This window comes from Aulonocara sp. 'chitande type north' Nkhata Bay, unplaced genomic scaffold (genome assembly GCF_057382095.1).
Source record: "Aulonocara sp. 'chitande type north' Nkhata Bay isolate Kocher_YH1m ecotype deep benthic unplaced genomic scaffold, A_spYH_male_GT1.1 unmapped_scaffold_23, whole genome shotgun sequence".
NCBI lineage: Eukaryota > Metazoa > Chordata > Actinopteri > Cichliformes > Cichlidae > Aulonocara > Aulonocara sp. 'chitande type north' Nkhata Bay.
Genome location: NW_028234355.1, coordinates 744,928 through 816,003, shown reverse-complemented (window position 1 = coordinate 816,003; position 71,076 = coordinate 744,928). Strand labels below are relative to the sequence as shown.

General features: G+C 41.6%; 3 protein-coding genes and 1 long non-coding RNA gene across 35 annotated transcripts; 3 read left to right on the top strand and 1 right to left on the bottom strand.

The window, feature by feature from the left end:
- The first annotated feature begins 8,142 nt into the window (after positions 1–8,142).
- On the top strand, positions 8,143–15,383 carry LOC147300613 (uncharacterized). 26 transcript variants are annotated; one of them, XR_015127639.1, is made up of 8 exons: positions 8,143–8,394; positions 8,932–10,071; positions 10,388–10,467; positions 11,215–12,954; positions 13,800–13,920; positions 14,172–14,210; positions 14,386–14,507; positions 14,584–15,383. It is a non-coding gene; the product is annotated as an uncharacterized LOC147300613 (long non-coding RNA). The 26 variants fall into 26 exon arrangements; XR_015127644.1 differs by lacking the exon at positions 8,143–8,394 and having other exon boundaries at positions 8,402–9,018; positions 9,537–10,071; XR_015127660.1 differs by lacking the exon at positions 8,143–8,394 and having other exon boundaries at positions 8,403–10,071; positions 11,215–12,383; positions 12,478–12,954.
- Positions 15,384–33,265: 17,882 nt separating this feature from the next.
- LOC147300612 (adhesion G protein-coupled receptor F1-like) lies at positions 33,266–46,041 on the top strand. Of its 3 annotated transcripts, XM_086285060.1 has the most exons (10): positions 33,266–33,639; positions 33,764–33,982; positions 34,742–35,276; positions 35,371–35,549; positions 38,172–38,348; positions 38,452–39,765; positions 39,860–39,901; positions 40,375–40,425; positions 40,546–40,612; positions 40,846–46,041. In XM_086285060.1, the coding sequence occupies exons 4-10, from the start codon at positions 35,379–35,381 to the stop codon at positions 40,902–40,904; spliced, it is 1,881 nt and encodes a 626-aa protein (XP_086141186.1). In that variant the 5' UTR covers positions 33,266–33,639; positions 33,764–33,982; positions 34,742–35,276; positions 35,371–35,378; the 3' UTR covers positions 40,905–46,041. The 3 variants fall into 3 exon arrangements, with proteins under 3 accessions (XP_086141186.1, XP_086141187.1, XP_086141188.1); XM_086285061.1 differs by lacking the exons at positions 33,266–33,639; positions 33,764–33,982 and having other exon boundaries at positions 35,274–35,549; XM_086285062.1 differs by lacking the exons at positions 33,266–33,639; positions 33,764–33,982; positions 34,742–35,276; positions 35,371–35,549 and adding an exon at positions 37,510–37,740.
- On the bottom strand, positions 44,450–50,580 carry LOC147300611 (PAN2-PAN3 deadenylation complex catalytic subunit PAN2-like). 3 transcript variants are annotated; one of them, XM_086285084.1, is made up of 13 exons: positions 49,946–50,580; positions 48,983–49,538; positions 48,711–48,853; positions 48,426–48,532; positions 48,231–48,329; positions 48,005–48,133; positions 47,603–47,740; positions 47,455–47,514; positions 47,116–47,364; positions 46,828–46,971; positions 46,550–46,729; positions 46,391–46,442; positions 44,450–46,040 (listed from the first exon to the last, which is right to left on the bottom strand). In XM_086285084.1, exons 2-13 carry the CDS (start codon positions 49,060–49,062, stop codon positions 45,856–45,858), a joined length of 1,566 nt encoding a protein of 521 aa, XP_086141210.1. In that variant the 5' UTR covers positions 49,063–49,538; positions 49,946–50,580; the 3' UTR covers positions 44,450–45,855. The 3 variants fall into 3 exon arrangements, with proteins under 3 accessions (XP_086141210.1, XP_086141212.1, XP_086141211.1); XM_086285086.1 differs by having other exon boundaries at positions 48,979–49,538; positions 49,946–50,578; XM_086285085.1 differs by having other exon boundaries at positions 48,983–50,580.
- A 3,315-nt stretch (positions 50,581–53,895) lies between these two features.
- Positions 53,896–63,143, top strand: LOC147300610 (uncharacterized). 3 transcript variants are annotated; one of them, XM_086285049.1, is made up of 5 exons: positions 53,896–54,036; positions 55,359–55,796; positions 57,918–58,181; positions 59,227–59,490; positions 60,536–63,142. In XM_086285049.1, the coding sequence occupies exons 2-5, from the start codon at positions 55,589–55,591 to the stop codon at positions 62,119–62,121; spliced, it is 2,322 nt and encodes a 773-aa protein (XP_086141175.1). In that variant the 5' UTR covers positions 53,896–54,036; positions 55,359–55,588; the 3' UTR covers positions 62,122–63,142. The 3 variants fall into 3 exon arrangements, with proteins under 3 accessions (XP_086141175.1, XP_086141177.1, XP_086141176.1); XM_086285051.1 differs by lacking the exon at positions 60,536–63,142 and having other exon boundaries at positions 59,227–59,498; XM_086285050.1 differs by lacking the exon at positions 53,896–54,036 and having other exon boundaries at positions 55,539–55,796; positions 60,536–63,143.
- The last annotated feature ends 7,933 nt before the right edge of the window (positions 63,144–71,076 follow it).

The window sequence follows — 71,076 nt, the reverse complement described above, 5'->3', positions numbered from 1 at the left end:
CGTCTTCCGCCCCCCGACGCTCCTGCTGCGCCTCCTCCTTCTGACAGGAACTGCCTACAGAACAAGCATGAATGATGCCTGAGTGGACACACGCAACTCACAAGTTCCTGGCTCTGTCAGCTCCTCTGCAGAGGGTTTCCCTAAGAAGGTGGACCTAGCAGGGTCACCGGGGGACGGGGAGCTGTGCCTCACGGCCCTCACTTCGTCGGAGAAACCCTCATGCAGAGTTCAGAAACTTGTGTGTTGAGTATGTCGCTGTGAGCCTCCACCATTTAACTAGTGGGTGAAGCCTGAACTGTCTAGAGACAGACCAGACCAGCTGCACAACACAGACACTTCAAACCTGAGGACAAATCTGAGAGAACAGAAAAAGGAAAGGAAACTTAGCTTAGAACCATGCAGCGCTACAGGAGACGGCAGCACTGCAGAGGTGAGGACCGGCACCTGTTTGAAAGAGACAAATGCACGCAAACACACACAACAACGAACGGGAAACAAACACAGAGAGAGGACAAAGTGGTTATACAGAACTTGAGGACATTATCTACATGTAATTATCTACATAATTATAAATTTGTTGTGTTTTCTTTAACAATGTCAGAAGGAGAGAGGCACTGAGGCACCGTCTTCCGCCCCCCGACGCTCCTGCTGCGCCTCCTCCTTCTGACAGGAACTGTCTACAGAACAAGCATGAATGATGCCTGAGTGGACACACGCAACTCACAAGTTCCTGGCTCTGTCAGCTCCTCTGCAGAGGGTTTCCCTAAGAAGGTGGACCTAGCAGGGTCACCGGGGGACGGGGAGCTGTGCCTCACGGCCCTCACTTCGCCGGAGAAACCCTCATGCAGAGTTCAGAAACTTGTGTGTTGAGTATGTCGCAGTGAGCCTCCACTATTTAACTAGTGGGTGAAGCCTGAACTGTCTAGAGACAGACCAGACCAGCTGCACAACACAGACACTTCAAACCTGAGGACAAATCTGAGAGAACAGAAAAAGGAAAGGAAACTTAGCTTAGAACCATGCAGCGCTACAGGAGACGGCAGCACTGCAGAGGTGAGGACCGGCACCTGTTTGAAAGAGACAAATGCACGCAAACACACACAACAACGAACGAGAAACAAACACAGAGAGAGGACAAAGTGGTTATACAGAACTTGAGGACATTATCTACATGTAATTATCTACATAATTATAAATTTGTTGTGTTTTCTTTAACAATGTCAGAAGGAGAGAGGCACTGAGGCACCGTCTTCCGCCCCCCGACGCTCCTGCTGCGCCTCCTCCTTCTGACAGGAACTGCCTACAGAACAAGCATGAATGATGCCTGAGTGGACACACGCAACTCACAAGTTCCTGGCTCTGTCAGCTCCTCTGCAGAGGGTTTCCCTAAGAAGGTGGACCTAGCAGGGTCACCGGGGGACGGGGAGCTGTGCCTCACGGCCCTCACTTCGTCGGAGAAACCCTCATGCAGAGTTCAGAAACTTGTGTGTTGAGTATGTCGCTGTGAGCCTCCACCATTTAACTAGTGGGTGAAGCCTGAACTGTCTAGAGACAGACCAGACCAGCTGCACAACACAGACACTTCAAACCTGAGGACAAATCTGAGAGAACAGAAAAAGGAAAGGAAACTTAGCTTAGAACCATGCAGCGCTACAGGAGACGGCAGCACTGCAGAGGTGAGGACCGGCACCTGTTTGAAAGAGACAAATGCACACAAACACACACAACAACGAACGAGAAACAAACACAGAGAGAGGACAAAGTGGTTATACAGAACTTGAGGACATTATCTACATGTAATTATCTACATAATTATAAATTTGTTGTGTTTTCTTTAACAATGTCAGAAGGAGAGAGGCACTGAGGCACCGTCTTCCGCCCCCCGACGCTCCTGCTGCGCCTCCTCCTTCTGACAGGAACTGCCTACAGAACAAGCATGAATGATGCCTGAGTGGACACACGCAACTCACAAGTTCCTGGCTCTGTCAGCTCCTCTGCAGAGGGTTTCCCTAAGAAGGTGGACCTAGCAGGGTCACTGGGGGACGGGGAGCTGTGCCTCACGGCCCTCACTTCGCCGGAGAAACCCTCATGCAGAGTTCAGAAACTTGTGTGTTGAGTATGTCGCTGTGAGCCTCCACCATTTAACTAGTGGGTGAAGCCTGAACTGTCTAGAGACAGACCAGACCAGCTGCACAACACAGACACTTCAAACCTGAGGACAAATCTGAGAGAACAGAAAAAGGAAAGGAAACTTAGCTTAGAACCATGCAGCGCTACAGGAGACGGCAGCACTGCAGAGGTGAGGACCGGCACCTGTTTGAAAGAGACAAATGCACACAAACACACACAACAACGAACGAGAAACAAACACAGAGAGAGGAAAAAGTGGTTATAAAGAACTTGAGGACATTATCTACATGTAATTATCTACATAATTATAAATTTGTTGTGTTTTCTTTAACAATGTCAGAAGGAGAGAGGCACTGAGGCACCGTCTTCCGCCCCCCGACGCTCCTGCTGCGCCTCCTCCTTCTGACAGGAACTGTCTACAGAACAAGCATGAATGATGCCTGAGTGGACACACACAACTCACAAGTTCCTGGCTCTGTCAGCTCCTCTGCAGAGGGTTTCCCTAAGAAGGTGGACCTAGCAGGGTCACCGGGGGACGGGGAGCTGTGCCTCACGGCCCTCACTTCGCCGGAGAAACCCTCATGCAGAGTTCAGAAACTTGTGTGTTGAGTATGTCGCTGTGAGCCTCCACCATTTAACTAGTGGGTGAAGCCTGAACTGTCTAGAGACAGACCAGACCAGCTGCACAACACAGACACTTCAAACCTGAGGACAAATCTGAGAGAACAGAAAAAGGAAAGGAAACTTAGCTTAGAACCATGCAGCGCTACAGGAGACGGCAGCACTGCAGAGGTGAGGACCGGCACCTGTTTGAAAGAGACAAATGCACACAAACACACACAACAACGAACGAGAAACAAACACAGAGAGAGGACAAAGTGGTTATACAGAACTTGAGGACATTATCTACATGTAATTATCTACATAATTATAAATTTGTTGTGTTTTCTTTAACAATGTCAGAAGGAGAGAGGCACTGAGGCACCGTCTTCCGCCCCCCGACGCTCCTGCTGCGCCTCCTCCTTCTGACAGGAACTGTCTACAGAACAAGCATGAATGATGCCTGAGTGGACACACGCAACTCACAAGTTCCTGGCTCTGTCAGCTCCTCTGCAGAGGGTTTCCCTAAGAAGGTGGACCTAGCAGGGTCACCGGGGGACGGGGAGCTGTGCCTCACGGCCCTCACTTCGCCGGAGAAACCCTCATGCAGAGTTCAGAAACTTGTGTGTTGAGTATGTCGCAGTGAGCCTCCACTATTTAACTAGTGGGTGAAGCCTGAACTGTCTAGAGACAGACCAGACCAGCTGCACAACACAGACACTTCAAACCTGAGGACAAATCTGAGAGAACAGAAAAAGGAAAGGAAACTTAGCTTAGAACCATGCAGCGCTACAGGAGACGGCAGCACTGCAGAGGTGAGGACCGGCACCTGTTTGAAAGAGACAAATGCACGCAAACACACACAACAACGAACAAGAAACAAACACAGAGAGAGGACAAAGTGGTTATACAGAACTTGAGGACATTATCTACATGTAATTATCTACATAATTATAAATTTGTTGTGTTTTCTTTAACAATGTCAGAAGGAGAGAGGCACTGAGGCACCGTCTTCCGCCCCCCGACGCTCCTGCTGCGCCTCCTCCTTCTGACAGGAACTGCCTACAGAACAAGCATGAATGATGCCTGAGTGGACACACGCAACTCACAAGTTCCTAGCTCTGTCAGCTCCTCTGCAGAGGGTTTCCCTAAGAAGGTGGACCTAGCAGGGTCACCGGGGGACGGGGAGCTGTGCCTCACGGCCCTCACTTCGTCGGAGAAACCCTCATGCAGAGTTCAGAAACTTGTGTGTTGAGTATGTCGCTGTGAGCCTCCACCATTTAACTAGTGGGTGAAGCCTGAACTGTCTAGAGACAGACCAGACCAGCTGCACAACACAGACACTTCAAACCTGAGGACAAATCTGAGAGAACAGAAAAAGGAAAGGAAACTTAGCTTAGAACCATGCAGCGCTACAGGAGACGGCAGCACTGCAGAGGTCAGGACCGGCACCTGTTTGAAAGAGACAAATGCACACAAACACACACAACAACGAACGAGAAACAAACACAGAGAGAGGACAAAGTGGTTATACAGAACTTGAGGACATTATCTACATGTAATTATCTACATAATTATAAATTTGTTGTGTTTTCTTTAACAATGTCAGAAGGAGAGAGGCACTGAGGCACCGTCTTCCGCCCCCCGACGCTCCTGCTGCGCCTCCTCCTTCTGACAGGAACTGCCTACAGAACAAGCATGAATGATGCCTGAGTGGACACACGCAACTCACAAGTTCCTGGCTCTGTCAGCTCCTCTGCAGAGGGTTTCCCTAAGAAGGTGGACCTAGCAGGGTCACCGGGGGACGGGGAGCTGTGCCTCACGGCCCTCACTTCGTCGGAGAAACCCTCATGCAGAGTTCAGAAACTTGTGTGTTGAGTATGTCGCTGTGAGCCTCCACCATTTAACTAGTGGGTGAAGCCTGAACTGTCTAGAGACAGACCAGACCAGCTGCACAACACAGACACTTCAAACCTGAGGACAAATCTGAGAGAACAGAAAAAGGAAAGGAAACTTAGCTTAGAACCATGCAGCGCTACAGGAGACGGCAGCACTGCAGAGGTGAGGACCGGCACCTGTTTGAAAGCGACAAATGCACGCAAACACACACAACAACGAACGAGAAAGAAACACAGAGAGAGGACAAAGTGGTTATACAGAACTTGAGGACATTATCTACATGTAATTATCTACATAATTATAAATTTGTTGTGTTTTCTTTAACAATGTCAGAAGGAGAGAGGCACTGAGGCACCGTCTTCCGCCCCCCGACGCTCCTGCTGCGCCTCCTCCTTCTGACAGGAACTGTCTACAGAACAAGCATGAATGATGCCTGAGTGGACACACACAACTCACAAGTTCCTGGCTCTGTCAGCTCCTCTGCAGAGGGTTTCCCTAAGAAGGTGGACCTAGCAGGGTCACCGGGGGACGGGGAGCTGTGCCTCACGGCCCTCACTTCGCCGGAGAAACCCTCATGCAGAGTTCAGAAACTTGTGTGTTGAGTATGTCGCTGTGAGCCTCCACCATTTAACTAGTGGGTGAAGCCTGAACTGTCTAGAGACAGACCAGACCAGCTGCACAACACAGACACTTCAAACCTGAGGACAAATCTGAGAGAACAGAAAAAGGAAAGGAAACTTAGCTTAGAACCATGCAGCGCTACAGGAGACGGCAGCACTGCAGAGGTGAGGACCGGCACCTGTTTGAAAGAGACAAATGCACACAAACACACACAACAACGAACGAGAAACAAACACAGAGAGAGGACAAAGTGGTTATACAGAACTTGAGGACATTATCTACATGTAATTATCTACATAATTATAAATTTGTTGTGTTTTCTTTAACAATGTCAGAAGGAGAGAGGCACTGAGGCACCGTCTTCCGCCCCCCGACGCTCCTGCTGCGCCTCCTCCTTCTGACAGGAACTGTCTACAGAACAAGCATGAATGATGCCTGAGTGGACACACGCAACTCACAAGTTCCTGGCTCTGTCAGCTCCTCTGCAGAGGGTTTCCCTAAGAAGGTGGACCTAGCAGGGTCACCGGGGGACGGGGAGCTGTGCCTCACGGCCCTCACTTCGCCGGAGAAACCCTCATGCAGAGTTCAGAAACTTGTGTGTTGAGTATGTCGCAGTGAGCCTCCACTATTTAACTAGTGGGTGAAGCCTGAACTGTCTAGAGACAGACCAGACCAGCTGCACAACACAGACACTTCAAACCTGAGGACAAATCTGAGAGAACAGAAAAAGGAAAGGAAACTTAGCTTAGAACCATGCAGCGCTACAGGAGACGGCAGCACTGCAGAGGTGAGGACCGGCACCTGTTTGAAAGAGACAAATGCACGCAAACACACACAACAACGAACGAGAAACAAACACAGAGAGAGGACAAAGTGGTTATACAGAACTTGAGGACATTATCTACATGTAATTATCTACATAATTATAAATTTGTTGTGTTTTCTTTAACAATGTCAGAAGGAGAGAGGCACTGAGGCACCGTCTTCCGCCCCCCGACGCTCCTGCTGCGCCTCCTCCTTCTGACAGGAACTGCCTACAGAACAAGCATGAATGATGCCTGAGTGGACACACGCAACTCACAAGTTCCTAGCTCTGTCAGCTCCTCTGCAGAGGGTTTCCCTAAGAAGGTGGACCTAGCAGGGTCACCGGGGGACGGGGAGCTGTGCCTCACGGCCCTCACTTCGTCGGAGAAACCCTCATGCAGAGTTCAGAAACTTGTGTGTTGAGTATGTCGCTGTGAGCCTCCACCATTTAACTAGTGGGTGAAGCCTGAACTGTCTAGAGACAGACCAGACCAGCTGCACAACACAGACACTTCAAACCTGAGGACAAATCTGAGAGAACAGAAAAAGGAAAGGAAACTTAGCTTAGAACCATGCAGCGCTACAGGAGACGGCAGCACTGCAGAGGTGAGGACCGGCACCTGTTTGAAAGAGACAAATGCACACAAACACACACAACAACGAACGAGAAACAAACACAGAGAGAGGACAAAGTGGTTATACAGAACTTGAGGACATTATCTACATGTAATTATCTACATAATTATAAATTTGTTGTGTTTTCTTTAACAATGTCAGAAGGAGAGAGGCACTGAGGCACCGTCTTCCGCCCCCCGACACTCCTGCTGCGCCTCCTCCTTCTGACAGGAACTGCCTACAGAACAAGCATGAATGATGCCTGAGTGGACACACGCAACTCACAAGTTCCTGGCTCTGTCAGCTCCTCTGCAGAGGGTTTCCCTAAGAAGGTGGACCTAGCAGGGTCACCGGGGGACAGGGAGCTGTGCCTCACGGCCCTCACTTCGCCGGAGAAACCCTCATGCAGAGTTCAGAAACTTGTGTGTTGAGTATGTCGCTGTGAGCCTCCACCATTTAACTAGTGGGTGAAGCCTGAACCGTCTAGAGACAGACCAGACCAGCTGCACAACACAGACACTTCAAACCTGAGGACAAATCTGAGAGAACAGAAAAAGGAAAGGAAACTTAGCTTAGAACCATGCAGCGCTACAGGAGACGGCAGCACTGCAGAGGTGAGGACCGGCACCTGTTTGAAAGAGACAAATGCACACAAACACACACAACAACGAACGAGAAACAAACACAGAGAGAGGACAAAGTGGTTATACAGAACTTGAGGACATTATCTACATGTAATTATCTACATAATTATAAATTTGTTGTGTTTTCTTTAACAATGTCAGAAGGAGAGAGGCACTGAGGCACCGTCTTCCGCCCCCCGACGCTCCTGCTGCGCCTCCTCCTTCTGACAGGAACTGCCTACAGAACAAGCATGAATGATGCCTGAGTGGACACACGCAACTCACAAGTTCCTGGCTCTGTCAGCTCCTCTGCAGAGGGTTTCCCTAAGAAGGTGGACCTAGCAGGGTCACCGGGGGACGGGGAGCTGTGCCTCACGGCCCTCACTTCGTCGGAGAAACCCTCATGCAGAGTTCAGAAACTTGTGTGTTGAGTATGTCGCTGTGAGCCTCCACCATTTAACTAGTGGGTGAAGCCTGAACTGTCTAGAGACAGACCAGACCAGCTGCACAACGCAGACACTTCAAACCTGAGGACAAATCTGAGAGAACAGAAAAAGGAAAGGAAACTTAGCTTAGAACCATGCAGCGCTACAGGAGACGGCAGCACTGCAGAGGTGAGGACCGGCACCTGTTTGAAAGAGACAAATGCACACAAACACACACAACAACGAACGAGAAACAAACACAGAGAGAGGACAAAGTGGTTATACAGAACTTGAGGACATTATCTACATGTAAATATATAACCATGTCATAGCATCATAGGACCAAATTTGTTGTAAGATTCTAAATATATGTGACGTCATCATCCTGTAAGCCGAATAGGGCTTTGGACCTTGATGTCACAGGAGGCGGGCCACGCCCCCCGCCGCCATGACAGTAGGCCAGACAAAGGATACAGCTTCAGCTATGGTTCATACTTGTTTTGTAGTTGGTTGCAACGTTAGATCTCATGATCGTGAAGGCAAGAACCTGGATAATGGGCTATCTTTTCATCGTTTTCCATCCTGGAGGCAACGTGTATCTGATATCACCAAACAAAGACGCCAGTCATGTGCAATCCCCAGCTTTTTGTTGATTTGCTCGTGTCATTTTCTCTCCAGTGAGTTCTAAATTAATTCATATCACTATCCGGTTGTTCAGTCTGACGTCACTAGCCGTGTCTGGGTCTAAACTCCGCTGCAGGTCCATATATCAAACGATCACTGTGGCATTACTGAGAGTTGAAAAACTGTCTAAAGTCTTTCATCTTTAATAAAATGATCAGCGTTCTGCTCTACCAGGTGTAACAATTGAGTTTAACATCCAGGCATCCATGAAAACGGAATTTATGACATTTAACGGAGTTAGAAGTTAGCAGGGAGTTAGCTCGCTAGCTTCTATCTAAATACAATATAGCATGTCCTGACTGCGGGGTTTTGGAAACAAATTAAAACGTACAACTCTGCTATCACTTCCAGCATAAATGAAGACAGAAAACTAAACAGCAGTGACGTTTGTAGGGTGACTGAAGTTGGGCTAGCTGGTATATAATGATGTGCTACGTGACCGCTAGCGACACAGCTATGTTAGCATAATATAAACAAGCTAACTTTTTTTCCACTCGATAAAAGTTAATGTGAGCGTTCTCGGTGGTCAGGAACAAATGTAATCGCATGGCAGGATGCTGTAAAAGGACCAAACTTCAGCCAGGAGAACAACTGAGATAATCCATCCACAATACGAGGTTAGTCATTCATATACTGCTGCATGGGCTGGGTTGTAGTTACATCCTAAGGTTTTAAAAACTGAGCTTAAATAAATGATTAGCGGTAATAAAAGCCGAGGGAGGTCAACGGTGATCACTGACTGTTTTAGGAGCTTTTTGAGATCAAATAGAAGAAAACTTTGCTTCAAACCATGCAGGGCAGCTGTCTAGAGGTGAGCTTGTGTGATTCTTATTCTGTCAGTGAACAACCTAAAAACAGAAAAAAAGAAAGAAAACTTACCTTAGAAATCTGTAGGGTTGTTTCCTCTGAGACATGTTGGAATCTGTAAACAGCTACTCCAAAAAGGATCCAGGTGTTTCAAAATACCTCTTTGGTGAACGTTTCAATTCTGCTAACATAAATGCTGCAATTAATTAACTAAAAGTCATTGCTCTTCACCCCTATTTATAGACTTTTGCGGATCAACGGATTAAAGCATCATAGGACCAAATTTGTTGTAAGATTCTAAATATATGTGATGTCATCATCCTGTAAGCCAAATAGGGCTTTGGACCTTGATGTCACAGGAGGCGGGCCACGCCCCCCGCCGCCATGCGTATCGGGGCTTGCTTCATTTATGGGAGGAGCTGAAAATGATGACGTCCGAAGCCTCGCTGCCCGGCTGTACCACGTGACTGGTTCAGGAAGCGGTTCGAACTTTGCCACAAATAATCATTTTCCATACTGCCAGCATAAATATACACAGTATGCTGCCATCACTACAATATAGATGTTTTACACACTCCTTTTGTTGTTGACATTTACAGGCTGTGTGCAAAATGCCACATTCTTCAAATTCATGCCAACTAATATTTTTACGTCCAGTAGGTGTCCTGCTAGAGCAAATGAAGCTTCAAGAAGCTTCGCGTTGAGGTGAACCAATTGGATGAAAAGCTTCAGTGCTTCATGAGGCTTCATCTGCCCATCACTATCCCTCTGCTTCACTTATGGACGCACAGGCCCCTCGCGTCGGGGCCTGTGCGTGAAGGGTCCTCCGATTGAAGAGATTGCTGCGGAAGTGCCTGTTGTCGGTATATTTAGACATTTTCCAAATCACATTGTAGTGAGGTATACAGAATACAATAAATTATATAATGTAAACAACTACCTGAAAAACAGCAGATACAGCAGAGGAATTAATTATAGGCTATTACTTTTGTATCGTTTATTGCATTTATGGAGGGAGTGATGTATGCTGGGTAATGGCACAGCTAGCTACTGGGTGACTTTATTCACCCGCTTCGGCTGTTATCAGTCCATACAATGGGCGTTATTAGCACAAATCAGTCCCATAGATATGGGCCATTTCCTGCTAGATTGTTCAGAAGGTTGTTCTCATCCATCCAGATGGAGGATCACTAACAGGAGCGTGGGAAGACTCCAGAATCCACTCTGGCTGGAATCCGGTGGATATGCAGTGTGTACAGGTAAGACCATTTAAACAGACAGCATTTATAGAATGACTATTAAAAGTCAGCGAGTGTCAGTAATGTTAATGTGGTTATGTTAGTAATACACCGAGTGCTAATATAACAGCTTTAAGATGCATTTGTAGATATTATTACGTGTTTTACCGTCTTTATGGTGCTAGCTTAAAGTTACGGTGTAAACGTTAGCTTATATTGGAGGAAAGCTGTTACTGTTTAAACGATGTTAGCACAGAAATATTAGCTTCTGTCATGACTGATGAAGTTACTAGTTAATAAAGTTTCCAGTAATATAATAATAATATATAATAATAATCGCAGCCACAGATTGACAGCAAATATCTCGATTAGCTTCAGTGCATCTATAATAAATATGTGCAAGTTTCAGTGCTTCGTTTAAACTGTATGATACTTATACTGACCCAGGGTCAGTGTAAAATACAATCCTAGCTGTGTGAACAAAGCCTGGCTTCTTTAGTCCTGCATGACAAACCTCAGGATGCAGGTTATTATTACTGTTTCCTGCTGGCACACCTGTCACACCTGAGAGTCGGCTAGAAACTTACAGTGACGTGGACATCATGCAAAGACTGCCAGACTCTGTAATACTGCAAATGATCAGTGACTCAGGTTAACACTAAACTTTAAACGGCACCTCTGTGTCTCTGTGTGCTGAACATTTAGGATTGAGTCAGGCTGCATCAGCTGAAGCTGTTATTTGTATATATCAGTATTTTTTTTATTCAGGTGTGGGGAAAATACGTAACACTGCAGTGAAGCGATGCACCAGAGTAATCCCTGGCCAAAGGTATCGTACTCAAATCAGACTACTGATCCAGCCACATCAGCCTTTTGTGAGGTTTGTTTAAAGTAGACTTAAAGTGAACTACAGGTTCCTGAGAGGTGGACTGTGAGCACAGAAACACATGTTCATACATACAGCTGCAGCAAACTTACATTAATTTTAAATAGATTTGTTACTCTGGTGTCTGTCTTTGTGTTAGTCCTCTGACAGACTGGTGACCTGTCCAGGTGTGCTCTACCTATGACTACTGGGACAGGCTCTAGCCTCTGTAATAGAAAATTTCTGTTATTCTCATTTAAAGTATTTAAGTGCTTATGCATATGCTTAGTTGTAACACTGTTACTGTTCAGTGAAAGTTTCTAAAACTAGATGAACTTACTTCAGCGTCAGCAGTTTGAGAAAACAACTCCCTTTACGGGTGCTGATAAGGCCACAAAACAGCATAACCATTGATCCGTTGAAGTGTGGTAGGATCCGTTTGTAACTTCCTCCCTCTTCCTTGGAATGCATAAAGGAGTAGGAGCACCACTTCTGTGGCAGCGCTGACATGACTGAACTGTGATGTTTGATGTGTGTTGGCGCAGTAATAAATAGCTTGATCACAGCTCTTTCTGTGTTGCAGACTTTATTTAAAAAATTCCACGACACCTCCCACCCTCCCACTGCGAACCTGAATTGAATATTCAGAAGACATTTGTTTAAATAGTTCTACAAATCGGAGCTGTTGGTGTGTCCTTGGATTGTGTGGTAATAATATTAGAGCCTGCAATCTTTCTTACTGAATCTCTACTATGAGTCATGTTACCTGAGATTAATTCTGTTTACCTGTCAGCCTGGACGAATGTGCTGTGTGAAGGAAATTAAATTAAATCAGATCTGAACTGCTGCTACTTTTTGTTATTTTAATTCTCTTCTCTGTTTTCCAGAACAGTTCTCCACAGTCGCTGTCCACATGGGTCAGTGGGACCAAGAAGCACTCTGCTAATGTGTGGACTCTGACCAGCAACATCCAGCAGGACCCAGACAGCATTTTCTATCTCCCAGCTGGAGTTTTTGTTTGTCTGTGACTGGAGAGTCAGATTTTTGTTGAGCTTCACACTTGCAGACCTAAGTCAGTTTGCAGAGATCCCTCCCACTCTGGCTTTTATGTCCTAGATTTCTTATCTGAAACAGTAATATTTCAGTGACTGCTGCTTGTACCACAGGTTAATACACGCTACTGATCCCTGATAGGAGAATCATCAATTTTGGCAACAAAGAAGCCTGGTGGATGTTTGTTTACAGTCTGATGATGGGACATCATGCTCTGCATCGTCAAAGTTTGCCTCCTCATTATTATTCATACCCAGTAATGTGAAGTATGCTTATATCTACTATAACTGAACCAACCTGGTGCTCTTCATTTATGGAGGCTGTTGAGTCTGAATGTTGGATGTTGTGTATCTTGTGTTCTCTGGGCTTTGTTGTCCTCAGTCTTTTCGCAGGATCAGAAAACAAAACCAGGAGGCGCGTAAATGTTTCTTCAAATGTTTCTTCTGGATGATGATAAGACTGTGACACGGGATGCCACCTTTGGTCTTGTGATGAAGCAAAGCTCAGGAAGAAGTGGGATTAAATGGTACCCACATGTGTGCTGCTGAGAAGGATGTACAGGGGCACCTGCAGCCAAATCCAAGCTTCAGGTTAGTTGTAGTTGCAGAACGCTATAGGACTGAGACAGCTGAGGCATCAAATGTTTGATTAAACGGATGAAAAAGAGAAGTTTCTTCCCTATAATTATCACTTCTTAAAATCTGTAGCAACTTCAAGTCTGTCATCGTGCTGAGCATGCAAAGAATGTGACAATATATTTTTGTTCAATATTTAATTTCTTTTAGTTGCAATTGTTAAATGAAAAAATATATATATTCTTATAATTTAGCAAACTAATTTATCAAAAAAAATATACATATATCTGTATTAGTTTTAATAAATTAATTTGATACCTGTATTGAAAATACCATATTGTATTCATACAGAATCAGTTTGGTATCAGAATCAGAATCAGAATACTTTATTGATCCCTGGGGGAAATTATTTTTTGTTACAGTGCTCCATTTTAAACCAACATTAAGACAAGACAGACAATACGCTAACTAAGAATAGTACAATATATACATATATATACATATATACATACATACATACATAAGTCACTTATAAATAAATATTTGGAAAAGAAACATGTGTAGTTGTAGCAGCAAACAGTGTGTTAAGTGGATGCGTTGTACAGGGAGATGGCCACAGGCAGGAATGATTTCCTGTGTCGTTCAGTGGTGCTTTTCGGTAATCTCAGTCTCTCACTGAACGAGCTCCTGTGACTGACCAACATGTCATGGAGTGGGTGGGATCATTGTTTGTCTGCTCACTGATTGTTGAAACTAAGAGCTACTTTGATCTGTTTAGATCTAAAGTATCCAAAGTTGAGCTCTGATGTTTCTTCACCCCTGTGTGTGTGATATGTGATTCCTACATGCTGGCAGAGCAGCAGTTTGTGCTCACAGATGGTGACGGTGTGGAGAGACGGTGGTGTTTCCTCAGAAGAACCAGCAGAGTCACTTGCTGACTGATGCTCATCTGCACTGCACAGAGGAAATCAACTGACCGAGGTTTGTCCAGTGACGTGTTATGAATGTATATTTGTTTTATGCTTACAGTTATGTTTTTCTTGACAGAGGCTCTGCAGAGGTTAGACAAAGCAGAGAAAACATGTGCTTTACATTTTACTGTGATTTATTGAGATATTTGTTGCCTGATGTTCAGCAGGAATGGAGAAATAGAATCAAAGGGAGATGTTTTTGATGTTTTTGTAATGATGTAAGTAAATCTTCAATATTATTTATTTGCTTGGTTATATTAGGAGTGTTTCTGAGTGAGGGGGAGAAGAGTCATCATCCAGGTAAAGTGACGTAGATCAGTGGATACACTTGTCTCCCCTTTAAAGGAGACAATCCAAGTCATCCTTAAATGTTAGTGCTTTCAAATACACAAACATTTTTAAAGGACAAAAATGAACATCCAACTTTGACTGTAACACAAAATAAATCTTTCCATGTGTGTTTTCAAACTCTCAGATGGGCAGCATATCAGTCTTGGACTGTCTAACCTGCCGGAGCAGCACTGAATGACCACCACACATGAGCATGTTCCTGCAACATTCAGCATCTGATCCTTCATCTGTGTGCTTCTGCTTTTGGTAAGTAGAGTTACCCAACTCCAGTAACTCTACACACATGCCATCCATTTCTGACGGCCTGGTTACTTCCTGTCAGTTACTTTAGAAACCATGTGGTCACCTGACCTAACACTATTCAAGTGTCACATGTCAAACAGCTGGAGAGGAAACTACACCAGTGTACTGGGATGTTTCACCAACACGTGCCAGATGCTGTTCCTTCATGGTGACATCACAGAGACAGCCCCACCCACCTCAGGACCTCGCCATTTATCATGATGATTATAATGATGACAGCGAGCGGAACTAAGACTGCAAAAATCCACGACCAGAATTTTTCTTTCTAATTATTAATGAATACTGAGAGCCTCTTTCTGTGTTTTGTATGTTTTGGGGTTGTTTTTTTTACCTCATTTGTTACTAACAAAGTTCACCAAACTCACACAGTTTACATTCTGTATGTTTCCATCTTTACCAGCCACACTCTAATTGCATTTAAGAAAATAATCCTTAGAAATCGTCATTTTTCTCTTTTGTAATTGATGATAATTCAGTGAATATAAGATAAGATAAGATAACTCTTTATTGTCATTGCACAGTCATACATAGTACAGTAGTACAATGAAATTGGAAAAACTGTCCTACGTCGGCACTACATATAACACAACACGACACGATATGACACATCACAACGTAACAAACAACACAACACAGTAACACACTGCTTCCTTCTATTGCGTCACACATTGCTTTAAGTTTTTCAGTGTCCAGTTATTTTTTACTGCTGTTTAAATTCTCTGAATGTTTGACCCTGTAGACTGTTTGATGGACTGCTTGTCTTCCTGTTTGTAACCGCCGCCTGTTTTTTTTAATAAAGATTTGGATTTCTGACTTCAACACAGCCTCTGCGTGTCCTCCCTTTGAGTCCTCTTCCTCTGTGAACGTGTTGCATGTGTCACAGATTCATTTTATTAGCAGCTTTCCCACAGTGAGTTGCATCAGCATTCATTCACAGCACATTTCAGAAGGATTCAGATTAATACAGTGATCTTATAGTCAGAATGATCCTGACAGAGTGCCACTGTAAACTATCTTTCATCAGGTAAATTTCAAAGTTCAGTATTTCAAAGCAGGAGTTATGAAGACTCATACTGGCATTAGGACTAATAATATGTACTTACAAAGTCAAAGTTTTTTAATTATGCTAGAATATTGGAAGACAATCAACTTTTAGTGTTTTCCGCATATTAATTATTCTGAAATAGAGACGTGACCCTAACTGTACAGAAGCACTAAACAACTGACAATCTTAACAGACATCATTGGCCTGAGCCGTCATGCACAGTGAGTCTGATCCTTTGCTGTGAGAGTCTGACAAGCATGTTTCTGGTCAGTTTGGAAGAAATAATATCACAATGTTGACCTTTCTTTCCAATATTCCTTCTCTTTTACAACACAAACTGTGATCAAAGGTACTTATGTTCACAGCATGTAACTATACTGACAGTCCAGGGCATTGTGGTCTGTTGAGCTAGGGTTAGCAATTCAGACATATGTAATCAATATTAAACGTCTCTGACGTGGGCCACTGTCCACAGTGTTGGGAAATCCATACCAGGCTGGAACGAGTCAAGGTAGGTGAGCATCCACGAGAAGACACAGCAGATGCATCCTACTAATACTGACAGGACCAGGAGACTCCAGAAACCGAGCATCTTCTCTTCAGTGCCATCCTCGCCTGTCACCCTCTCTGCCCGCAGCTGAGTATGGAGTAGATAAGGGCGCAGAGAAACCCTTATTACTAATTTGTATTATAATTCAATTTTCATGAAATATTCATATTCAGTATTGGTCCTTTTATATTAATAACCACGTATCCACCCAGGCTCATGGTGGGGCAGGGCTCTGTCCTGGGATACTTGAGTACAAGGTAATGTACACCCTGACCAGGTATCCAGTCTGTCAGAATTGTTTTCAATATTTGGTTCAAAAATATGAGTGACAACAAAAATCCAACTAGGATTCTTGCATATGATGAATGAAGTCTGTCTTTGACTGAATTGTCCAGCTGATCCATCAAACCCCCAGCAGGTGAACCTTATTCATGACATAACACCGCGACAATGTAAAAAATGAAACAGCAACAGTCTAAATGTAAAGTGCATTCTAAAGTCCTCTTCAATAAATCATATGCAAAGAGTCATTCAGGACTGTAAAACGTGAACTACAGAACCCAGAGTCTTCATCATTAAATCTCTGGTTGCTTCGTTTTTCTATCCTATATCAGATACTTTAAGGTTAGGTTAGGTAAACTTGCATTCTCATGGTGAGGCAAAATGCTTTATGTGTGTGTGTGCGTGTCATGAACGGCTATAAAAGGCCTATAATTAAAGAACAAAGCGGGGTTTGAGTTCGAGTTGCGGCAGACTGTCACTACTTGTAAATGGAACGCAGCCTTCCTACGGCGGACAGCTAATAACAGGAATCGGACGCGGTCCACCCAAGTCCACAGCAACCACCATAGCAACCACCTAGCATGACCTTAAAAACATATTCTGTCTTCATAACTATCAAAACCATGAAATGATTTGCAAAGTGTGAAAGTGTTACAGCTGCAGAGAGCTATGGCGGTATCTTTGGAAGCTGTTTACACAGCTAATAATATACGATGTAACCATGGAGACAGTCAGTCACGTGAGCTAGCGGTGCATGTTTACTACAGTGAATAAGGTGATTGTGTGCACAGCGTCCACACGCTGCAGAGGGTAAAGACATTACTTCAATATTGTTTTATATTGATATATATTTGCCTTCTGTTGACCATCACCTCAGGTTCACCATTACAGTTTCAGCATACAGATGCACACTGTCTAAATATCAACACATTCAAAAACTCATGTCTCAGAAATAAGCACAGCTGTTCATGTTTGTCATTAGAGTTTTATTTGTAAGAAAATTATGAACTTCATATTGTGTATCAAATAAAAGAACATTTCACAACTCTGAGTCAACAGAAACAGGAAACAGAAATGTCTCTGAAGGAAATTTCCGTCCCCGGTTTCCTCCAAGGCGTGAGCGATAAGCAGAGTTTTGTCCTTTCCTTATAAGATTCCTAATTATTCAAAGTAACACTCAGGTATGCCGCTCAGCTGGGTTAGTTACGACGTCGGGAGCAGCTTGGGAGAACAAGGAAACACAGACTGCTTCAGGTTGCCTTCCCAAATCGACTCAAAGGTTTATTTAGTACATAACAGCTTATATAGAGGAAAAAAAGGTTCGTGTGTCAGCAGGTTCCGGTACAGACCAAATAAGGAAACGTCTTCCTGCCTTGTGAGCAAAGAAGTATCCTTTGTGTAGTTTATCTCTTCAGTTACAATTTATGATCATCCCAGCAAAATACACTCCTAGACATAGAATACAGAGTTCTTTCATTAGTGAATTCTGAAACAAACCACCTGGCCTTTAACGAGCCTTTTTCTAAGAGATAAAGAAGGGAGGATGGGAGTAAGGAAGTGGTCTCGTCTCTGTGGTATTTTCGACCTTGGGGTACCAGCCTGTGATTCTTACACATCAATTCTTGGGTCAGAGAGAAAGAGAAAAACAACTAGTAAATGGGCCTTATTGAGTAACTCTTTTCTGTATAATATCACTACAAAACAATATCCTGTAAATGCTACCATGGTATCAAAATATCACAACAGTCTCTAATGTAGACATGTACAGTGTAGTGTAAGCATTAAAAGATCATAAAAGAAAACACTCATAAGACCCTTATGAAAAGGACACCGAGGGAACAGTTTACCCTGCCCGGGATAGGGTTACCGGGGCCCCGCCCGGGAGCCAGGCCCGGGGAGGGTGCCCGAGGGCGAGCGTCTGGTGGCCGGGCCTTAGTCCATGGGGCCCGGCCGGGCACAGCCCGAAGAGGAGACATGGGCCCATCCTCCCGCAGGCCCACCACCCGCAGGAGGCGCCATAGGGGTCGGGTGCATTGTGTGCCGGGTGGCGGCCAGGAGTGGAGGCCCTGGCGGACTCCACCTGGAGACTCTGTTGTCCTGCTGGGAGACTTCAATGCTCACGTGGGTAACGACAGCGAGACCTGGAGGGGCGTGATTGGGAGGAATGGCCTCCCTGATCTGAACCCGAGTGGTGCTTTGTTATTGGACTTCTGTGCTAATCACAGTTTGGCCATAACGAACACCCTGTTCGAACATAAGAGTGTCCATAAGTGCACGTGGCACCAGGACGCTCTAGGCCGTAGGTCGATGATCGATTTTGTAGTCGTATCAGCAGACCTGCGACCATATGTTCTGGACACTCGGGTAAAGAGAGGGGCTGAGCTGTCAACTGATCACCACCTGGTGGTGAGTTGGATCAGGTGGCGGGGGAGGACGCTGGACAGACCTGGTGCACCTAAACGCATAGTGAGGGTGTGCTGGGAACGTCTAGCAGAGGCCCCAGTCCGCGAGATCTTCAACGCACACCTCCGGCAGAGCTTCAACAGCATTCCGAGGGAGACTGGGGACATTGAGTCCGAATGGACCATGTTCAGCGTCTCCATTGCCGAAGCTGCGGCATTGAGCTGCGGCCGCAAGGTGGTTGGTGCCTGCCGTGGTGGTAATCCCCGAACCAAATGGTGGACACCAGAGGTGAAGGGAGCCACCAGGCTGAAGAAGGAGTCCTATCGGGCTTGGTTAGCCTGTGGGACTCCGGAGGCAGCCGACAGGTATCGACAGGCCAAGCGGAATGCAGCTCGGGCAGTGGCTGAAGCAAAAACTCGGGTGTGGGAGGAGTTCGGAGAGGCCATGGAAAAAGACTTTCGGACTGCCTCGAAGAGATTCTGGCAAACCGTCAGACGTCTCAGGAGGGGAAAGCGGTGCTCTACCTGCACTGTGTATAGTGCTGGCGGAGCGCTGCTGACGTCGACTGAGAAAATTGTCAGGCGGTGGAAGGAATACTTCGAGGACCTCCTTAATCCCACTGACACGTCTTCCAAGGAGGAAGCAGAGTCTGGGGATGAGGGGAATGACCCGCCAATTTCCGGGGGCGAGGTCACTGAGGCAGTTAAACAACTCCTTGGTGGCAGAGCCCCCGGTGTTGATGAGGTCCGCCCCGAGTTCCTGAAGGCTCTGGACATTGTAGGGCTGTCCTGGTTGACACGCCTCTGCAATGTAGCGTGGAGATCAGGGGCAGTACCTGTGGACTGGCAGACCGGGGTGGTGGTCCCCATCTTTAAGAAGGGGGACCGGAGGGTGTGTTCCAACTACAGGGGGATCACACTCCTCAGCCTCCCTGGGAAAGTCTATGCCAGGGTGCTGGAAAGGAGAGTTCGTCCGTTAGTCGAACCTCAGATACAGGAGGAACAATGCGGTTTTCGTCCTGGTCGCGGAACACTGGACCAGCTCTTTATCCTCTCCAGGATACTTGAGGGTGCATGGGAGTTTGCCCAACCAGTCTACATGTGTTTTGTGGACTTGGAGAAGGCATTCGACCGTGTCCCTCGGGGTGTCCTGTGGGAGGTGTTGCGGGAATATGGGGTGTCTGGCCCATTGCTACGGGCCATTCGATCCCTATACAACCGTTGCAAGAGCTTGGTTCGCATTGCCGGCAATAAGTCGGACTCGTTCCCGGTGGGTGATGGGCTCCGCCAGGGCTGCCCTTTGTCTCCGGTTCTGTTCATAATTTTTATGGACAGAATTTCTAGGCGCAGCCAAGTGGCGGAGGGCTTTCGCTTTGGTGGCCTCAGAATCTCATCTCTGATTTTTGCAGATGATGTGGTTCTGTTGGCTTCATCGGGTGAGGGCCTCCAGCTCGCACTGGAACGGTTCGCAGCCGAGTGTGAAGCAGCGGGAATGAGGATCAGCACCTCCAAATCTGAGGCCATGGTTCTCAGCCGGAAAAGGGTGGAGTGCCCACACCGGGTCGGGGATGAGTTCCTGCCCCAAGTGGAGGAGTTCAAGTATCTCGGGGTCTTGTTCGCGAGTGATGGGAGAAGGGAGCCGGAGATTGACAGACGGATTGGGGCTGCAGCTGCAGTAATGCGGACGCTGCACCGGTCCGTCGTGGTGAAGAGGGAGCTGAGTGTAAAAGCGAAGCTCTCAATTTACCGGTCGATCTACGTCCCTACCCTCACCTATGGCCACGAGCTGTGGGTAGTGACCGAAAGAACGAGATCGCGGATACAAGCGGCGGAAATGAGCTTCCTCCGAAGGGTGGCTGGCCTCTCCCTTAGAGATAGGGTGAGAAGTTCGGCCATCCGGGAGGGGCTCAGAGTAGAGCAGCTGCTGCTCCACATCGAAAGGAGCCAGCTGAGGTGGTTCGGGCATCTGACAAGGATGCCCCCTGGGCGCCTCCTGGGTGAGGTGTTCCAGGCATGTCCCACCGGGAGGAGGCCCCGGGGCAGACCCAGGACACGCTGGAGAGATTATATCTCTCGGCTGGCCTGGGAACGCCTTGGTATTCCCCCGGATAAGCTGGAGGAGGTGGCTGGGGAGAGGGAGATCTGGGCCTCTTTGCTTAGGCTACTGCCCCCGCGACCCGGCCCCGGATAAAGCGGATGAAGATGGATGGATGGATGGATGGAAAAGAAAACACTAACATTTATGTGAAACTAATTGTAATAAAAAAATGAACAGGTGGTTAATAGATGTAAAAGAAAGAATCTGAAAACAACACTTTTTTGGTCTAAGTGATCAAAGTAGAAAACAGAACTGATGTTCAAAAACAAACTGTAGCTGCACTAATATTACACATCTCCATTGTTGTGGTGAACAGACATGTTGCTTTTAAAACCACATGCAGTGTGTGACCATGACTGTTCACTGAGACCATGGCTGTGTCCCAATTAAGAGACTGCATGCTTGAAGTACGCATTTTAAGTGCGGTTACGTCACCGCCACGCGACGACGGCTGTCCCAATTCGAAGTGTACTTCAAATGCATACTCCAAATGCGCCGTCGATTTCCTTTTTTTTTTTTTTTTTTTTTTTTCAAAATATTAAACTTTATTAAGAAACAGTATACAGAACATGTATACAATCAGAACAAAATTAACATATGCCAGGGGGTGTAATACAAAGAATTACATACATTCAAATAATTTGTAATTACTACAAATAGTAATAGTTTTCATAGCCTTTTTGTTAAGTGATCCACTAATCAATTTTATGTAACATAAAACATCATTATAGTAATGTTTAAAATTAGGTTTTCTGTTACTGTATTTGCATTTGTGAAAATAAAATTTAGCTAAGATAACTAATAAGTTTATTATAAAGTAAACATCTTTTTTTTGCCTTCGAAAGAAACAAAATACAACATTTTCCCATTTCACAGTAAAGTCATTATAGAGATGTCCAGCAATGAATCTACTGAAGTCTTTCCAAAATGTTCTAGCGTATGAACAGATCCAGAAGAGGTGTTGCACAGTCTCAGGATGGCTTCCACAAAATCCACAGTTCACATTTATGTCCCTTTTGAACTTCGTCATGTAATGATTAGCAGGATAAAATTTATGCAATATTTTAAATGAGACTTCCTTCACTTTATTCGTTACCAGATACTTGTTAGGAATTGTCCATACTCTTTTCCAGTTAATGTCACTGACAAAGGAATTCCAATAAGAGACCACATGTGGGATAGTTAGAGATTCTGTCTGGAACAAAGCACGAATATTCTTATTACTTTTACTGTGGTTTGTTAGACAGATTCTTCCTATGTGTGAATCTAAAGGGTTGGGGAGAGAAACAGATGATATGCAAGGTTGAATACCTTTAAAAAGCATTATAATACCCGTAGGTATTGCATCAAATAATATGGCATATTCTTTGGGTGTGGCTGGAAATTTATAGGTGTTTAAAAATTCTGAATAGGACATGAGCTGCCCATTAGGATTAAACAGCTGATTCACTAAAACAATCCGTTTCTCAACCCACCTAGAAAAAAATAATGATTTATTTTTATACACTATGTTCCTATTATTCCAAATTGAATACGTATGGGGTGTAAAGTTGTGTTTATATATAAGGGACCAAGCTAATAGAACTTGTTTGTGAAACATCGAGAGCTTTTCTGGAAGCTTATCTATATTATAATCACAACCTAAGATAAAACTTAGACCACCAAACTTAGAGAAAATGTAGTGAGGAATAAAATTCCAAATGGATACCGGATTTTTAAGAAAATGTTTAGCCCAATTAATCTTAAATGTATTGTTTAGAGTAGTAAAATCCAAAACATTGAGACCACCGTGTTCATAGTCATTCATCAATACACTTTTTCTGATGTAATGTGTCCGGTTTTTCCAAAGGAAGTTGAAGAGCATTCGGTCAATATCCTTACAAGTTTTGCCGTCCACATGCAGAGAAATTGCTGCATAAGTCAGTCGAGACAGACCTTCTGCTTTTGAGAGCAATACCCTTCCTCTTATACTTAAATCTCTCTGCAACCATTGATTTAATTTGGTTTGAGATTTTTTAATAATTGGGGGAAAAATTAGTAAAATTCTGTCTTTTGTATCTTTGCAGATATTCCCATCCATCCATTCGCTTCCGCTTATCCTTTTCAGGGTCGCGGGGGGCGCTGGAGCCTATCCCAGCTGTCATAGGGCGAGAGGCAGGGTACACCCTGGACAGGTCGCCAGTCTGTCGCAGGGCTAACACATAGGGACAGACAACCATTCGCACTCACATTCACTCGCACATTCACACCTAGTGGCAATTTGGATTATCCAATTAACCTATCCCCACAAGTTGCATGTCTTTGGACGGTGGGAGGAAGCCGGAGTACCCGGAGAGAACCCACGCAAACACGGGGAGAACATGCAAACTCCACACAGAAAGACCCCGGCCTGATGGTGGAATTGAACTCAGGACCTTCTTGCTGTGCGGCAACAGTGCTAACCACCGTGCCACCGTTCTCTTTGCAGATAATCAGACCTAAATATGTTGCTTCATTTTTAACTGTTATATTACAAATACTCTGAACATTACACTCTTTGACAGGTAATAACTGACATTTATTTAAGTTTAGGACCAATCCAGACCCTTTTGAGAAATCCTCTATTACACGTAAAGCAATTGGCACTTGGCTGGCATTTTTAAGAAAAATTGTGGTATCATCTGCCAATTGACTGATGACAATCTCTCTGTCTGCTATGTTTATACCCTTCACAGGGCTATTCGAAATATGAGAGGCAAGAATTTGGGTGCAAAGTAAAAAAAGATAAGGGCTAATCGGGCAACCTTGGCGTACACCTCGATTAAGACTAAAACGAGAAGTGGTGCCATTTTTCATTCTAATAGAACTATTAGCATTGGAATACAGAGTTTTGATAGCTCTGCAGAAGATATCACCAAAACCAAATTTCTGAAGTGTAAGAAATATAAATTCATGCTCAATTGAGTCAAAGGCTTTATAGAAGTCCAGGAGAAGGATAAATGAGTCATCAGATATTAATGCTGAGTAGTCCAGAATATCCAAGACGAGTCTAATATTATTGGAGATGTGTCTGTTTGTCATAAAACCAGACTGTGTCTCGTCTACAATATCGTCCAAAATATATTTAATTCTTCTAGCGAGCAATAGAGCTAATATTTTATAATCATTATTGAAAGAAAACTCCGTCTGTGAGGATCGGGTTTCCTTCGAGACATGGGCAGCGATAAGCAGAGTTCATCCTTTAACATAAACAAAATTAAAATATTCTCATGCATGATCAATGGTTAATCACGGTACCAGCTGGAGTACCGGGAGCAGTTTGGAAAAACAAGAAGACGCGGAGACTGTTCTAGGTTGTCATTCCAAACTGACTCAAAGGTTTATTCATCTTACAACAGTATATATAGAGGAAAAAGGTTCGTGTGTCAACAGATTCTCAGTTCAAACCGGTACAGACCAAATAAGGAAACGTCTTCCTGCCTTGTGAGCAAAGAAGTATCCTTTGTGTAGTTTATCAGTTCAGCTACAATTTATGATCATCCCAGCAAAATACACTCCTAGACATAGAATACAGAGTTCTTTCATTAGTGAATTCTGAAACGAACCACCTGGCCTTTAACAAGCTCCTTTCTAGGAGATAAAGAAGGGGGGATGGGAGTAAGGAAGTGGTCTCTGTGGTATTTTCGACCTTGAGGTACCAACCTGTGATTCTTACACATTAATTCTTAGGTTACAGAGAAAGAGAAAAACAACTAGTAAATGGGCCTTATTGAGTAACAGTTTTCCTGTATAATATCACTATAAAACAATATCCTGTAAATGCTACCATGGTATCAAAATATCACAACAATTATTTAGGAGGCTTATTGGTCTCCAGTTGTCTATAAAAAGTAGGTCCTTCTTAGGTTTGGGAATTAAAGTAATAAGTCCCTGAGTAAGGCTGGGAGGAAGAGTGCCCCTTTTAATACTTTCATTATAAACCTGCAACAAAAAGGGTGCAAGCTGACAAGAAAATGATTTATAGAATTCAGCCACCAGCCCATCTGTGCCCGGAGATTTGTTGTTTTTAAGAAATTCAATAGATGTCAATATCTCTTTTTCAGTAATTGGACTGTCACAAAAAAGCCTATCAGCACTTTTAATCATTTCAACATTGTTTACAGAGTCAATGAATTGGGTAGCGACCTTTGCGTTATAATTGGATTCATACAACTTTGAGTAGAAATTACAACAAAATTGAGAGATAATTTTTGCATCATCACTGACCGTACCATTTATATTCAATTTATGAATAGTATTGGTTTTAGATCTATGTTTTTCTAAGTGGAAAAAATAAGCAGAATTCTGCTCTCCCTCCTCTATCCACCTTTTTCTTGAACGAACAAAAGCTCCTTCAGCTTTCTGGCGGTAAATCTCATCCAGTTTAGATTGAAAGGACCTAAGATGTAATCTATCCTCCTCCGAGACCTCGTCTGGTGGGAGTTGATATATTGCGGAAATTTGAACAATTAGATTTTCTTCTTCTGCTGCCCTTGACTTAGCTATTTTTGCCCCATACTGTCTCAACATTTTACTTGTCTCAAATTTAAAAATTTCCCAGTTTGTGCTATAGGAATTCTCAATATTAGCCTTGTGTATAAAGTGTTTTAACAGTCGTGTAATTTCAGATTTTACAATTGTATGGCTCAGAAGCGAGCTATTTAATTTCCAATAGGAGGATCTATTAATTGCAATAGTAGGAAAGAGTTGCAGATTAATATATATTGCTCTATGATCCGTAAGTGGAGTTGTAAGGATATTGACCGTAACACTGTCCTTTGATAGACTACTTGATATTAACCAGAAATCAATACGTGATTTCCTTGAACCAGAACGGTTACTCCAGGTAAAAGATATATCATCAGGAAATTTGTCTCTCCAAATATCAATTACATTAAGTTTGATTTGTCACCTTCCTTACGTACTATTTTGGTACAGGAAGTGCTGAATGAAAACAGACCAACCATCAACTAGGGCTAGGGTTAGGGCACAATTCAGTGTTGCTTAAAGAAATATCTAAATAACTGATCACTAATCAGTGCCAGTGTATTTAGATTTAAGAAATATTTAGATTAAATATCAATTTTATATTAGTAAATATTTCAATTTAACATTCAGTCATAACACTTGAATTCAGATGTAAATGTTTGTAAAATTTCCTGTGAAAAAAAGGGCGTGTTGAAAACATAATAATCAGAGCCCCATATCCTAAAGATTTTTTTAAACTGTAATTGCTAAAGTTAAGACATATATGGGATGGGTGGGGTTGAGTTGATAATAAATCAGTGCTATCCAGTGACCAATAATAAAAGTTGTCATGTTAAATATAACAAGAAACTAACATCTAACCAGATTATTATGTTTGCAAAGATGGGAATTTCTGCAGAGTAATATTTTATCAAAGGCTGTGTGAATGAGGAAATGAAACCAAGTCAGTCAGCTGGATCAGCTGTAGCAGGACAGGAGGAGTCAGAGAGAAACTCAGAGTTTGTTGAAGATAACTTGCCAGCATGCAGCTTCACTACTCAGGTGACTGTCTCAGAGATCTAGGTAACCCTCTTTGTCGAACAGAAAACCCAGTCGCCCCGATCTTTCACTAAGTCTCTTGTTTAAAAAAAATAATATTTTTATTAAATTGTTGGTAATCAGGTAACAAAGAAAATAATAAATTTAACAGTTACATATCAAAAACAATCACACTTTTAAAGAGTCGATTGTGCCGTTCGAAATATAGAATTAGGGTAGAGTTAGGGTTACAATTGTCACCTATGATGGCTCAAACCCCAAAAGTTAAAAAAAAAAAGTCTAAAATTAGATCACAGTAAAATTCATTAACAAATAAGGAAATTTACTTTTTCATTTATTTGTTGAGGAAAATTACCCACTAGTGAGTGACAAAGGTTTGTAAATCTCTCTCTATATATATTTTAAAAAGTTCTCGCCACTCGCCATGCAGGTGGTCTTTATCCTTTAAGCCTGGATCTTCTACCAAAGGCTTGGGAGCTTGAGGGTCCTGCACAGGATCTTTGCTGTTCCTAGGACTGCGCTCTTTGGGACAGAGATCTTGGACGTTGTTCCTGCGATCTTTTGGAGCAACTCGCCCAGCCATGGGTCACTGTCCCAAGTGCTCTGACTACCAGGGATCACTGTTGCCCCACTGTTGCCTTCACCCTCCACCACGTTGTTTCATCCTGGATAGTGGTTCTGACACTCACTAGTTCTCAGTCACCTTCCTTAGCATACAATCTCAGGGTACTGGATTTGAGGTAAAAACTTCCATGCACGGTAAAAAGCTTTCTTATTTTGATGATAGTGGCTTCTACCTCTTTCTTTGGTCATCTTATTATCTAAGCAGGGTATCTGATAACCGGCAGGACGTAGGTGTTAATTGTATTCTTTCCATTCAGCTGACTCCTCAGGACTTGCCGGACCCTCTGCAGGTATGTTGCAGCTTTCCTAGCAGCCTTTTCATGATTTGCCTTTGTGATTGGATTTGCCTTCCAATAGCACAATGCCCTTTGTTGTGACTACTTTCCCTCTCATTGATACCATACAATTACACTCCGATATCATTGCTATAAGTGCTCGTGGTTGTGTATCACTTGTTTGATATCACATTCACTCCTTAATGTCATGAGGTTAGCTTCTAGAATGAAAATTTTCATCAAACAAATTGAATGACAAATAATGATTAAAAAACAAAACAAAACTGCATGACATCTGAAGCAAATATCACAAATTTTAAAAAATGAAGCAAATATGTTTCTGGATCCAGGAGCTAAATGCATGCATATTATGAATTTAGTTCCTGACAGCCCTGTTTGTTTTTCTGTTTGTTTTTGGATGCCTCATTTCATGAGCTGTCTAAAAGAATAGTGTACTTTGTAAACATATGTTATCAGCCAATTTGTAAATAACAGATTAGATCGTGTTACAGTATTAGCTAAGGTGAGAGCACAGATTGAGCTCAGATAAAAGCACTAGACATAAAGACATAAAGTGAGTAAAAAAACGTCCTAAATGCATTTAGAATTTATTTAGAACTACAAATTAAATTTCTTTTAGCGATTATTGTTTTTTTTAATGTCCCAATTCTAACCCTGCTCCTTTATCTGGGCTTGGACCGGCAAAAGTGACCCGAAATAGGCACTCTGGTGGAGTTACTTTGTGTATGTGTGTGTGTGTGTGTGTGTGTGTGTGTGTGTGTGTGTGTGTGTGTGTGTGTGTGTGTGTGTGTGTGTTTAAGTAGTTTTAAACCTTGTGAGCCACAAAACAACATAACAGTAAAAGAAGAATTGATTGCGTTACAGTCATTGCGGGAGCAGAGGTTTCACTCATGCACGATCATTTGCAGTTTGGACGCATAGGTGGGAACATTTCCTGCCCTGATAGCAGCTGGGGGAGGACTATCCTCTGCCCGTGAGCGCTTTGGCACGGGCGAGGTGCCCACGGCAGCACCCGCTGCTTGTTGAGAAGAGCAATACATACTTTCACGTCAAAAGTTGTCATAAATAAGTCTCCAATAACACCAGAAAAAGTCACCAGATTTGATTTCATTTTGTAATTTTGCAAACAGGTTTTAATCAGGTTCGTACAGTTTTTGGGTTCGGGGACCTTAGTTTTACTGCAACTTAGTGTAGTATGGTACTGTAACATGTAGCTGACTTCACTAATGAACTGAATGAATCAAAACATGTAATAATCACAACCTACAGTTTTGAGATTTTCTTTTTTTTATTATTTTCTTGTAATATTACATTTTTGCTTCATTTCTATTTTTTCCTAAAATTATTATAAATAACAGCACTAGTAATATACAACATGATTTAAAATAAATAGTTTAATATGTGATATCGCAAATGCAAACTCATGTGTTAATTATGTCTCAAAAGCCTTCAATTAAAGGTGTGATTATATAGTGTGAGTGTTGCTGGGCCCTGAGTTAATATGTTACCAAACAACAAAACACAAATATATTCTCCTTCCCCAGATCATCTGAGGTGTTCAACATGGGGCCTCACTCTTTTCCAGCAATAAGAAAACTAAAAAAACAAACCAATTAATGGCCATTTAATGATCTGAATAAAGTGAGATTATACCCACAGAGTCCAATTAACATGAAAAAAGGAAAACAGACAAGGGAATACATTCTGTGTATTTACAGGAACACATCAGAAGTTCACTTCATCCACTTTATGATGTTAGTTACACAGATATCTAAACAAATAACTATCAGATGAGTACCACAACTTTGGAACTTTTATAGCACTGGTAATATGTATAATAATACATAATACATAATAATTCACATAAACTTACCACAAAACATAAACCATGTTTGGCTCATTGTTTCTTTTCTGCAACAATGGTTCTTGGCAATAAATTTTATACAACTGGAAAGCCCATTTATTTGCTTTTTACCAATGAACAATAAAATGTGAAATTTTTCATCAAACAAATTGAATGACAAATAATGATTAAAAAAAAAAACCTGCATGACATCCTAAGAAAATATCACAAACTAATAAAATAAAGCAGATATGTTTCTGGATCCAGGAGCTAAATTCATGCATATTATGGGAGAAATTTTCAGATTTGGCACCCCTGTTTGGTTTTCTGTTTGTAAACACCAGTCAGCCAATTTGAGGTACTGAACGAAGACCATGAAGCACTGTCTGCCTCAACAAGGACAATCATCAACACATTGAAGTTTATCAAGTGTATGATCTACATTTCTCTCAAAGAAACCAGACAGACAGGTTTGTGACTCAGAAAAAGCAATCAAGGAAGTTGGTTTCTCATTTGATACTGTAGTCTGTATGTGAAGGTGTGCTGCAAAATGATTATGCTCTCCTGACAAGAGGCTTTACAGACGGCAACAACGGCAAAAGGTAATCAACTTAATGTAGAATTTCCATTACTCAGTGTCTTTTATATTGTATTATTATTCCTCATATCTTCAGACCAATTTTAAAAAAGTATCCTAGAATGTTTACCGACATATCTAATATCTAGCTATTTTGCATTTACTGCTATTCAATAAGCAGTATTGAATAGCATACTGCTATTCAATACTGCTAAAAACAAACAAATAATTAACTTTGCAAGCAAACAGCAATAAATTAAATATTTTGAATGTTTGCTATCTGTTATCGTATGACTGTCACGATCCTGGGTCCTAGGACCCAGTGTTTTGAGTTTTAGTTCATTTTGATGTTTATAGTATGTTTAGGTCATTAGGCCTCCTATGTTGATTTGCTTATTAGTTCCCCCTTGTGTTTCAACCCATGTTAAGTCTCCCCTGCCCTTCATGTCTCTCTGTGCCCCCTCTGTTCTGTTTATGGTGTGTCTTTGCATGTTTGAGTTTCTTGTTTTCTGTCACCCTGCATTGTGCATTATGTTCTCATGGTTGGTCTTTTGTTACTCCCTCTAGTCTAGTCTCTTGTGTTCAAAGCTGAGTATTTCCCTCTGTGTATTTTGGTTCTTAGACCTCTGCCTTGTGGTTTGTCTCTGTTTCTTAGTTGCTGTCTCCACTGTGTCTAGTTCGCGTCTCTGTGTGATACTTCCTGTTTTACTTTGAAGGTCCATGCCTCATGTGAGTGTTTCTAGTTTTGCGTCTCTGTCTCGTCCAGTCCTGATTTCTCCCAGCTGTGCCCTCCTTCTGTGTCTCATTCCCTCGTTATCTCTCTGTGTATTTAAGCCCTGTGTTTCTCTTTGTCAGTGTCGTAGTCTCCACCATAGCTGTGTGATTTTTCCCTGTGGCTCCTTGTGCTTTAGTTTTCCCAGTTTAGTCTATTTTGTATTGTTTTTTGTGTCCCACTCCACGCCAGCAATAAAGCTGTGTTTTTTGAGTTTACCTTTTGTCTCTGTGAGTTTGCGTTTGGGTCCTACTTTTGCCTGCACACAGCCGTACTGTGACAATGACAGCTGAGACAAGCTTACAACTCCTGCTACCCCGAATAGGGTATGTTGAGGAAGACGGATGGATTAATGGATGGATGACTGGAGATAATACACTTTTCAATTCAGGAACAAACATCAATAACATCAATAACAGATCTGAGACAGTCTCAGGGGTACACATGCGCATTAACTTATTAGTTTCCTTTTAAAATAAATTATAAGACAAAAATCTTATTAGTAAGGTTGAACTCTTGGGGTATAATGCTGCTAAGAACTGTGAAACATTTATCGAGTTCATGATCCAGAACAACTAATAAACATGGGCACATTTCAGCAAACCAAACGCCATCTTCACCTAAACTTAGACTAATCTCATTGTTACGTTTTTATGTCTGTGTCATTTCTCTAACTTAACGAAATTCTACTCACACTGTGCTGCTAAAGTCAAAAGTGAGTGTTTAAATTCTTTACCACTGCTGTACATATAAACTTTATTTTAATGCACTTAGTATGTATTGCACAACACAGTGTCTTTGTTTCAAAGTCTGACATAATTAGGGATGGGTATCGAAACCCGGTTCTTGTTGAGAACCGGTTCCCACTGTTTCAATTCCTTGAAATTGTTTGCCATTTTTGCAAATGATTCCCTTATCGATTCCAGTTACCGCGAATGATGTCACCACGTTGCGGAGCGTCATTTACCTGTCAGGAAACACGGCGCCTAAGCAGCTCAAACGCTCAAATGTTTTGTTATACTTTATGAGAACAGGGCAACTTGCAATACTTGCAAAGTAGATATTTCATTTAAGGGAGGAAACACTATGAATATGCAAAAGCATTTGCTCGCGATGACCTTAAATGAATGTCATGTTTTTAACCCTTTCAGGCTCAAATTAAGTTTTTTGTTGCTAATGCACAACCAAGTCCTGCAGTGGTACTTCTGAGTAAAACAAACTCATAAAATATGTATGTGGGGTAATCAGATTGTTAGTTTTTAACTGTTGCAAATCGGCAACGCCTGCCTCGAGACGGTTAATTCCGCCCCGGACTCGTGAATCACAACCCAGCAGCAGCGGTGACGTTGCACGTCCTCTCCCGTTAATGCAGCAGGTAAATAATCAACTAACAGTGCATATTATGTTAGCGCGATCTGCCTTATTACAAAACCTGCCATTACTGTGTGTTGCATTTAGGTGACCATGATGAGAGAGAGCCTCTCTCATCATGGTCAGAGTCTGGCTGGCTCAGATGCTGGCAGTTCTCGCTGCAGTCTACGGGTAGTGTCTCCTTTCAGGCCAGGATAGACGAATGTCACCGAGCAGTGACTAAGTTTGAGGTAAAAGGCTTGCACTGTTAGGAGTTGGGTTCTGGTTATGTGGTGTTTTTGTCTGTATGTGTTTTTTGGTGCCTCCCTTTTTGTATAGGTAGGCGGGGCAGTGAGTCACTGAACCTGGCACACCTGTTAATCATCAGATGCAGTAGCGGTTTTTGATACGGGCAACACAGGCGGTTGCCTCCCAGTCAACACACATATGTGGGGCCTAAATAGGGAGCAGCAGGTCTAATATTTGGGGCCCACTTGGGAAACCCAACTAGGGTCCAGCTAATTTTGTCCTCAGTTTCCATGGTGGCCCCAAATGTGTTTTCCTAGATGGGTTTATGCTGGGTCCGAGATAAGCCCCAAATCAGGCCCAGCCAACAAATGAGTATGGGGCCCAGATGGGTAGAAGCGGGTCTGATGGTTGGGGCCCACTTGGGCTACCCACCTGGCACCCAGCTACTTTTGTCCTCAGTTTCCATGATGTCCCCAAATGTGTTTTCCCAGATGGGTTAATGATGGGTCCCAAATCAGCCCCAGACAACAAATGAGTATGGGGCCCAGATGGATAGAAGCAGGTCTGATACTTGGGGCCCACTTGGGTTACCAACCTGGGACACAGCTATTTTTGTCTTCAGTTTCCATGGTGGCCCCAAGTGTTTTTGTCCAGATGGATAATGAAAGTAAGCTATAATTTAAATCACCTGTACAACAAAGCCAGTTTATCTTTTTTTCCCCTACAGTTTATAGGAAAAACAAATGCAGCAAACCACAGCTTCTCACTCATTCACCAATCCATTGGTCCTGAAAGAAATAAAATAAAATAAAAAATTAGTGCATTTTTACAAACAAAATCAGATTTGCGATAGTACTGGAGTTGTTTTGGAGGTTGTGCTGTTCAAGTTGTTTGACCTCCTACATTGAACTCTTTGAAGACCATGAGTATTCATGGAAACAGAAAAGCTATTTACAAAAGGATTTACCAAGTAGGCACTCAAAAATACATACATGAGGTGATCAGGGGAAGTGGAGACACATGAGGACACAGCTGACTAGAATGAAACATAATGACATTAAAGGGGAGGGGAGAGTAAGACTAAACACGTAGTACAAAGAAACACAAGACCTTTCAAAGTAAAATAGGAGCCATGGGGACACGAGCCAACAGGGAATACTTAACACAGGGATGACTACATAAATGGATCTACTAAAATGGCCTGTATTTATATAGCGCTTTACTAGTCCCTAAGGACCCCAAAGCGCTTTACATATCCAGTCATCCACCCATTCACACACACATTCACACACTGGTGATGGCAAGCTACATTGTAGCCACAGCCACCCTGGGGCGCACTGACAGAGGCGAGGCTGCCGGACACTGGCGCCACCGGGCCCTCTGAACAATGGAACAATGGAATTTTTGACCAGCTAGCAAAAATCTACTCTATGATATCAGATGGTAAGCACTTGTCTACATTTGTGATTTTATTCAATTTTACATATATGTTTAATGTCATATCAAAAAACACATGAGATCAGATGATTGTTTAATCATTTTTTTATATTTATGTTCATTTTTATAGAGCCACGTTTTCTGGATTTTAAAATTGAAGGTAGTGGATTTTGGGAGGATAAAGTCATTGTAACATGTGGCCATCCACCATTGGATCTCTTTGGTACTGACTGGAGAGCAGAGTGGAGACGTGATGGCAATGTCATAGTTGCAGATGGAGTACATACCATTTCAAAAAACAACAGTCACTCAGTCTTATCTGTGTCACAGTTCATTCGTGCTGACAGTGGTAAGAAGCAAACAACTGCATTCCATGGGGAAATTCACAAATCATATACATTTAAAATGCGAGTGTAGTCTCAGCATTTTTTAGTGATTCAGCAAGTGCAATTACAACATTCTGATTGGCTTAAGGGTAAAACTTGTTTGGTTCAGAAAAAAACATCACATGTATCTTTTATCATAACTCTTTTACGTGGCCTATCGACACAATTTAAAATCTGGTATATAGTTTGAAGTCCGCACTTCTGACCCAAGTTGAAATGGAGTCGCTGGGTCGCTGCAACCCCAGAGGGTTAAGGAAAACGTTGTTACTGCAATGGAGCAATCAATATTAGTGCAGAAGGACTGAAATCATTTGATTTAAATAGTTAAACCATTGCTGTTGCACAAGCCTTTCTCAAGAGAAAGAAATACCAAATTACAAGTGCCAGTGTAAATGTGTACTTGTGTGAACACAGATGTCAACTAATTCATATTAGAAATCCTATTTAAATTTGGAAATAAGTGGTTGCTGAGCTCTTAATAATATAACAGTAAAATAAAATGTTGCTAGACAGAGAATGGTATTCTTGAAACAAAATGGAGCAAAAACTCGTTATCAGCTACATTATTGCTTTTTTGTAGGAAACACTGAATCTGCATAGGAGAACCAGCCATATTACAACTGTATAATACAGAAATAAGTGACACTGTCAACCCATATATTATTATTTTTGTTTGGCAACACTATTTTATTTATGTATATAATAATTTACTTTCATTCCAGGAAATTATGAATGCAGGCTCATACGGGAAAAGGATGAATCATTTTATCGACAACGATCCAATGGAGCCTTCACACTCAAAGAGAAACCCTTGATCAGAGTGGACCCAATTCAAAAATTTTTGAATTGTAGTGGTCAAAATGTGCCACTAAGCTGCACTGTCAACAATGACTACAATATTAATTTCACAAACGTGAATATTAGCGGTAAATCTGAAACAAAGAATCAACAAAATGCAAATCAGCTATTGGGAAATAATTTCTCTGCTCATCTTGCAATACTTACGTTATTTACTAATATGAGACAAAACTTTTTAAAAACTAGTCTGATTAATATTACATCAGATCTGAATGTTTAGCTTGTATTGCTATTCATATTGACTTTGTTGTTTCTGCGATTTATCCAAAGGTAAAAAAAGCATTACCTATCAATATAAAACTGATAGCTGTACAGACAAAGAGCAGGATACAATTACCTGTCAATCAACTACCTATCCTGAATTCAAAGAAACAATAACACTCAGATTTTACAAAGGAAGTGAGTATTAACACATTATAAAGCAATTTATTAAATTCAGGTTAAAAATTATCTACATTTAATAAGGTCTTTTTTTTTGTTTTTGTTTTATTAGATCCTCAAATGTGTGATGATAAAGAATTTGGAAAGGCAGTTAGTGGTTCCAGAGCCAGAATACCCTGTGCAAACAATGAGGTAGGAGAAAAGAGTGCATTGTGCAACATCACAACATATACTGAAATACGAGACACCTGCATACTGCAACCCATTAAGGAGCTGCTTGACCAATCTGAGGTGACTTATATAAACTGCCATGTTCTTTTTAGTTCTTTGTATTGTGGAAAATGTACCTTAGAGATAAATCACAATATTACATATTTTAAAGAGTTTAGAAAGTTCACCTAAGTGAAGCCACAAAAATATTACACAAACCTCTCTTTAAGTTACTCTTTTAATTAAAGTTAATTTGCTATGTGTTTTACTTGACAACTGTGACTATAAATTTCAAAACTAGATTATATCAAATGATAAGATAGGCTCTTAAATGACTAATTTTTTCTACTCTACATTTCAATTTTGCTGATGATGGAAATGACCATGTAATGTAATGTAAAATATAAATGGTTCTCAACACAATCCTGTTGATTCTATTCTGGGCTATAATGGAAGATGAATCCACCTCTCAAATTATTACAGCTCCTTCAACCAGTTTCCAAATGGATGGTATCCTGTTAGACAGCAAAACGATCATGGTCTTAGGATTAAGTGGTGTTTTTATTTCTTGGTGAACATACTTGAGTTTTAGTTGACTTTAGTTTTCTAGTGTTAGTTTCAAGTTCCAGGGCTCTATGTACTACAAAGTAAGTTAAATATATACAGGGATTCTTTCCATTATTTGGATTCAATTGCCCTAACGTCAAACATCACAACTACTAAGTTAACTAAGTTTCAGCTATAAAATTAGAGATATAATTCTCCTCTTTCAAGGAACATTTGAATTCTCTCTCTAGCCCAAAATGGTTAAAGCATTACAGTGATGTGAACTGCACATGTTAACTAGTATCTAGTAGAAGCTGATTTTTCTGTCTGTGTTCAGACAACAGTACCTTCTGAATGCGTTGTGCTAACATGATACTTAAAATATCACCATAAAGCTTGTCTTCTCTTCCTTCCGAAAGCATCAGAGCTGGGGCAGGTGCTGTGCCAATGGTGAAAAAAAAGAGTTAAATAAATGTTTAAATTTGCATAACGCAGTTTTAGTTATTATTCTTTCAGCTGGAACCTTGATGTTGTTTAATAGTCTGAGAATAAGTAAAATACAAATACAAAATGTAGGAAATGTAATATTCCCTAATTTAAAGTAACCAATTTATATTGTCCACAAGTACAAATAGATGCCCCTAAATTGTACGTGCTTTGGAGTTTGTAAGTGCTTTTTGAGTTTTGGGAGCTGAAAGAGCCGGTTCTCTAAAAGGAGCCGGAAATCCCATCACTACAGAAAACCCTGGTTCACCCCAAAGTTACCCGGATAAGACAAAGTTCTGCTTCATAGTACAAACCTCAGAAAGTTAAAAAGAAAAAAAAAGATAAAAAAGGATAACCACTGCACCAAAAAACCCCGCACAACAGAAATTAAAGTAAGCTGCAATGAGTCAATGCTTATCAAGTCCTTTAACTTTGTGCAATACATGTTTTACAGTTTTATACCATTTGTGATGACAGACAAACTGTTAATACAATTTGTGATGACAGACAAACTGTTAATACAAAATAAACTTGTCACCCATTTAATAAAAATAAAACTTGTCAAATAAATAACCACAAAGTAAGCAGGTAGTTTAAGTTTATAAAGTATGCACAAAAAAACACTTTTTCAATAAATAACCACAAAGTAAGTAAGTAGTGTTTCTTTGTTTTGCCACTACAGCACTATTTACAATTTGTGATCAGAAGACATGGAAAGCACAAATGAAACACGGTATTAGCGATGGTAAATTCGATTCTTTTTACTGAATCGAGTTTTAATGAGTCACTTACCAAAGTGAATCGATTTTTTAGTCATTTGATTCACTGTGTCAGTTGACCAGAGAGTGCAAAAAATGTACATTTTCAATCAAACTTAATTTGTTTCCCTTTTCATGTAAATCCTACTGCTAAGATGAATGATTCTAAAAGAAAACAACTATTTTATAGAGCAAAAAAGAGCAAAAACATTTCTAAAATTAAGCAATTTCCTATCAAAGTTGCTTAATAAACATTTATTTTATTTTATTTTATTAGTATTTTCCTTAAATGTGTTAAATATATATTTTCTCATCTAAATGTCCACTGAGCTGTGAGCCAGGGGGCGGTAATGCGCCTTAACATTGGTTGCCAACCAAGAAGAAGAAGAAGCTGTGAGCCAGGAGGGAGGGGGTGAGCGAGTCCTAAGTGATTCGCTTAGGCAGAGCGATGCTACTGTGAACCGAGGAGCTATTTTCTTGATGTGAGCTTCTACTCAGGGTTTTTTCTTCCAGTTCAGAGCAGAAGTTTTTTTGTTACGATACTGGATGTTGTGTTTTTCTCCACAATTTTAATTATAAGCTAGATACATTGCTGCTAACAGCAACAGGGATGAGTCAGTGAGTCAGTTGGGCTTGTGAATCATGATTCATGAGTCAGTAAAGTGATTCTCGAGTATTGAACGATTCGTTCATGATTCGCGCATCACTACACGGTATTCACTGTTCGGTTTATAACTGCAGGCAGATTAAGGTTAAAAGACTGTAATAAACGTAAGCCAGATTCTGTGAGGATTTCTACAAACAAAAACCTTTGAGATAGGAATTAGTAAATAGGAAGCCCAAGTTTGTCATTCTAACTTAAACATTGAGTTAAATTGTGAAACTAAATACTTTTTCTCTTCAACTCTTGCAGGTCTTGACTGCCACTACACTGCCAGCATTTTTGCAACAGCTCAGCAATGTTACTAATGGGAATTCTGAGCAAGTGGTTAACTCACCTAAAAATATTGATGCTGTTGTTCAAATCCTCAGAAATGTAGCCAACAGAATAGAATTATTCAATATCTCAATCAATGAAAACTCAATGAAGGTACATGCTAGTTTACTGAAGTTTGAGTATTCTAAATAATACATGCTTTTTTTTAATTTTGTATTTGTTTATTCAATCTAATACTTTTTTTTTTTTACTGTAGGATATCCTGATAACTGCAGGTGTTCTCACCACAGATCAGGCAAGGGACTCATGGAACTTTCTGAACAAAAACAATGAAAGTATCTCGTATAGCATCTCTAACCCTGACGGTGTTAGTTCATCATTATTGCAGTCTCTTGAAATAATAACAAAACACCTTGCCAGTTTCAATAATTCTGGTATTGACACGCCTTTTATCATCTTGAACAGAACTATATACACAAACCCTATCATTGGTGATTTTAATTCTTCAGTGGTGATAGAAATACCACAGAATGAGGGTAAAAATAAGTCAATCACAGTGATAACATTTGCCTCGCTGAATAATGTACTCCCTGCAAGAGAAATAGACAATTCATCGATTAAGGTCATCGGTGGCAGGGTTGTACTTGTTCAGTCCAGTGGCCAAATCAATAATATCTCTTTGACATTTGATATTTTAAATGATACACTGAGAGATCCAAAATGTGTCTTCTGGAACTTCAATCTCCTTAATGGTCTCGGAGGATGGGACGATGAGGGCTGTGAAGTGGTAAATACAAATGAAACTGGAACTGTCACCTGCAACTGCAACCACCTGACCTCATTCTCTATCCTGATGTCACCAAACAGTCCAATTAGCCCAATTTTGGACTATATAACCTACATCGGAGTTGGCATTTCCATGGGTTCCTTGGTCATATGTCTCATCATTGAAGTTAACATTGCTGTGTCCCTCCTGATTGCAGATATTTGGTTTATAATTGGAGCAGCCATTTCAGATGCAAATCATAAAAACCACTCAGCATGCACTGCAACTACCTTTTTTATCCATTTGTTCTACCTAGCTCTGTTCTTCTGGATGTTTGCCTCAGCTTTGTTGCTGCTCTACCGTACAACTAATGTCTTTGGTGGGGGTTTGTCTAAAGCATCTATGCTGGCCATTGGATTTTCTCTAGGCTACGGAGCTCCTCTAATCATAGCAACAGTAACTATAGCTGCAACTGCACCAGACAACAAATATATCAGAGAAAATGTAATCTGCTGGCTCAACTGGGATGAGTCCAAAGCTCTACTGGCGTTTGTGATTCCTGCACTTTCAATAGTGCTGATAAATCTCATTATCCTGGTTGTGGTTTTGTACAAAATTATAAGGAGAAGGGTTGGAACAACTGCTGCACAAGCAGGTGAAAAGAGCGTTTTACTGGTTATTGTCAAGAGCTTGGCTGTGCTTACACCATTTTTTGGAATAACTTGGGGTTTGGGAGCTGGACTTCTGGTGCATCCAAGAGACATAGGAATCAATATTGCATTCGCACTCTTCAATTCGCTACAGGTACAAATAAACTTTTTACCTTTTTATACCATAATAGCAGAATCTTTAATCACTGAATCCTTGATAACGGACATTACTCTGTCTTTTAAAAAAGGGCTTCTTTATTTTGGTGTTTGGAACACTGCTGGATGGTAAGGTATGTACAGCTCAATTTTAAGTCAAGTTAATGAATAAGTGCTTATTGTTGAATTACTTTAAATTAATGTTAAATGATATAATTTGGTTTAACCAACAAAGTGCTTAATGTCTACAAACCTTTACTGACGAAGGAATATGAATTGTAATAATACTACACTAAAATCCTCTTGTCAAGTCAAACTTCTGCCTTTTAGTGCCATTTCATGGTTTCTCTGTAAATCCATATAAATGACTAATTCAGACTTGATGGTGAAAGTAGCAAACAGCAGGTGGGCCCACACTTCAATAAATAACAGTTATATGTATGTGTTCGTATCCCACACAAGCACACAAAAAAGCAAGATAAACATCACCATAGACTTACAAAAAGATTCCTTTTAGTGTTTGGCTGGGCATCATGAATTAATTTACTTTTACAGCTAACTTGTGCAACTTCCATTGTAGTGTAACATTTGAGATTTCACTTACCAGGTGCGGTCAGCAATATCATCATATGCACGACCGTCCAGAAGTGGGACAGGGGTAAGAACAGTTTTCGTGTTCCTTTTTTCTTTCCTTATTTTTGGATCTCAGCCAACTTGTTTTTTGTTTTGTTTTGTTTTTTCAAATATTGCATGATTTGTTTTTTGTATTGTATTTTAGAGCACAAGTGCTGGAAACTCATCGTCAAGTGGACTTCGATTTTTAAGGAACTGGAGACGTGGAAGAGGTAAATAACAATTAAAAAATTAACATAAAGATGCAGGAAAAGCTGTGTGTTGTTAGGTGTGCTTGTACCTTAATCAGGCAGTCCAACACAGAAAACAATTGGATGGGTTGCACATTAACACAAATTAATTTTTTTAATTTTATTTATTCATACAATTATTTTACTTCTTACTTCAGTGTCTACTGTGTATTATTTTTTGCCACAGATTAACTATACTGCTCTGTTTTTTTTAGATGGCTACAACATGACATCCAGTGCATCCAGTGATTTACATTCAGCTAGCAACACATAATGAATGCAGAAATCTGTGGTTATTCAGATAACCAACAAGAAGTCAGGCTTTTCTTTGTTCCTTTTTTCCATAGTATCAGTGAGTTAATCTGTTGTGTTTTTATTAATAGCTTATATAATATTTAATCCCAGAAGAATTTGGCTTGGTTTTTAAGGAAAACAAATAAAGAAAAATATGTGTGCTCACCAAAATATTTTTGAATGGCATAATAAATTTTGGAATTGTAATCAAACTTTAAAAAAAATTATGTCATCGTTTTCATCTTTGATTTTGATTTGCATGCATGATTATCAACACAGCACAGAGCATAGATTTGTAGTTATACTAATAGATTTTTATCAATCTATAGATGTTTTTAAAGAAAAGAGTTGAGTGTTCTTATATTCTAAAGAGTGAGTAGATTTGATGTCTGATGTAAACATAAGTAAAACATTGTACTCGCAATATACACAGAAATACAAACTACCTTTGTTTAAAAAAACGTTTTTGTGTTGGGGACATCTACTCAAAATCTTGCCGTTTCATTCTGTGTCAGTATGTATCATGGCACACAGTCCCACAAAGATCCACATGAAAACTGTTAATTGAGCTGTAACAATTTCATTCATTTGTAATTCAATAATTTCTGGTAATCTTTTATTTTGTGCATTTTGTGAAGTAGCCATGTGTTGTAAAGATGAAACAGATGTCAGGGAACTGTTGCACATTAGGTAGATCTTAATGCTGAAATTTCTCATACTCATGTTAATTTTACCCATATTTATTTTTTTCTTTGCAGAACAGATAACTGTTATTCTAATTAGCACCTTCATAATCTTTACTGGCTACTCAAAGATTAACTAAGTATGCTTTCTGTGCGCCTTTTGTGCATTTAATGTGGTATGTTTTTGGATAGCTTTGACATGCCTTAATTTTGATCCTGATTAATAATGTATACAACTAGCTTTCTATTACTTTCTATTACTAATTATGTCCTGAATTTGTTAAACTTTTATTCAGAATTTGGTGATTTAAATCTTTTAAAAATACCAATCTTGTGTCAAACTCCAGCTTCACACACCCTGTTAATCTGGCAGATTTGTTTGAAGTATCCTAAAATCCAAATTCCTAAAACAAATAAATAAATAAATAAATAAAATAAAATAATAAAAACCTGAATTGGAATGACACACAGACGAAGTTCCTAATAGTGGTGTGCGGATCGATATTGAAATATCGATTCTTCCGATACCAGTAATTTATGTTCTAGAATCGATTCTCATATTAAAATATCGATATTTTAGTACTTTGGGGTAAATTTGTAGTGTTTCATTAACAGGAACAGTGGAAATAAACTATATCATTCGGATCGTCTAAATTGGAAGGAACTACTTCCTCTTACGCCTTAGTCATTTGTGAAATACGGCTGGATAAATGTGTAGCAGCCTCTGGCATGCACACTCACAGCAATGGCTGAGCATAAACGGAGTCATGTGTGGATGTATTTTACCTCCACAAACAGCTAAGACGCGGTTTGCGATACATGTGGCAAGACAGTAAGGTGTTGTGACAGCACCATTAACCTCGTCAAACACCTGAGAGTAAATCATAGAATATGATGAGCTTATGTTGAGGCGAACTGAAGAGGAGTAGAGGGACAGACTCAAGCGCAGACCACAAACTCCTTTCGAACAAGAGTGAATTTATTTACAGTGATCTGCCACAGTGCAATATATATACAAAGGTGTTTGGGGGAAAGGGCCAGGGTTCCAGGGTCCAGGAGTGAAAGGGGCCGGAGTCCAGGGGAGGGGGTTTCCACACACAAACAGCTCCTCTTTTCTCCACCACTCTTCTTGCTCAGTCACAGTTGCACAGGGAACGGGTCCGGTGCCGATCTGCGATGCGTTTGTTGTTCTCTTTTGTGCGTAGTAGGGCCGCTTGAGTGGCCCGCCAAACTCGACAACACCTGTGTAAATTCATTTCTTTTGAATTAATCCCTTCTTCTGAAAAAGAACCTCTCCTGGTTTAAATGGCACTTTGGATTTCCTTACTTTCTGTTCCGCTCCCAACCCCAAATAGATGCTGACAAGCTGACACAGTAACATGGAAGAGGAAAAGAAGTTGGAAGGAAAAAAAAATAAACCTAATGCCTAACAATGAAAAATGTAAAATAAGATCAATAATAATAATAATGATAATAACGGTAAAAGATGAAGCAACAAGTTTTTAGTTTCTTGTTTATTCCAAATGATCATCCAGATGTATGTGACATGTGATGACAAACACCATGTTTGTCATCACATGCTTAAACTCATCATATATTTTTACATATGCTGAACAGGCAGTCAGACATGCTGTCACTGTGGGGTAGATAACTGCATGAACACCATACGGCAGGGGTCTCAAACTCCAGTCCTCGAGGGCCGCCGTCCTGCAACTTTTCCATGTGTCCCTGTTGCACAACCCGTTCTCACTCCCGACGCGTAACACACCTAGTAGGTCATTAGCAAGACTATAGAACTTGACTGCATGCTGAGTTGGAAATTCAGCCATTTGATTCATGTTACAGCAGCTCATGAGTGAATGAACATGGTGCAATAAAAGTATTTTTAGAAGTATATGTTTCCAAATACATGCATTTACTTACTCGATGTTACAATATTTCTGAGAGCTCGTTTTTAAGCCTCCCAGTTATCAGTTTTGTGATCACACTATTGCTTTAACATTATTGAGACTACACAACACATTCATCCCTGACCTCCTCATATCCAGCTGAACAGGATTACTATACTGTGTAGATTTACAAATTCTTTCGTGGAACATCGAAATCCATTGTGTTGTGTAGATTTTTAACATATCTCCTGGATCATTACTAACTGTATGTTTGGTTTTACTTGTAGAGTTGTTGTAAGACCAGACAAGGAGCTCGAAAAATTTTATGGTTCCCAAAACAAAACAAGCCAAAAAAAACAAACAATGAAAATAATGACAAACCTTTAAAAACAACTGTGTGGAAACGGTAAGAGTATGCAGATCATCCAGCAGAGGGCACCATTATATCAAAAAAAATCGTTCAAATGTGACTTAAAGATTTATTAACCTTCTCAGGCTCAAATTAAGTTTTTGTTGCTAATGTACAAAAGAATACCTCCAGTGGTACTTCTGAGGGGAAAAAAAAAAAAACCTCATAAAATATGTATGTGGGGTAATCAGGTTGTTTAGCTTTTACTTGTTGCAAATCTGCAACGCCTGCCTTGACAGGGTTAAATTAAACACATCTATTAAAGTATGGTTACTACTTTTCAAAGGTGGTGGCTGTAAATGCTGCACTTGAAGCACAGTCCTTACCAGTTAGGGCTTTTTAAAGAGCTCGAGGTGAAATATTGAGGACATTTTTTTCCCCCAAAAATGTTACATGTGTCATTTATAGAAGAGAAATAACAGCTTTTGAAAAATTAAAAATCGATCTGAATTCTGAGAAACCTAAAAAAATAAAAATAAAAATCCAGCTGTAAAATGAACAGTGCAACAGATTTCACAGAAGCTGGTGAAACAAACAAACTAAATTCATTGTGGTTGGAATCTGTTTTAATCAAGATTTGCATGGATTCATGCACATTCTCCACTTCCTGGTATCAAACAACAAACATTTTACAGTTGTTACACCCCAGCCCAGGGAAAACTGGCGTGCAACAGAAGAAAAATAAAAATAAGGAGAAATGCCCCCACACTCCCTGCTCTCAAGGAAGACGAACCAACAAAAACAGCTACCACGGATTTCACAACAGCCTGTCAATTTATCAAGTCCCAAAAGGTAGCAGGCGTCAGGGTGAGCATGGCCAAAACAACAAACAAAAACTCTAGAAATGAAATGCAGCTGGCTTACCTTCACAGAAAACCCCAAACGAAAATTACAGGTGTCTTACCTGCCTCCCTAACCAAAAACAGGAGAAAAGGTTCCCAAAGAAAAATGGCTTCTCACCCCTACAGCTACCAAGTAAGACAAAGTATCGACAACTATTTACATCTATATACAACAAACTATTTACAACACAGGGGGAGATCGCAATAATCCATCCATCCATTCGCTAGCGCTTATCCTTTTCAGGGTCGCGGGGGGTGCTGGAGCCAATCCCAGCTGTCATAGGGCGAGAGGCAGGGTACACCCTGGACAGGTCGCCAGTCTGTCGCAGGGCTAACACACAAGGACAGACAACCATTCATACTCACATTCACACCTAGTGGCAATTTGGATTATCCAATTAACCTATCCCCACAAACTGCAAGTCTTTGGACGGTGGGAGGAAACCGGAGTACCCGGAGGGAACCCACGCAGACACAGGGAGAACATGCAAACTCCACACAGAAAGACCCGGCCTGATGGTGGAATTGAACTCAGGACCTTCTTGCTGTGCGGCAACAGTGCTAACCACCGTGCTGCCCACAACAGCAACAATGACAAACTGAAATATAGGGCTTAAATACATAGAGGGAGCTATCAGGGAATGGACAACAGGAGGGAAACACAGCTGGGGCAAATCAGAACTGACGAGACAAGGAAGCGTAAACTGAACACACTGAGATAAGACAGACCTTCAAAGTAAAGCAGGAAACACATAACAGTCACGCCTAAACAAAACACTGACAACATTGGATTGTAACACAGTGCTCAGGATGACTTCATTTACATGCAACAATTTTGTTTTTTTCTTTTAAAGAAAAAAAAAAGGTTCAAATTCATATTTTGAATGATCACTTTCCCCCCTGTAAACCTCTCTGAAATAAAAAGCTTATATTTAGATATGATAAAAACAACTGAGTCACTGACTCAAAGCAAATAACTATAAAATATGATACAAAATAAGCAGCCCGAGCATCCTCAGGTCATGGTGTTGCTCACAGTCCCATCACAGAGGGAAGCACAGCAGCACCCGTGGATGGAAGGAGAGTGCATTCAGTCCACTCAGACGGACTATCTCATGTCCGAATCAGGGACTTTCCAGTTCAACTGGAAGCCTTTGTCGTAGACTTCGTAGAGCACCTTCATCACGTAATGATTCCCTCCTTCCTGATACAGCTCCAGGTACTTCCTGTAAAGCTTCAGGGCTGTGCATGAGTCCTCCGTGCTGTCGTGGGTTTCTCCCTGGATGTTGAGGCCTGTGGACATGAAAAAAAGGTCAGGAATGATTAAAATGAAAGTGTTCAGCTTCAGATTACAGTGTGGATATGAGGAATTGACACGTACGCTTTAGTGCATGAACTCAAAAAAGCCTCTAAATACTTTGTTGTTCAGATTTAATTCCAAGATGAGTTTGATGACAACTAAAACATCATGAACTATACTGACTTAATACTGAATACTTAACTTAATACTGACAGTAATATGAGCGGATTATCCAGTTTACATATTTAAATCCTAATCCCTCTCACTGTAATAATGTGATTTAATTCGATTACAGACTCATATTTGGATTAGATTTTTGTTTTTTTTATTTCTACTAACTTACCAAGAAAATACCAAGCAAGGAATTTCGTGTCGATAACTTGATCTTTGGGAACCTTAAGAAACAGAAAATAAAAAACATTAAAATCAAAGCACATCTATAAAAAAACATCTCTAAACTATATGAACTAATTTGAAATATATAACAGATGAAATAACGTACCACTAAATTAATGACACGAAAGTCATTCTGCAGGCCGTGGCCGACGAAGCGAACTCCTGCATTGATGAGGAAGCGTAGCTTCAGGTAGGTCGACTTCAGCGTGGTCACGTGCTTAGAGGATACTGTGGCATCCAGGTCTCCAGGTTCGATTCCAGAGTATTTTGTCAAATAGTCGACCACCTGGAAGAACAAATTGACAAGTTAGCGGGTGGATCCTTGAAACATTATATATTCATTCTTTCAGGTCATCGTGGTCTTTTCTCTCTGCAGCTTCTCACCTGCTCCTGAGTGGAGATGTAATCATCGATGAAGGGGACCCCCTCGTTGGGCCCCTGACCCCTCACACAGGTGATCCTGGCCACAGACATCTGACTGGGCGTGATGGTCGATTTGGTGCCGTCGCTATGCAGCACTGCTTCCTCCTGCAAACGCACACATTCAGGGGTCAAATTTGTTTTAAATACTTGAGTCAGATTAGCTGAACTACTGAAAATATGTACTAGGAATATTTAAAATTGTTTTTGATCCTATATTATAATAAATGATGGTATCATAGCCAGACTTACCTCACTGAGCTTTACAAACTCAGCGTCCAGCCCCACCAGGTCACCAGCCTGCGGCATCTCACTGACTGTGAGTGGGATGAAAGTGGCGTCTGTCTTGCTATGCTTCTCAGTCCGATATAAGTCGGATTTGACTTCAGACTGATTGTGCTGACACTCACTGCGGAGGTCGTATTTGGTGTGGTAGTTTCTCTTGGCGTAACACAGGATGGCTGGCACTTTCCAGCTCACATCAAACTGTGCAGCCTCAGTCTGAAAACAAAAGGAGAAACATTTTTAAATGACTGCACACATTAAAGTTAGCATGAATAAACAAGCAGGAATCTTATCTAGGATCCTTACCTGCTCAATCGGCTCAATGAGGAAGTCATTGAAGAGGTACCACTGCTGGCGAGAGACTCCCTGAAATAATAAAATCATTTTGAATGTTAAAAATGAAACTTTTTGTAGTCAGCAGATGTCAAACTTTTCTTATCTAAGCGTCGCTCACCTCTTTTCTTTGATGGTAGGTCTCACCCACTTTGATGTGTGCGACCATATTACCACCCGCGCCAGCGTCCAGGATGTGCGGCACCGTGGCCACCAAGTCATACAGAGAAGCTCCCTCCGCCTGTTCAGCAGCACTTAACTAGTAACAGAAAGTGCAAATAATTGTAAGATAAACTTTTTCATTTCACAAAAGTTGAGAAATTCATGTGTTACAGAAACAAAAACACTAAAACCAACCCATAGTTCAATATCTACAATGCTTCAGATTAGTGTAATAATGTTTTAAAAATATTGCTCCTGGAAATATGGATTTAATTTTGAAGTGAAATTTTAACTCAGTAATGAAAAGTTACTCAGTTATTTCTTCAAGTGCAAAGATCAGCTGAAAATCTAAAGTCCTCACCTCCTCGCCCTCAGGCCAGCTGCTGATCTCCAGTCTCTGACTTTTGCTGAGGGACATCTTGAGAGTGGCGGGGATCCACACGTGACGCTGATCCTGATCTGTCTTCTGCATGGATTTGTTGAAGGTGTACTATAAAAACAGAAACATGGGCAATCATGTAAATAATGAACAGATAAATCATTACTTTCTTTTAACTGTATTTAAACACAGTGAATCAGTGGCTTACCTCGGCCTGAACCTTCCAGAATTCGGCCTCTTTGCTGCTGTTCACCTCACAGTTTATCACCAAAACATCTGGGAGACGTCGAATGTTGCGTGTCTGCACCTACAGTGTAACACAAAGAAATGATTACCCTGCACAACAGGTAACAATCAACCATAAATGAATTGTCATTATGAGTGAATGAAAGCTGTAACTCACTGTGGGCTGATACTTGTCACAGTTTCCACACCATGTGTGAGATCTCTGCTGCAGGCAGATGCTTTTCTTCAGGATCTCAGCAAAGTCGTGCTCCTTTATTCTTTCTCCTGAAGTGTCAAAGTACAATGAATATCAGTGTATACATCAAATCAAGCAGATATTTCCCTCTGCTCATTCAAAAACTAAATTAATTCAAACCATTATGTAATCATTAATAGTTCAAGTTTCAAAGACAGAGTAATTCACAGTCACAGATATCCATGCTCTCAGTGCTCTCAGACTCACCTTGAGAGTCAGGGTAATGCATGTTGAACAGCAACACGAGGGAGGAGTAGACTGTTTCTATGCCACAGAGACACGGGCTGCGGTTCTCAACTTCAGAACAAAACAGCTCTCTAATGACAGAGTCGCCAGGGGAGCCCAGAGAACTGCAACACAAACACAAATCACAGTTTCAGAAACCAGAAGGAAAACTCTGCATTTATAAACAAACATAATGATAAGACTGGGACAGTGTCCAGTAAGAATGCAGGTCAACAACGATGTGTTTTACCTACTCCTGGTCGTCCTGTAGGCCCGTGGATCCTCCTGCTCCTGTGTCTCCTGGAAGAGCTGGTAGAGGATGAAGTGATTCCATCTCTGGATTAAGCGACCTAGCTTGACTGTTCCTGTCGTCTCCTCATAGTTTTTAACAAGTTTTTTCTAGTTTGATGTCTTTAGTGTGATGATGTTATTCTGATGTGAATAACTTTTTTATTTATGCTCTTTTATAAATTAATATTTTATGCGTATATACATGCCTTGTTAGTTTCTTACTTCATGATATACAAGAAAACATTGACAACTGTGATTAATAAAGAATTGTCTAGCAGACCAACCACTTATTAGATCAGAACTTTTAAACTTACTGACAACTGGGCTGAATTAACCACCCTGCTCGCATTTCTGTTGTTTTTAACAGAGGCAGCCCAGTTACTGTTTTTAAACTGTTCTTGTTTTTTTTCAATCCCTCCTTTACGTTCAGGCTGCCCAGACATCCACTGCATGTCTTCCTGTTGCAGGTGTTTGGAGCCTGACAGGAAGGGCATGGTTTGGTTTTTGGCTTTGTCATTTCTGCAAATGAAAATGGAACATGTAGGGATTATTTCAGGTCTGTTTTGGTGAAATGATTACAAAAATAATTTATGACCAAAGAAATAACTTATATTACGAGGCAGTATTACACCATATTTAGAAAAAAAATCAATTACGAGATTAAAGTCGTTAATATTGAGTTAATTACGTGAATAGGGTTAAAAAAAACTGAATTGATTACAGAAAAGATACATTGCTAAAATCGAGCAGCACTAACATTAGCTGGGTGGCCAAGCAAGTGTCTTACACATGAGAATACATCACCAAAAAAAATTAAATAAACTTTTGCAGAAGTAGTTCTCTTGGTACACAGACTGCTCTGTGAAAACATTTCAAGTTTAATATCAGTTTAACATGCAAATTACCCACAGTTTATTACAACTTACTTAGCTAGGATCTGCCTCGTGTCGAGTCGAAAGATTCGCTGCAGGACCGTGAGTTGAAAGATACATTTACTACGACTCCCAAGATGCATTGCAGTAAAAACCATCCAATCGCCTTGCTTAAGATCTGTTGACATGTCACTAAAGGCGCGCTGTAGATAAATATTGCAATTTGTAAAAAATAAAATAAAAAAATAAAATTTGCAATTTGTAATTACATAATTAAACACTGGGCCAGTTTATTTTCGTATTATCGCTGGTTATTATTTTAGAGTAAATAAAGGAATAACGGGTAGCACCAAGCTGTTGTTATCTTCATTTCTATAGCAACGGCGTTTGAGGATTATGGGTAGTGTGCAGTTACGGGATTAGTGCGCCGTCTGCATAAATTGGTCTGATTGGTTGGAGCCGAGCGCATCCAAAACTAACAGTGGTGGAGTGGTGGATGAATCTATAAATGTGTTTTACGTGTGAAATGAAAATAATAAACCTAACAAAGGATTATATACGTTAAATCTGCGCACTTTCAGCTCGTGAATCACTTTGGAAAACACTGTGTGATGGCCACAACATGAAGCGATTTTATTGTTGAATTATCCGTGATACTTTCATGTGTTTTTGTTGAGAAATGTTAACGATGTCATTAAAAGAAAGCATTCAATTGGGGGGGGGGGGGGGGGGGGGGGAACCCTAAGCATTTATTAAACCTCATGTTTTCCTTTAAACGTTTTATTTTGCTTTATATTTTAGTGATACTCTGGTAGAGAGGCTCTTATACTGTTAATTCAGCATATACTAAAAAAAATAAAAGCCTTTAAAAGCCTATTTCTGGACAATTATTATTTTATAATTATATAATTATATAATCAACTATTTTGCAATACTTCCAATCAACACACATCAAAAGAAAAGCTTGTGATGGCATCACATGAGATAACTTAAAGCTCAAAGGCTGTTCCATTGACATGTAACCAATCACTTCAAAGCACAAAACCTCTAATGTCATAGTCTTTTTGTGTGTGTGTGTGTGTGTGTGTCCTGTCTGGCACTGTAGCAATCAGAATTATTGTCTGAAGGCCAAGAAAAATGCCCAACAGATTTACTTTCCCAAGTGGGCCTTTTGCTATACTGGTCCACTTGATTGTCATAGTTTATTTGATCTTTATTACTTATTTTTATTCTAAGTTATTGTAATCAGGCCAGACTCGTGGACGGGAAAGAAAAACAAAAAGAAAAGTTCAGAAGAAAGTTAACAGAAGGAGAGGGAAAGAAAAAGGAGAAAAGAGATAGAGAGAAAAGACAATGAAAATCTGCTTCATCACTTTTGTCTTTGTGTCCTTTTTTTTCTCTTTTTCTTTTCCTGGATCACCTGTTGAGAAAGAAAAAAGAAAAGAAGCAGAAGAAGACTAGAGCAATAGAATAAACAACATCACGATGATCTATGGGAATATAACAGTAAATACTAAATGTTAAACATTACTGTGCAGCACGTAAGATCGACAGCGCACAGTGTGCTTTAAGGTAGGAGCCAAAAAGGGTGTAGTTTGTGTGTATGAGCACCCGTGTGTACACCTGTGAGCATGAGCGCGCTTGTATTTAAAAGGTTCCATGTAATGATCTGTTAGAGGGTGTGGGGGGGCCACAGCCCCGTCCACCAGGGCATGAAGCAGGTATGGAGGAGATCAAAACTCCAGACATCCAGAGGCCCTCAGAACACAAGAGACCAAGGAAGACTAAAAGAGGGGCTGCAGCACCACTATCCCAGAAAGAGCTGAGGAGAGTCCCAGATGAGGGGTCACTCAGCAGCCGCGGAGCATAAGCTGTTGAGTGTTCATATAGATTTTAAATAACATAGCAGTTGATACTGACATATTTTTGTTACATTTGCAGTGTTGTGGTGTTATATTCTCATGATTCTGTTCATTTTATGAGTATATCCTTCTGCCTTGCTTCACATATTTAATGCTGCTTGGCTAGTTTTAGTCGTGCTAGCATCAGTACAGGTAGAAACAGAGAAACATCAGAGAATCTGCCATGCATCGCCCCATCTAAATACAAATGGAAAGTACGAAAATAAAAATATAGATAACTTTATTAAAGCAATCAATGTTCCCAGTGTTCCCATGGTGAAAACACATTTTTTCATATTATGTTCAAGTCAGTTGTTATCCAATTTTAAAACTATAAAATATAATAAAGTCTATTTTTAGTTTATTTTGTTAATAAATAGATTTTTTTTAGGATTTTCAGAAACACTAACGTTATACGTAGCAAAATATCTGTAGCCGTATGACAGCCATGTATAGTAGAAGTCCAAGATATTTCTACAACTCTAGCGTTAGGTTCTTCCAGTCAAACTTTTTCCCCTCACTGTAGATTTCTTGCAGTGTTTGTGTTTGTACAAAAGTGTTGCGTTTTTCAGCCCCCGCCCGCCCCCAAAATAATAATTAATAACAATAAAACCTTGCATACTTTGAGGATAAAAGTTATTTTATAAATGTAGAATGCAGAACTTTAATGAATAATAGTGAAGTTTGTTGAACTGAGTAAAAAGAAACCAACTGATAATTCAGAAGTCTTTTTGACAATCAAAAACAATAATTTTAAATTATAATATAATTAAAAAAATAATTAACACAAAGACGAAACTTAGCTTTAGCAAAGTTGCCATTTTTTTATTTAAAAAAAGTGAATTACTCTTGTTTAGAGGCTCTAGACGAACTTGGTCCTACACCCAGGCCATTTTACCCTTCTATATAGCTTCCGGAAAGTTTTCTCTGTCTTTGAGTTCTTTTGGACATGTTTTCTTTCAATTTAGAATAAGAAAAAATATTTCTTAATCGCGACATTTTTGCTCCTTCATACCAACTCGAGTGTTTTTCCCCCCTTCTTCTTCGGTGCTTAACGGCAACTGGCATCCTTTTCGGCGCATTACTGCACTATCACTTTGAGGTCACTCAATACTGTCGCCCTTCCTGTGCCACTGACATTATGTACTCGAGCCAGCCGCCGTAATTTCCACCACCTTTAGAGTTACCTCCCGTGTATGGCAATGGGAATGATTTATTCTTACAAACTTCTTACAGTATGTTTAAAAAGAACAAAGAAAACAAAATGAATGCATATGAAATATAAAATATTAAAACAAATATAATAAACGAGAGTATATATACTAAACCTGTAGGCATTAATTATTTCATGCGTGTAGTTATTCGTGACTGCGCTACACACTGAAAGCAAACTTCTGACAAGCGTCATAATTCGGTTACAAGAAACGTTAAAGTTTCATAACTGCATACCTGTGTCTAATAACAAATGCATAAATGTTGTTGTTTTTTCATAATCAGTCGCACGGAAGTAGCTGTCAACGTGCGTAATCTGGGCGCTGCAGCTTTATAAGCAACTTTCTGGCAGACAATCACTTTTTGGCACACCACCTGTTGAGGATCATGGCCTCAGATTTGGTGCTGATTCTCATTCCCACCGCTTCACACTCGGCTGCGAACCGTTCCAGTGCGAGCCAAAGGCCATCACTCGACGAAGCCAAAGAACCACATCAACTACGAAAAGCAGAGATGAGATTTTGAGACCACCCAAGTGAAAGTCTTCCGCCACTTGGCTACGCCCAGAAATTCTGTCCATAAAAATAATTACGAACAGAATAGGTGACAAACGGGCAGCCCTGCTTAATGATATACAGCAGGAGAATGCATGGAGCACCTGTAATAAATACTGTATCAATAACAAGGTTAATAAAGTGTATTTCTTAACCTTTCAGTTTGTGGGTAATGTCGCAGGTTTGTTGTACGGACCTGTTTACACTGTCTCTATAAGTTTTGTAAACCAAAAACAAACAAACAAAGGCGTCTGTTTAGTCTCTTGGCCACACAACAACAACTCACAGCAGAGCAGGAGTGGAGGGGGAGGGGCGCGGTTGGCCGGTTAGGCTGTGACTGGACAGCAGGCGGGAAAGTGATGTGACGGAAGTGAAAGGAGAGCAGAAGTAGCTGGCGGGAGAGATGATGTAGAGGTGAAATAAGATAACGGGAGGAGGGATTTCAAGTGATCATAAAATCCAGAATGGCCGTCGTTTGGTGAGTGGAACCAGATTCAGCAGCAACACCAATAAATAAGCACGTTGGGAGACCTTCTTAGGCCCTGGGACCATTTTTGGTCCCTTTAGTTTTTCGGTTACAAGCCATTTGCACTGTGTTCAATGGAATATAGCCAAATTCTCTAAAAAAAGTTTGGCATAATTTCATTTCAAAATTCAAGTCTGACTTCCTTAAAATTAGCTTCAGTGGCTAAGCTAACAATACACATCCCCTTAGAGCCCTAGGGACCATTTTTGGCCCATTGACTTCCATTATAAACGCTATTTTTCACTGCAGAATTATTACCGTTAACATCTGGGTGACGGCTTAGGTTTCGTTTTTGTTTTGTAGAAGAGGCCTTAGAGTTGTAATTTTTTTATTTGTCCACCGGGTGGCGCCCTTGCTCCACATTTGATCCCTGCTGGAAAACAGCGGGCTGCTTGCACAGACAGGCGGGTGTTGTGCCAAAAAGTGATTGTCTGCCAAAAACTGATTTCCGGTATTTGCCAAAAACTGATTGCTCGTATTTAAACTGCTATAAGTAACTTGTTGGGCTATAATATGTGAAACATATGTCAAATGCATCCCTCATGGATGACATAAAGTCATCTTGAGCCACAAACAACATTCGTGTAACAAGGTAGAAGCCGCAATCAGTTTTTGGCAGTGACTTTTATATAACCTTTATTTAAACAGTTAAAAAAAATCTCATTAACATTAAAAATGCCTTTTGTAAGAGTAAGTTGGCCAAGAGGACAGCAGAAATGGCAGCAAATATTACAATATTTCTGTAAAAATATTTTAAGTGGGGATAAAGGACCGGATTGGTTATAATGTAAGTACAATAGCAGAGAGTTGTAAAGATACTTGAAAAACAGATATTGTTTTAATTCTCTATATAACCCCTTTGTAAACCCTGTTCACCGAAGTCTATTTACGAACATACGTAAAGATATTACACATAAAAAATACACAGAAACATTGGAAATCACTTTTTGGCAGACAATCACTTTTTGGCACAACACGGGAAATGAAGCCTCATTTCCGGCGTGCAGCAGCGGCTTCGCCCAATTTAAAGTGGAAAAAAATATGAATATATAATCTTTTTATTGCACTTTTTGGGGCGGGACCATTTTTGGTCCCCAGGGCCGTAAAAGGATGCATTTTTAAGGGCCAGACAAGGGTTAATACAGGCATACAACGTGTTATGGAAAACATTAAACCCAGAAATCTAGGCGTAAATGGAAAATTGTAGTATTGAATTATAAGACTGATGAAAGAATATAATTGTCTTCCCTGCTATTCTCCTGTTCACACTCCAGTCCAGAAGGTGGGATAAATGCATCTGTAAGCTGATATGTCAAACGCCATCAACCCCCAAAGAAGAAGGGAGGAGGACAGCACTACTGTGGTAGTGGAGCAGTGTGTTTGCAGACATAGCTGCTGCTGAAGAAGCGGACTGAACCTAGAGAAGAGACAGAAGCTAAAGTATTGATCCCGTCAAGTTAGTGTGGATCTGATACCAATATTAACATCTGTGTCACTTCTATTGATGCTTGTATTGATCCGCCCAGTCTCAGTTGAAGCAGCAATGAGTTCAGTACAGTATCTGAGAGAGTTCATCAAGGAGAGACTAACTGCTGTTTATGAAGAAATCTTCTCAGAGGTTCAAAAAACCATCATCCAGTATGAGGAGGAGATCAACCGTCTACGCAGACAGGATATCAACCGGAAACCTGACAGAAACTCACACATCATAGGTATGGACATGTTTTTAACAATGTGCTGTTGAAGCTGAGATTCTTCAGTATGATTAGCTTTACTAGAATATGTTAAACTGGGTATCCTTTGCTCATCCCAATCGGTCGCAGCAGATGGCCCGGCCCCTCCCTGAGCCTGGTTCTGCCGGCGGTTTCTTCCTGTTAAAAGGGAGTTTTTCCTTCCTACTGTCGCCAAAGTGCTCACTCAAAGGGGGTCATATGATTTTTGGGTTTTTCTCTGTATTTGTTATTGTAGAATCCACTGTACAATATAAAGTGCCTTGAGGCGACTGTTGTTGTGATTTGGCGCTATATAAATAAATAAATTGAATTTATCAGTGCTGTAGTTCAATGTTCAGTGATGGACTATGTTGAACTGGTGCAGGTCGATGGTCACTGATAGGTTAGGTTTTAATACATTTTAATTCATTTATTTATTTCAATTTTTTCTCTAACAGATTCCAATGTTGAGTACATCAGGCATTAGTGTTTTAGATCATCTGTAAACACTGAGATTGTGCAGTAAAATATAGTTAGATGTCAGCGGAATACACATTTAACAAGTTGTTAACAGCCTTCTCTGAAGTTGAAGTGAAGTTTCATTTAAAAAAGGATTTTACACACTGTAACAGGGCAGCCCTTAGCGGCTGGAAACACAGTGAGACAGACCAAGGCAAGTGTAGTGGAACAAAGTATTTATTTGCTGTATGGCTCTCCTTACAACAATTAACTTGTCGAGCTTCTGCACAGCACAAAAAAAAAATCCACCCTCTAATGACAACTGGCAGCCTTAAATATGTTCAGCTGTCACAGACTTAACCATTATTCCACTCTCAGGTCAATTCTTAAATCCCAACCTTCCACCACAGTACACAATATATCAATAAGAATAAATAAATACATAAATACATTTTCACATTTACATATTAATAAATATTTCACACTTTAATGTTACCCCAAACCCAATATTATAAAAACCCAGAAACCCAAGCACAAAAAGATTCACCACACTCTCTTTACCAATGGTCTCTCCCGGAACCTTTAAATGGTGTCTGGACCCCAGGGGAAACATTTGCCCAAACACCTTGAAGAAGACACAGGCAAGAAAGGTGAGTAATCATTAACTTACAAACACTTATTTGCACCACTTTTATCCCTAGATTTCACACACACATTTGCCTTAGTTTTCCTTATTGGTAAACCTTAATCACAATCTCAATCACCATTCTTCTCTCCTGACAGACAACCACCACATTCCTTGACGAGGAACAGCTGTGCAGGATCTGAAACAAGGCCACCAACTGACCCTAAAATTCCCAATAAATAGTCAACAAATATTTAAACTTCTTGTGTGCAAATCCATGCTTAAAGTGCAATGCTCATAAATTGCTTGATAAGGTGCTTTTAATAACGTGAAAGGTGTGCTCTAAAGTGCTATACAGACAATACAATATAAATAAATACAGTAAGGGAGTCCTCTTCCTTACACACACTGATGTTTTCATGGTGGTCACATTGCATTTTAGTTTGGTGAACTTTGTGTCTTTGCTCACAGTGAGGATCCTTGCTGTGAGTGTGCACAACTATTTCCCTGAGCGTGCGTGTGCGTGGGGCTCGTAATGGGTCATATGATAGGCTGATCACCATTTCTTGGTTTTTGATTCATGCTTTTAAAAATATTAGTTTTTATATCACTGTTATGTTCCCCTGAGGGGTCTAGGTGGTGAGGGGGAAGTAACAAAAAGTGTCCGGGTGAGGAAAAAAGAGTTAAGGAGGCAAACGGGTTAAATTAAACAGTTTTATTAAAGTAGCTCAACTAAAAGAGCCGCTATCACCATTTAAGAAAACAAACAAAACTCAGGCGTTGGTCAATAAAGTAAAACATAAGCCAAAAAGAAAGAGCAGCTCACTAGCTGCAAACCACAATAACACAGCTCACTAGCGGCAAACACCACAAACTCTCAGCTCACTAGCTGTAACCACTCACATGGCACTCTGGCCCAGAGCTCACCTTCAGGAGGAGGCCCTGCTAGGGCCGTAACAATCACTAAATATAAAAAATATATAGTTTTTGTATCACACAATAGTGATTATTGTTCTTGTGTTTCTTTATTCCTCAAGACCTCCCAAAACAACATGACTGTAAGGAAGAGGAGGATCTGGATGAGCAGCAGGTCTGTAACCAGGAGAGGAACTCCAGTCTGGACCAAGAGGACCCAGAGACTCCGCAGATTAAAGAGGAAAAGGAGGAACTTGGCAGCAGTCAGAAGGGAGAGCAGCTTGGGCTGAAGCAGGAGGCTGAAGGCATTATTGTCTGGACTGATAAAAAGCAGCTCAGACTGCTGGAGACCATCTGGAAACCTGTGATAAAGTTACACAGAATAGGTATGTAAAACTATGTTGATTTAATAAAAGTGAATATAACTCACAGACAGCTCAGTGGACCAGTGGTTAGCACTGTTGCCTCACAGCAACAAGGTCCTGAGTTTGACTCTACCAAGTAGCCAAGCCTTTCTGTGTGGAGTTTGCATGTTCTCCCCTTGTTCACTATCCAGAGACATACGAACAGCCGGGTTAGGTTAGTTGGTGATTTTAAATTGCTCATAGGTGTGAATATGAGTGTGAATAGTTGTCTGTGTTTCTGTGTTGACCCTCCGACAGACTGATGAACTGTCAGAGAATTGAAGGTCAAAAAGTAATAAGCAACATGAATGAATCTCTTCAGCCTGATTTTCTGTTCTTTATTTAAACACATTTCCACCATTAACCTGTGCAAAACGGTGAAAATTAGTACGTAAAAATTCACCAGAATGAAAGACGTGAAACATCTGGGTTTCAAATTTCCACTCACTGGTCAGACCAAATCTACACAGAGACACAAAGTCAACAACACAAGTTTCATTTTGTTCTGTTATCAGTTTAAGTTAAAGAATTATGTTTCCTCTGCAGCATGGAAATGGTAAATTTGAACAGTTTACAGGTCTGGGTAATATGAATAAATATTTCTATTCTGTTTTGGAAAATATGGAATTCAGAGTTTCTAAAGTTAAATTTGTTAGACAAGAAGAGTGTTTTCATGGCATTTCAAGCACAGCCAAAACGGTTACTACTGTGTAAGAGAGCTCTTCCCCAGCATGCCTTCTTGTAACTGCGGCCAATTCAGACATCCACATTCATTTAACAAAAAACAACATCTATTTATTTTATATATCAAAGACATAAGAAGCTGAACTTTGAAATTTGCTAATAAGAGTGTCAGAACTAAACATTTGCATCAGTGCCCAAATAATTTGTCCCGTTTGTAGACTTTAATTTTAGTGGTATATGTGAGCAACAGGCTCACTATGTAGAGACCTGCTAATGGTTCAGACCAGTAAATATTTTCTCAAATGTTTGTTTTACTATCATCTTTTCCCCTTTGTGCATTCAGATGCCCTACAGCAGCATGCTTTTGAGGAAGAGGAGGTTCTTACAGACCAGCAGGTCTGTAACCAGGAGAGGAACTCCAGTCTGGACCAAGAGGACCCAGAGACTCCGCAGATTAAAGAGGAAAAGGAGGAACTTGGCAGCAGTCAGAAGGGAGAGCAGCTTGGGCTGAAGCAGGAGGCTGAAGGCATTATTGTCTGGACTGATAAAAAGCAGCTCAGACTGCTGGAGACCATCTGGAAACCTGTGATAAAGTTACACAGAATAGGTATGTAAAACTATGTTGATTTAATAAAAGTGAATATAACTCACAGACAGCTCAGTGGACCAGTGGTTAGCACTGTTGCCTCACAGCAACAAGGTCCTGAGTTTGACTCTACCAAGTAGCCAAGCCTTTCTGTGTGGAGTTTGCATGTTCTCCCCTTGTTCACTATCCAGAGACATACGAACAGCCGGGTTAGGTTAGTTGGTGATTTTAAATTGCTCATAGGTGTGAATATGAGCGTGAATAGTTGTCTGTGTTTCTGTGTTGACCCTCCGACAGACTGATGAACTGTCAGAGAATTGAAGGTCAAAAAGTAATAAGCAACATGAATGAATCTCTTCAGCCTGATTTTCTGTTCTTTATTTAAACACATTTCCACCATTAACCTGTGCAAAACGGTGAAAATTAGTACGTAAAAATTCACCAGAATGAAAGACGTGAAACATCTGGGTTTCAAATTTCCACTCACTGGTCAGACCAAATCTACACAGAGACACAAAGTCAACAACACAAGTTTCATTTTGTTCTGTTATCAGTTTAAGTTAAAGAATTATGTTTCCTCTGCAGCATGGAAATGGTAAATTTGAACAGTTTACAGGTCTGGGTAATATGAATAAATATTTCTATTCTGTTTTGGAAAATATGGAATTCAGAGTTTCTAAAGTTAAATTTGTTAGACAAGAAGAGTGTTTTCATGGCATTTCAAGCACAGCCAAAACGGTTACTACTGTGTAAGAGAGCTCTTCCCCAGCATGCCTTCTTGTAACTGCGGCCAATTCAGACATCCACATTCATTTAACAAAAAACAACATCTATTTATTTTATATATCAAAGACATAAGAAGCTGAACTTTGAAATTTGCTAATAAGAGTGTCAGAACTAAACATTTGCATCAGTGCCCAAATAATTTGTCCCGTTTGTAGACTTTAATTTTAGTGGTATATGTGAGCAACAGGCTCACTATGTAGAGACCTGCTAATGGTTCAGACCAGTAAATATTTTCTCAAATGTTTGTTTTACTATCATCTTTTCCCCTTTGTGCATTCAGATGCCCTACAGCAGCATGCTTTTGAGGAAGAGGAGGTTCTTACAGACCAGCAGGTCTGTAACCAGGAGAGGAACTCCAGTCTGAACCAGGAGAAACCAGAGAATCCACAGATTAAAGAGGAAAAGGAGGAACTTGGCAGCAGTCAGAAGGGAGAGCAGCTTGGGCTGAAGCAGGAGGCTGATACCTTCATGGTGACACCCGCTTATGAGGAAAGTGCCTACAGTAAACCAGAACCAAACAGTGAGCAGCTCCTTTCTCACAGCTCTCCTGAAGCAGAGACCCGAGATAATGAAAAAAGTCAGCATGTGGTCTCAGGAACTACTAGAAATACAGAGCTGAATGAGAGACGTCACAGTCAAAGAGTAGACAACCTTCCTGTGTCATCGAGTAAAAGTAGAACGGACACAAAGAACAAGTCTGTACAATGTGAAGTGTGTGGAAAAACTTTACAGGATGAATACAATATGATTACACATCTAAGAGTTCACACAGGTGAAAAGCCGTATTCCTGTAGCACCTGTGGGAAAAGATTTGCTGCCTCATCAACATTCAAAACACACATGAGAGTTCACACAGGTGAGAAGCCATATTCTTGTAGCACCTGTGAGAAAAGATTTGCTTCCTCATCAACATTCAAAAGACACAATAGAATTCACACAGGTGAGAAGCCGTATTCTTGTAGCACCTGTGAGAAAAGATTTGCTTCCTCATCAACATTCAAAAAACACATGAGAATTCACACAGGTGAAAAGCCGTATTCTTGTAGCACCTGTGAGAAAAGATTTGCTACCTCATCAACATTCAAAAGACACATGAGAATTCACACAGGTGAAAAGCCGTATTCTTGTGGCACCTGTGGGAAAACATTTGCTACTTCATTAGAAGTCAAAACACACACGAGAATTCACACAGGTGAGAAGCCGTATTCCTGTAGCACCTGTGGGAAAAGATTTGCTACCTCATCAACATTCAAAACACACATGAGAGTTCACACAGGTGAGAAGCCGTACCCTTGTAGTACCTGTGGGAAAAGATTTGCTACCTTATCAAAGGTCAAAACACACATGAGAATTCACACAGGTGAGAAGCCGTATTCCTGTAGCACCTGTGGGAAAAGATTTACTGACTTATCAACATTGAAAAAACACAAGAGAATTCACACAGGTGAGAAACCGTATTCTTGTAGCATCTGTGGGAAAAGTTTTGCTGACTTATCAACATTCAAAACACACATGAGAATTCACACAGGTGAGAAGCCATATTCTTGTAGCACCTGTGAGAAAAGATTTGCTTCCTCATCAACATTCAAAAGACACATGAGAGTTCACACAGGTGAAAAGCCGTATTCTTGTAGCACCTGTGAGAAAAGATTTTCTTCCTCATCAACATTCAAAAGACACATGAGAATTCACACAGGTGAAAAGCCGTATTCTTGTAGCACCTGTGAGAAAAGATTTGCTTCCTCATCAACATTCAAAAGACACATGAGAATTCACACAGGTGAAAAGCCGCATTCTCCAACAAATTTGCTGCATGTTGGACAACAGTTATGTTACACATATTGTAACAAACTAACCATGATTTAATCAATTAAATGGTCCTTTAGCGTGACTGTTGTTAAAATTCACTGGATTAATGTCAGAGTTCAGTCTTGATCCTGTGTATCCAGGTAGTTGTTGTTCTGAAGTGGTGATCAAAAAGTTGTGGAAATGGATCCATATAGATGAAAAACATTATCATCAGTGGTGAATTCAACATTTCAGTAACAATTAAAATAAAAATTGACTGGATTAATCTCAGAGTTCAACATTGATTAAATGAAATTAAAGTTTTAAACTTTACAGGCTTTATTTTCTCATCCACTTAATGAAAAATACAACTTTTGGTTTAGTCCTAGCTGAAACCATATAATCCAAATTTGATGCTCTCATTGGTTGAGTCAGTTTAATTGAAGCTAATAGTTGACTGTTGATTAAAGATAGTTTCAGCTATTGTCTGTTATCTGTTTCAGTGGTATTGATTAACCTTGGAATGGTGATTGTTTGGTTTTAATTAACAAAGGACCATCAGCACTTATCCAAACTGCATTTGTGTGAATAAAATAAATGACAACCAACATTCAAAAACACAAAAATGAGCACTTTTATTGATTTCATCATGTTCCTGTTTCCATCAGTTTATTCAACAAACTAGTTATAACAAGTTTATGATCTTACAATAAAGACACTTAAGTCATTTTCCTCAGCCTGTGCTTTTCTGGGTCAACTTCCTGTTTCATGTTTGACCCACTCACCTGTGTCACAGCAATAGAACATGAAAATTTAAGCTTTTTAACTTTTTTAGTAACGAATTTAACTCATCGGGCGAGGAAATAAACCCTGTGTAGCCTTAATTCAGCTTTTAACATGTTTAGTGTTACTAACAAAGAAAAGATCCACAGACATGATTTGGGCCGAAACAAAAGAAAAAGTCTTTTATGGGGCAGGCTCGTTGGAGACCAGGCGGGGCTCATTTAACCCTTCTGATTCACACCTTGATACCAGCTTGAAACCTGTGACCCTAAAAAACAAAGACAAGCTCAACGACTCTCAGGACCACACTAACCATAAAATTAAACAACAGTTTGTCCCATTTTTGGAAAACATCTTTTGCTTCTGGAGTAAAATAAAACAAATACTATAAAGATTAGTTTCATGTGGTTTGAGCGACTTCCTGTATCTGTCCTTGTGACAGCAGAGTTAGAGAAAGTGTGCAGCAGATTAGTTTGAGTTTCAAACACAATTTGTCTAAATGTTGAAAAAGCCTGAATATTTAAATACTGTTTAAGTCTTCTTTGATCTTTTATTTCACAGTCTGACTTACACTGCAGCTGCCATCTTGTTGCCCTCCAGGAAAAATATAATACATAAATTTGTATTACATGAACATTGCCAAGTCATTTACTGGCTAATAACTTATATTTATCAATTACATTTAGTACATTTAGGACCTCTGAAGGGTAACATCCTCTAGTGTCTCAAAAATGTTTTTACTTGCTGGTTTGACACAACCTGAGCTGTGATCTGATGAATGTTAACATTCAGTTCAACCTTTGTCCCATTTATCTACATTATATTTCATCCATATGCACAATGAAACAAATTGAGGAGTGAGGACCGGCACCTGTTTGAAAGAGACAAATGCACACAAACACACACAACAACGAACGAGAAACAAACACAGAGAGAGGACAAAGTGGTTATACAGAACTTGAGGACATTATCTACATGTAATTATCTACATAATTATAAATTTGTTGTGTTTTCTTTAACAATGTCAGAAGGAGAGAGGCACTGAGGCACCGTCTTCCGCCCCCCGACGCTCCTGCTGCGCCTCCTCCTTCTGACAGGAACTGCCTACAGAACAAGCATGAATGATGCCTGAGTGGACACACGCAACTCACAAGTTCCTGGCTCTGTCAGCTCCTCTGCAGAGGGTTTCCCTAAGAAGGTGGACCTAGCAGGGTCACCGGGGGACGGGGAGCTGTGCCTCACGGCCCTCACTTCGTCGGAGAAACCCTCATGCAGAGTTCAGAAACTTGTGTGTTGAGTATGTCGCTGTGAGCCTCCACCATTTAACTAGTGGGTGAAGCCTGAACTGTCTAGAGACAGACCAGACCAGCTGCACAACACAGACACTTCAAACCTGAGGACAAATCTGAGAGAACAGAAAAAGGAAAGGAAACTTAGCTTAGAACCATGCAGCGCTACAGGAGACGGCAGCACTGCAGAGGTGAGGACCGGCACCTGTTTGAAAGAGACAAATGCACACAAACACACACAACAACGAACGAGAAACAAACACAGAGAGAGGACAAAGTGGTTATACAGAACTTGAGGACATTATCTACATGTAATTATCTACATAATTATAAATTTGTTGTGTTTTCTTTAACAATGTCAGAAGGAGAGAGGCACTGAGGCACCGTCTTCCGCCCCCCGACGCTCCTGCTGCGCCTCCTCCTTCTGACAGGAACTGCCTACAGAACAAGCATGAATGATGCCTGAGTGGACACACGCAACTCACAAGTTCCTGGCTCTGTCAGCTCCTCTGCAGAGGGTTTCCCTAAGAAGGTGGACCTAGCAGGGTCACCGGGGGACGGGGAGCTGTGCCTCACGGCCCTCACTTCGTCGGAGAAACCCTCATGCAGAGTTCAGAAACTTGTGTGTTGAGTATGTCGCTGTGAGCCTCCACCATTTAACTAGTGGGTGAAGCCTGAACTGTCTAGAGACAGACCAGACCAGCTGCACAACGCAGACACTTCAAACCTGAGGACAAATCTGAGAGAACAGAAAAAGGAAAGGAAACTTAGCTTAGAACCATGCAGCGCTACAGGAGACGGCAGCACTGCAGAGGTGAGGACCGGCACCTGTTTGAAAGAGACAAATGCACACAAACACACACAACAACGAACGAGAAACAAACACAGAGAGAGGACAAAGTGGTTATACAGAACTTGAGGACATTATCTACATGTAATTATCTACATAATTATAAATTTGTTGTGTTTTCTTTAACAATGTCAGAAGGAGAGAGGCACTGAGGCACCGTCTTCCGCCCCCCCGACGCTCCTGCTGCGCCTCCTCCTTCTGACAGGAACTGCCTACAGAACAAGCATGAATGATGCCTGAGTGGACACACGCAACTCACAAGTTCCTGGCTCTGTCAGCTCCTCTGCAGAGGGTTTCCCTAAGAAGGTGGACCTAGCAGGGTCACCGGGGGACGGGGAGCTGTGCCTCACGGCCCTCACTTCGCCGGAGAAACCCTCATGCAGAGTTCAGAAACTTGTGTGTTGAGTATGTCGCTGTGAGCCTCCACCATTTAACTAGTGGGTGAAGCCTGAACTGTCTAGAGACAGACCAGACCAGCTGCACAACACAGACACTTCAAACCTGAGGACAAATCTGAGAGAACAGAAAAAGGAAAGGAAACTTAGCTTAGAACCATGCAGCGCTACAGGAGACGGCAGCACTGCAGAGGTGAGGACCGGCACCTGTTTGAAAGAGACAAATGCACACAAACACACACAACAACGAACGAGAAACAAACACAGAGAGAGGAAAAAGTGGTTATACAGAACTTGAGGACATTATCTACATGTAATTATCTACATAATTATAAATTTGTTGTGTTTTCTTTAACAATGTCAGAAGGAGAGAGGCACTGAGGCACCGTCTTCCGCCCCCCGACGCTCCTGCTGCGCCTCCTCCTTCTGACAGGAACTGCCTACAGAACAAGCATGAATGATGCCTGAGTGGACACACGCAACTCACAAGTTCCTGGCTCTGTCAGCTCCTCTGCAGAGGGTTTCCCTAAGAAGGTGGACCTAGCAGGGTCACCGGGGGACGGGGAGCTGTGCCTCACGGCCCTCACTTCGCCGGAGAAACCCTCATGCAGAGTTCAGAAACTTGTGTGTTGAGTATGTCGCTGTGAGCCTCCACCATTTAACTAGTGGGTGAAGCCTGAACTGTCTAGAGACAGACCAGACCAGCTGCACAACACAGACACTTCAAACCTGAGGACAAATCTGAGAGAACAGAAAAAGGAAAGGAAACTTAGCTTAGAACCATGCAGCGCTACAGGAGACGGCAGCACTGCAGAGGTGAGGACCGGCACCTGTTTGAAAGAGACAAATGCACACAAACACACACAACAACGAACGAGAAACAAACACAGAGAGAGGAAAAAGTGGTTATAAAGAACTTGAGGACATTATCTACATGTAATTATCTACATAATTATAAATTTGTTGTGTTTTCTTTAACAATGTCAGAAGGAGAGAGGCACTGAGGCACCGTCTTCCGCCCCCCGACGCTCCTGCTGCGCCTCCTCCTTCTGACAGGAACTGCCTACAGAACAAGCATGAATGATGCCTGAGTGGACACACGCAACTCACAAGTTCCTGGCTCTGTCAGCTCCTCTGCAGAGGGTTTCCCTAAGAAGGTGGACCTAGCAGGGTCACCGGGGGACGGGGAGCTGTGCCTCACGGCCCTCACTTCGTCGGAGAAACCCTCATGCAGAGTTCAGAAACTTGTGTGTTGAGTATGTCGCTGTGAGCCTCCACCATTTAACTAGTGGGTGAAGCCTGAACTGTCTAGAGACAGACCAGACCAGCTGCACAACACAGACACTTCAAACCTGAGGACAAATCTGAGAGAACAGAAAAAGGAAAGGAAACTTAGCTTAGAACCATGCAGCGCTACAGGAGACGGCAGCACTGCAGAGGTGAGGACCGGCACCTGTTTGAAAGAGACAAATGCACACAAACACACACAACAACGAACGAGAAACAAACACAGAGAGAGGACAAAGTGGTTATACAGAACTTGAGGACATTATCTACATGTAATTATCTACATAATTATAAATTTGTTGTGTTTTCTTTAACAATGTCAGAAGGAGAGAGGCACTGAGGCACCGTCTTCCGCCCCCCCGACGCTCCTGCTGCGCCTCCTCCTTCTGACAGGAACTGCCTACAGAACAAGCATGAATGATGCCTGAGTGGACACACGCAACTCACAAGTTCCTGGCTCTGTCAGCTCCTCTGCAGAGGGTTTCCCTAAGAAGGTGGACCTAGCAGGGTCACCGGGGGACGGGGAGCTGTGCCTCACGGCCCTCACTTCGCCGGAGAAACCCTCATGCAGAGTTCAGAAACTTGTGTGTTGAGTATGTCGCTGTGAGCCTCCACCATTTAACTAGTGGGTGAAGCCTGAACTGTCTAGAGACAGACCAGACCAGCTGCACAACACAGACACTTCAAACCTGAGGACAAATCTGAGAGAACAGAAAAAGGAAAGGAAACTTAGCTTAGAACCATGCAGCGCTACAGGAGACGGCAGCACTGCAGAGGTGAGGACCGGCACCTGTTTGAAAGAGACAAATGCACACAAACACACACAACAACGAACGAGAAACAAACACAGAGAGAGGACAAAGTGGTTATACAGAACTTGAGGACATTATCTACATGTAATTATCTACATAATTATAAATTTGTTGTGTTTTCTTTAACAATGTCAGAAGGAGAGAGGCACTGAGGCACCGTCTTCCGCCCCCCGACGCTCCTGCTGCGCCTCCTCCTTCTGACAGGAACTGGCTACAGAACAAGCATGAATGATGCCTGAGTGGACACACGCAACTCACAAGTTCCTGGCTCTGTCAGCTCCTCTGCAGAGGGTTTCCCTAAGAAGGTGGACCTAGCAGGGTCACCGGGGGACGGGGAGCTGTGCCTCACGGCCCTCACTTCGTCGGAGAAACCCTCATGCAGAGTTCAGAAACTTGTGTGTTGAGTATGTCGCTGTGAGCCTCCACCATTTAACTAGTGGGTGAAGCCTGAACTGTCTAGAGACAGACCAGACCAGCTGCACAACACAGACACTTCAAACCTGAGGACAAATCTGAGAGAACAGAAAAAGGAAAGGAAACTTAGCTTAGAACCATGCAGCGCTACAGGAGACGGCAGCACTGCAGAGGTGAGGACCGGCACCTGTTTGAAAGAGACAAATGCACACAAACACACACAACAACGAACGAGAAACAAACACAGAGAGAGGACAAAGTGGTTATACAGAACTTGAGGACATTATCTACATGTAATTATCTACATAATTATAAATTTGTTGTGTTTTCTTTAACAATGTCAGAAGGAGAGAGGCACTGAGGCACCGTCTTCCGCCCCCCGACGCTCCTGCTGCGCCTCCTCCTTCTGACAGGAACTGCCTACAGAACAAGCATGAATGATGCCTGAGTGGACACACGCAACTCACAAGTTCCTGGCTCTGTCAGCTCCTCTGCAGAGGGTTTCCCTAAGAAGGTGGACCTAGCAGGGTCACCGGGGGACGGGGAGCTGTGCCTCACGGCCCTCACTTCGCCGGAGAAACCCTCATGCAGAGTTCAGAAACTTGTGTGTTGAGTATGTCGCTGTGAGCCTCCACCATTTAACTAGTGGGTGAAGCCTGAACTGTCTAGAGACAGACCAGACCAGCTGCACAACACAGACACTTCAAACCTGAGGACAAATCTGAGAGAACAGAAAAAGGAAAGGAAACTTAGCTTAGAACCATGCAGCGCTACAGGAGACGGCAGCACTGCAGAGGTGAGGACCGGCACCTGTTTGAAAGAGACAAATGCACACAAACACACACAACAACGAACGAGAAACAAACACTGAGAGAGGACAAAGTGGTTATACAGAACTTGAGGACATTATCTACATGTAATTATCTACATAATTATAAATTTGTTGTGTTTTCTTTAACAATGTCAGAAGGAGAGAGGCACTGAGGCACCGTCTTCCGCCCCCCGACGCTCCTGCTGCGCCTCCTCCTTCTGACAGGAACTGCCTACAGAACAAGCATGAATGATGCCTGAGTGGACACACACAACTCACAAGTTCCTGGCTCTGTCAGCTCCTCTGCAGAGGGTTTCCCTAAGAAGGTGGACCTAGCAGGGTCACCGGGGGACGGGGAGCTGTGCCTCACGGCCCTCACTTCGCCGGAGAAACCCTCATGCAGAGTTCAGAAACTTGTGTGTTGAGTATGTCGCTGTGAGCCTCCACCATTTAACTAGTGGGTGAAGCCTGAACTGTCTAGAGACAGACCAGACCAGCTGCACAACACAGACACTTCAAACCTGAGGACAAATCTGAGAGAACAGAAAAAGGAAAGGAAACTTAGCTTAGAACCATGCAGCGCTACAGGAGACGGCAGCACTGCAGAGGTGAGGACCGGCACCTGTTTGAAAGAGACAAATGCACGCAAACACACACAACAACGAACGAGAAACAAACACAGAGAGAGGACAAAGTGGTTATACAGAACTTGAGGACATTATCTACATGTAATTATCTACATAATTATAAATTTGTTGTGTTTTCTTTAACAATGTCAGAAGGAGAGAGGCACTGAGGCACCGTCTTCCGCCCCCCGACGCTCGTGCTGCGCCTCCTCCTTCTGACAGGAACTGCCTACAGAACAAGCATGAATGATGCCTGAGTGGACACACGCAACTCACAAGTTCCTGGCTCTGTCAGCTCCTCTGCAGAGGGTTTCCCTAAGAAGGTGGACCTAGCAGGGTCACCGGGGGACGGGGAGCTGTGCCTCACGGCCCTCACTTCGCCGGAGAAACCCTCATGCAGAGTTCAGAAACTTGTGTGTTGAGTATGTCGCTGTGAGCCTCCACCATTTAACTAGTGGGTGAAGCCTGAACTGTCTAGAGACAGACCAGACCAGCTGCACAACACAGACACTTCAAACCTGAGGACAAATCTGAGAGAACAGAAAAAGGAAAGGAAACTTAGCTTAGAACCATGCAGCGCTACAGGAGACGGCAGCACTGCAGAGGTGAGGACCGGCACCTGTTTGAAAGAGACAAATGCACACAAACACACACAACAACGAACGAGAAACAAACACTGAGAGAGGACAAAGTGGTTATACAGAACTTGAGGACATTATCTACATGTAATTATCTACATAATTATAAATTTGTTGTGTTTTCTTTAACAATGTCAGAAGGAGAGAGGCACTGAGGCACCGTCTTCCGCCCCCCGACGCTCCTGCTGCGCCTCCTCCTTCTGACAGGAACTGCCTACAGAACAAGCATGAATGATGCCTGAGTGGACACACACAACTCACAAGTTCCTGGCTCTGTCAGCTCCTCTGCAGAGGGTTTCCCTAAGAAGGTGGACCTAGCAGGGTCACCGGGGGACGGGGAGCTGTGCCTCACGGCCCTCACTTCGTCGGAGAAACCCTCATGCAGAGTTCAGAAACTTGTGTGTTGAGTATGTCGCTGTGAGCCTCCACCATTTAACTAGTGGGTGAAGCCTGAACTGTCTAGAGACAGACCAGACCAGCTGCACAACACAGACACTTCAAACCTGAGGACAAATCTGAGAGAACAGAAAAAGGAAAGGAAACTTAGCTTAGAACCATGCAGCGCTACAGGAGACGGCAGCACTGCAGAGGTGAGGACCGGCACCTGTTTGAAAGAGACAAATGCACACAAACACACACAACAACGAACGAGAAACAAACACAGAGAGAGGACAAAGTGGTTATACAGAACTTGAGGACATTATCTACATGTAATTATCTACATAATTATAAATTTGTTGTGTTTTCTTTAACAATGTCAGAAGGAGAGAGGCACTGAGGCACCGTCTTCCGCCCCCCGACGCTCCTGCTGCGCCTCCTCCTTCTGACAGGAACTGCCTACAGAACAAGCATGAATGATGCCTGAGTGGACACACGCAACTCACAAGTTCCTGGCTCTGTCAGCTCCTCTGCAGAGGGTTTCCCTAAGAAGGTGGACCTAGCAGGGTCACCGGGGGACGGGGAGCTGTGCCTCACGGCCCTCACTTCGTCGGAGAAACCCTCATGCAGAGTTCAGAAACTTGTGTGCTGAGTATGTCGCTGTGAGCCTCCACCATTTAACTAGTGGGTGAAGCCTGAACTGTCTAGAGACAGACCAGACCAGCTGCACAACACAGACACTTCAAACCT

What these genes read in the sequence shown, in the direction of transcription:
- LOC147300612 (XM_086285060.1), top strand. Translation starts at nt 35,379, where the DNA reads ATGTGTGATGATAAAGAATTTGGAAAGGCAGTTAGTGGTTCCAGAGCC. An exon ending in TCAATGAAAACTCAATGAAG is followed by an intron (nt 38,349 to 38,451) that starts GTACATGCTAGT and finishes TTTTTACTGTAG; the next exon opens with GATATCCTGATAACTGCAGG. An exon ending in GAACTGGAGACGTGGAAGAG is followed by an intron (nt 40,613 to 40,845) that starts GTAAATAACAAT and finishes TGTTTTTTTTAG; the next exon opens with ATGGCTACAACATGACATCC.
- LOC147300611 (XM_086285085.1), bottom strand. Translation starts at nt 49,062, where the DNA reads ATGGAATCACTTCATCCTCTACCAGCTCTTCCAGGAGACACAGGAGCA. An exon ending in GCTGGCCTGAGGGCGAGGAG is followed by an intron (nt 47,741 to 48,004) that starts GTGAGGACTTTA and finishes TTCTGTTACTAG; the next exon opens with TTAAGTGCTGCTGAACAGGC. An exon ending in TTCGTGTCATTAATTTAGTG is followed by an intron (nt 46,443 to 46,549) that starts GTACGTTATTTC and finishes CTGTTTCTTAAG; the next exon opens with GTTCCCAAAGATCAAGTTAT.
- LOC147300610 (XM_086285050.1), top strand. Translation starts at nt 55,589, where the DNA reads ATGCTTGTATTGATCCGCCCAGTCTCAGTTGAAGCAGCAATGAGTTCA. An exon ending in GATAAAGTTACACAGAATAG is followed by an intron (nt 58,182 to 59,226) that starts GTATGTAAAACT and finishes TTGTGCATTCAG; the next exon opens with ATGCCCTACAGCAGCATGCT. An exon ending in GATAAAGTTACACAGAATAG is followed by an intron (nt 59,491 to 60,535) that starts GTATGTAAAACT and finishes TTGTGCATTCAG; the next exon opens with ATGCCCTACAGCAGCATGCT.